General features: G+C 30.9%; 4 protein-coding genes across 6 annotated transcripts; 2 read left to right on the forward strand and 2 right to left on the reverse strand.

Annotated features, from left to right (window-relative positions):
• The first annotated feature begins 13127 nt into the window (after positions 1-13127).
• Positions 13128-22644, forward strand: LOC137823158 (cryptochrome-1-like). Of its 3 annotated transcripts, none has more exons than XM_068628307.1 (6): positions 13260-14001; positions 17227-17276; positions 18345-18563; positions 20188-20894; positions 21301-22101; positions 22306-22644. In XM_068628307.1, exons 2-5 carry the CDS (start codon positions 17231-17233, stop codon positions 22081-22083), a joined length of 1755 nt encoding a protein of 584 aa, XP_068484408.1. In that variant the 5' UTR covers positions 13260-14001; positions 17227-17230; the 3' UTR covers positions 22084-22101; positions 22306-22644. The 3 variants fall into 3 exon arrangements, with proteins under 3 accessions (XP_068484407.1, XP_068484408.1, XP_068484409.1); XM_068628308.1 differs by having other exon boundaries at positions 13413-14001; positions 17227-17271; XM_068628306.1 differs by lacking the exon at positions 17227-17276 and having other exon boundaries at positions 13128-14001.
• A 12603-nt stretch (positions 22645-35247) lies between these two features.
• On the forward strand, positions 35248-38197 carry LOC137821786 (probable protein phosphatase 2C 10). The gene is given in 7 exon segments (XM_068626538.1): positions 35248-35454; positions 35590-35747; positions 36382-36393; positions 36396-36656; positions 36764-37040; positions 37409-37563; positions 37658-38197. Coding segments are annotated over 6 exon segments (882 nt in total). The 5' UTR covers positions 35248-35454; positions 35590-35708; the 3' UTR covers positions 37796-38197.
• A 3737-nt stretch (positions 38198-41934) lies between these two features.
• LOC137820523 (5'-adenylylsulfate reductase-like 4) lies at positions 41935-49352 on the reverse strand. The gene is made up of 5 exons (XM_068624655.1): positions 49135-49352; positions 45413-46092; positions 45120-45307; positions 44910-45034; positions 41935-42833 (listed from the first exon to the last, which is right to left on the reverse strand). The coding sequence occupies exons 2-5, from the start codon at positions 45629-45631 to the stop codon at positions 42394-42396; spliced, it is 972 nt and encodes a 323-aa protein (XP_068480756.1). The 5' UTR covers positions 45632-46092; positions 49135-49352; the 3' UTR covers positions 41935-42393.
• A 621-nt stretch (positions 49353-49973) lies between these two features.
• Positions 49974-60400, reverse strand: LOC137820519 (uncharacterized). The gene is made up of 4 exons (XM_068624648.1): positions 59357-60400; positions 52933-53083; positions 51169-52846; positions 49974-50367 (listed from the first exon to the last, which is right to left on the reverse strand). Exons 1-3 carry the CDS (start codon positions 60217-60219, stop codon positions 51335-51337), a joined length of 2526 nt encoding a protein of 841 aa, XP_068480749.1. The 5' UTR covers positions 60220-60400; the 3' UTR covers positions 49974-50367; positions 51169-51334.
• Between the last annotated feature and the right edge of the window lie 548 nt (positions 60401-60948).

Raw genomic sequence — 60948 nt, forward strand, 5'->3', positions numbered from 1 at the left:
AGGATAAGAGTCTTTTGGGCATGCCTTATTGAGGTCCGTGTAATCAACACACATTCGCCATTTTCCATTTGCTTTCTTTACCATAACTACATTGGCTAGCCATGTAGTGTAATGGGCTTTCCGAATGAATCCAGCTTGTAACAATTTATCGGCTTCGTCACGTGCGGCTTGGCGTCGTTCTTCGCCTAGATGTCTTTTCTTTTGAGCTATTGGCCTAGCTTCTTTATACAGTGATAATCGGTGAGTGATGACCCGTGGGTCTACGCCAGGCATGTCAGCAGCCGTCCATGCGAACAGATCGGCATTTTTAACAAGTGTCGTGCCGATGGCCATTCGGTCGTCCGACTTCAGTGAGGTGCCAATATGTGTAGCGTGGCGATCATCGCGAAGTGGAAACGAATGCAAGTCTTCTCCTGCTTCCATACGGGGATCGTCCATACGAGGGTCGAGATCAACAAGGGCTATCATCTGTCGACGGGACATGCGCCGTCCGGAATGTCGGGTCGGGGATCGTCCCCTTTTTTGCGGGAGTTGGTTGTCTGGATTGGTCGTGTAGAGCTGTCGAGTTGGCTCACTTTTCAAACTTGCGACATAACATTCTCTAGCGGTTTTTTGATCGACATGGATTGTTGCAATGTCGTTATTTGCCAAAGGGAATTTCATGGCTAAGTGTGGGGTGGAGACAATGGCTTTTAATCTGTTGATGGACGGACGACCGAGCAGGATGTTGTAGGAAGTTTGGGCGTTAACAAGAAGATATCGTACGTTTATTGTTTTGTGGAGACCGTCTTCCTCACCAAAGGTTGTATACAAGTCTATATACCCCTTAGTGTTGACCCGTTCACCTGAGAACCCTACAATTTGTTCGTTATAGGGTTGAATATCTGCTTCTGGGATGCGCATTTTCTTGAAGATTTCCCAGTATAATATATCGACCGAGCTACCTTGGTCTACCAAAGTCTTGGCAATTGCAAACTTGTCAATTTCCACGGTGATTACCATAGGGTCGTCCTAGGCTGGATCTATGGTTGTGAAGTCGTCGTCAGTGAAAGTGATCGGAGGTATGTGTGGACGCCTCCTCGTAGTAGCATGAGCGGACTGGATGTCCCGGAGATGTTTCTTTCAAGTGAAATTTGAGCACCCGCCACCGGCAAAGCCTCCGGCTATATAATTTGCTTCGTGGTTCGGTTCGCCCAAGGTAACGGGTCCAGCGATCATGTTGATGACTTCGCGGACTCGTTGGCGAGGGCGGGCGTTTCGGTCGGGACTTGTGCTGCGGGCGCATGTACGCCGAACGGGGCTTTCACTGCGTTTCCGCGAAGCCTGGCTATGGTCAGTTCGGTGTTTGTAATCGTTACGGTATGACCGGTCGACACCACGGGATGGACGGTCGGTACTCCGTGGTGGGGATCTTGAATTCCTTGTCCTCTTGACGAACTGCCGCAAATGTCCAACCTGGATGAGCTCTTCGATTTTGTCCTTCAACGCTTGACATCCTTTGGTCGTGTGACCGAAATTTCGATGGTACTAACAACGCTTAGCAGTATCTGCATTCGGTGGTGTCTGATATTGTTTTAGTGTCGGAATTAAATCTGTTTGCAGTGCTTCATCTAGGGCTCGTCCCCTCGGAACAGTTAAAGGGGTGTAACTGTTAAACTTGGGGATTCGGCCTCCTCTGTTTCGGTCGGACCTTGGGGTGGTTCGAACGGTCCGTTCGGTCTCGAATTCCCTTTCTTTGCTCGGGGTTTGATCTTTGAGGACTCCGGATCCGACGGCTTTGAACCGTTGGTGATAGTCAATGTGTTCCTCAATTTGCATGAATTTGGTTGCCCGAGTTCGAAGATCTTCCATGTCTTGAGGCGGCTTTTTGATGAGACTTTCGGTAAAACGGCTCGGCCGGATGGCCGAAACCAAATGGTGTAACGCGACTTCCTGTTTGAGCCCTCGGATATTCATGCATGCCTTGTTGAATCTATCTAAAAAGGTTCTGAGAGATTCACCTTTCTCTTGTTGTACCGCTAGTAGAGACATGGAGGACATGTGATGCGGTCGGCTGGTGGCATATTGAGTAGAGAATTTTGCGGCTAAGACGTCGAAGTCGTCAATGGAATTCGGAGGTAGCTCTGTAAACCAAGTAAGAGGTTCTCCCTGGAGCAACGTGGGGAATACTTTACACCACACATTGTTATCTGTGGTATACAAAGTCATTTGCTTCTTGTAAACATTTAAATGCTTGTCTGGGTCGGTCGAGCCATCATAGAGTTTGATGGCGAGGCCTCTCCACTTGTCAGGAAGTGGTGTGGTGATGATTTCGTCTGTAAAAGGATGACCCCTTTTACTCAACTTTCTTTCGACTATTTCAGTTCTGGAAGCAGGATTGGTGTCGGCCGATGTAGGTATGCGAGAGGCGGTTCGGTCGGCCATATGGGATTGGCCTTCTCGTTCGGGATTATCAACCTGTCGTTGGAGTTGTGCATTCTGCTCTCTCAATAAGGCGATTTCTTCCTCTTGACGGCGCCTATCCTCTTCGTGTTGACGACGGTCTTCAATCCCCTTTTGCCGCAATTCCTCCATCTGAGTTTGGAGGGTTTGAATCATAGTCATCTGTTCTGCCATAGCGTCGTTGTTGTTCCTTGTTGCAACCATTATAGTTTTAAAAATTGAAATCTTGCCTCGGCCCCACGGTGGGCGCCAATTGTACCTGAATGGAGAAATGGGGCCCAGGCACAGTCGGTTGACATAGTATAATTGCTGACGTGTCGATCTTCTTCTCCTTCGGTCGGTCGTTCCTTCTCAATGTCTCCTTCGGTCGGGCGGGGGAGGGTACCTGCGAAGGCACTCCGACGCTCAAGTAAGTATGTGATTCTAAGTGTGATTCAGTAAGTGAATGAAAACGTACATTTCTCTAACTTGAGCACCATATTTATAGGATTGCCTAATGGGCTTTCTATCCCTTGGGCTCAGGGTGAAATTTTCCAACCAGTTTAGCGTGGGTGATACAAGAAGAGAAATGGAGTCTTTGGAACGGATCTGCTAACATCTATTTGTGTAAATTAGATTTAGAAAAATGTTAGTTTCAGAACAAAATAAACTGCATTATATATTATAATCTTTCAAAATTTCTTATATAGATATCCACAATTGTAATTTGTGATTCTTTCCTTTTTACGACTGGAGAGAGGCTTGGGTCCCTCTTTCATGGCTTCTTCTTATTGACAAGTTGCAGTGTAAGGTGCTTATTCATTGACGGTCACACGCAGTACTACCTTCTACATAATACACGAGAAGGATTTGGCTCACGTAACTTTCTGGGAATTAAAATGAATAAAAATATACTACCTCTCTATTCCTATTTAATGGATTCTGACAAAATCACTAACCAGAAACAAATTTCATACCTTTTAATTTTAAACAACATTTATTCAAATTTTAAACGAATTTGTTTTTACCTTTTTTCGTGTTTACTTTAATTGAGGAAAATCAATAAAAAGATATTATGTTTAATTTTATGATATTATATTTAGAAAAAATAGAGAAAACAAAACTAAAGAAAGGGCTCAATTCCCTATCTAGCACCATTTACATTTTTATTTTCCCATCTAACACTCTTTTGTTTTTAATTCTCTATCTAGCACATTTTTATTTTTATTTCCCTATCTAACATTTTTCTATTTTTATTTTTCTATCTAGCATCATTTCAAAAATAAATAAATAAATAACAAATTATTATTTTTTTTCATAATTTTAATTTTGAATGCATTAAAAAATAAATATTTTTAATGTTTAAAATAGTTAGAAATATAATTAATGAATAAAAAAATGAGTTTTTACAAAATAAAAATAAAAAAGTAATAAATTTAAAATGTTTAGCTTAAATTATTTTTTTTTAAGAATGAAAAAAATAAAAAAATTAAACCCTACAACAACATAAAAGTTGAATCTATAAAAATAAATTAGTATTTATTTTTATTATTATTACTGATGTAATCATGTTAATTTCAAGTAAAAAATACAGGACATAATTATAAAAAAAAACAAAGTTAATTAGTATTAATTAATAATGGACACACAAATAATATTGAAGTGTTTACCTTAAATGCAAAATCATAAAAAAAAAAAACTAATGCAAATGTTACCATTAATGCTTAAAAATAAGACGAAAAAATGCAAACATAAATAAGTCTAGAAAATAAAAACAACAACAATAAAATAAAAACAAAAAAACAGAAATAAATAAAGAATGACAGAAAAAAAAAACTAAAAACATAAAAGATATAAAATAAAGGCAAAACAAAATAAGATAAAAGATATAAAAAAAATCCAAATAAAATAAATATAAGAGATATAAGACGATACTAAATAAGTATATGTTGATCGTAACAAGAAAAATAAATGAAAGATGGTCATTCATTTAATATTTTCTTCAATGGTACATTAAATAGTTTGTGCGAAATGAAAATAAATTAATGATGAAATCCAGTAATGTTGGGACAAGTTCTGTATGTGTGTGCTGGTATTTGACAATATGAACATTTTTTTGTTTGATCATGTTGTTCTCTTATGTCCATATTAGTCATTATTCAACTTGGTTTTTTTATAATTATGTCATGTATTTTTTACTTTTAATTAACATGATCATCAATAATAATAAAAATAAATACTAATTTATGTTTATAGATTCAACTTTTATGTTGCTCTAGAGTTTAATTTTTTATTTTTTTCATTCTTAAAAAAATAATTTTTAAATAAACATTTTAAATTTATTATTTTTTTATTTTTATTTTGTAAAAACTCAATTTTTTATTCATTAATTATATTTCTAACTATTTTAAACATTAAAAATAATTATTTTTTAATGCATTCAAAATTAAAATTATCAAAAAATAATAATTTATTATTTATTTATTTATTTTTGAAATAGTGCTAGATAGGAAAATAAAAAAATAAAATGATGTTAGATAGGAAAATAAAAACAAAAGGTACTAAAAAGGGAAATAAAAACAAAAGGGTGATAGATGAGAAAATAAAAGTATAGATGGTGCTATAAGAAATTTATACACGAGATATATTTACATTTAAATATTTAAAATATTTTACGTTTGATGAAACGGGAACGATTTTTTTTTCAAAATATTTAAAAGTTAAATTAATTATATGAACGTGAAATAGCATTATTTAAAAAATATAAGATTACATTTGTAAGTTAAATTTATTTTCTTTAATTATATCACTTTTTAATATTTATTTATTTTTCACTCTCCTTTTTAGTTAATTAAATAAACAGTGATAACTTTTTTCATTTTCTTCTTTCTATGTGGAGAAACACCTAACAAAAGAAAGTAAACGTTAAAAGAATAAAAATGTTCAGTCACATCACATGTTTTTTTTATCGGCAATGTTCAGTCACATGTGGTGGCAGTCAAACAAACGTTATACATTTTAATATAATTAAATTTGTATATAATGCATTGATAATATATTATTAAATAATTGGAAATATAAATTATTACAAAATTCACAATTTTATACGGGATAAGTGTAACAAATAAATATCTTTAGATATATAAATTATACTTTAGATTTACAATGATCAATTTAAATTGTGATATAAAGTTATTTTTAATTACTGATAAATGATTTTTTTAAAGTGAAATTTAATTATAAATAAAGATAAAAGGGATAGATTGAAATAAATAAGTCATGGTGAATAAAAAAAAGTGTTTAATTTAATATGATTGGGGGTACATATTAACTATTTATGGTAGTAGAGCATGAAATGCACCTTCAAAGAATTCATTAGAGAATAAAAAGAGTGGAATATATTTAATTAACATGATAAAAATGAAATCGATTTTTCTGTTAAGCAATCTAAATCATTTTAATGAAGATTTTTTTTTTTAAAAGGTGGTTTTGAAGTTTAAATTGTGAAATATAAAAGACAGAAATAGAAAGTTGGAAGTGACATATGTTGTGAATGGAATCTAAGTGAAGAGGAGCATAGGTCCACCAGAAGGGGAAAAGGCCTAAACCGAATGATAAATAAATTTAAACATATAAGCTATATTTTAAATTTATGATAAGTAATATATATTCTAATAAAAATATTATTTAATAGTTTAAAATATTAACTTTTAATTTAAAATAAATATAAAAACATTAAAAAGAAATTAATGCTTCATAATTTATATGTAGAAAAATACACTAAACCGATTAAATTGTATTGAAATAGTGCTGAAATGGTAATTAAATTCCAGTTAGCTAAAATTATAACTCTTTGGTCCAATTGACCCATAATAATAAGGTTTCCTATGCTACTATGTTAGTCAAATTTATTAATACAATAAAGAAAATATCGTAGTAAGACACAAAATTTGATATGATATGACTATTTAAAACAAAAGTTAAATTGAAATTAAAATTAAGAAATAGCGTTTAGAAATTATATAAACGTAAATAAAATGTTAAGTATAAAATAAAATTTAAGAGTGTTATTTTCAAAAAGTAATGACTTGAAAATTAAATTATGATACAGAGAGATAGATTGGCTGTTCTAGAAAACAGACTTAATTGATAAATCCTTACTAAATTGTACTTTAATATAACTTCGACTTCAAATCGTAATTTCAGCCAAATCTGTATAGAAAAAACAAATTACACAGAAATATTACTAGTGGAAAATTACTATGTATTGATTTTTTTTACTGTACCGGTATGGGCGAGGCCGAACCCTGATCTCCCTGTCCGAGACTCAAGTGGTTGACCGAGACCTGGTCAACCTAACCAAGATCGAGGGAAAGCTGGCCGAAACGATGAGGTCGACGACCTACCTGACCGAGACCTTAGAAGACCTGAGACCATAGAAATCTGGCCGATGGCCGACACATACCAGGTAAACTTGGCCGACGACCGATCCCTATTGTCACTAACGCTTAAACCAAAGTCAGTGAAGTTAATCCATCATTAAGAATTAGGTAATACAACCCTAAGCGGTATCCACTCCGATAAGAGTAAGGTATGTCATTTATAAATAGCACGCATCCCAAAGAGTAAGGTATGTCATTTATTACTATTCACCTACCTAAGAGCTGATCACCCGCTTTACTGACTTGAGTGTCGGAGTGCTTTCGCAGGTACCCCACCATCTGGTATTCACCCGAGATCGAGTGCCGAAGGAGAAGCAGGAAGACAAGAAGACTCTCAGCTCATCACCCAATCACCTAACCGACCGAAGGAAAGAGAAGAAGACTTAAGTAGCTCCCTAATAGGAACATTTACAATAATTAAGTTAAAAATATTAATTTGATTTATGATTAAATAATAATAGTATAAACAGTTTCACACTAACATCACATTAAAAACATGACTACTAGGACATTTATGAAATCATGATTCACAAAGAACAAACTTAAACAGGCAAAGAATAAAACCCGTGAAAGGCGGGTTTGACATTTTTATTGTAGGACATCACCAAACAACATTTGACAACAAAATAATTTTCAGAGGAATGTCAATTTTTTTCCCTTTCATATTGTATGGTTATTTTGGTATTCAATCATAAGAACTTAATGTGTTATTATATTATAGTTTTTAGTTAATAAAGATGTACTTGTAGGCAGTAGTTGGGAACAAATAATTTTTGTTAGGACTTAAGTATAATCAAACACTGTACTTATTTGACAATAATAGTATGTTAAAATAAAAGTAATATGTACTGCTGGCGTAAATAAATTTATAAGTCACGAAAAGGTCTGAATGGAGTTATATTATCAATAAAATAGAAATCATTAATGGTATGTTCTTTAAATTTTTTTTATCGAGAAATTATATAATAATTTATAATTATTTGACAGTGTTGTGAAATCTTTATATTATGGATTAAATATATTTACTTTTCATTTTATGTATTTAATTTTAAAATAAGCTAATATTATTTTTATAAAATAAAAAAATTAAATTATTTAAATTTAAAATAATATATGTAAAAAAATTCTCTCTCCTTATCGCATACATTTTTCTCATTATATATTAATTTGATAAATATAAAAAATTATTTATGAATATTTAAGGTGTTACACAAATACCAAATAGAAAAAGAGGAACAAAACTTTGACAGTGTTACACAGATGAATTATGAATAAAAATAAAGTGCGTAAAGAAATATATTTATAATAAACTTTAAAATAACTCATTTTGGTATTTTATCTTTGAAACATTTTTATCCCTACAGTTATCACGTTTCACAAATAAAAACTTAAAACAAATTTAAAGACTTAATATTAGAAATTATTATTAATATATATTACGAAATTAAGAATTGAGAAGAGATTACTCTGGTTATATAGTAAGGGTCAAATCAGAACACTCAAAATGAAATGACATAAAGAGTCAACCATGATAAATATATCTAATAAGAACATTGAAAATATGAGTCATTTATCTTCATGCAAACCTATCGTGCATCAAAACTCTTAATGGATTATCACACATTAATAACTATATTATATAATAAAATTCATCAAATATAAAGTTTTGTTATTAATATATCATACAAGAAAATCATAAAATAAAAACCAAATTTAGAAATAAAAATAATTAATTGTTATAGTATTTAATTAACAACTATTTAATAATAATAGAAACTAATTTAGAAACCATTTTTTTTAGTTTATAAAATGGTCTTTAATTTAGTCACTATAGCAACTAATTATTTTTTGTCCTAAAATAAAATTAATTTCTATTTCATGTGATTTTCTTATAGGGTATATTACAAAAATAAGAACTGAAAAAGACTTTGATTTGGGTATGGTAATGCCCAAGTAAGAACACTTGAGTGAAATAACATAGAGCATTAAATCGTCATAAATGTATTTAATAAGAACATTGAAAATGATGAGTCATTTATCTTCACGCAAACCTAATGTGCATAACAATAAAATATCCTACCAAAAATAGCATTAAAACCTGTAATACAAGTACAAAGTGGTAACCAAAATGAGATGATCAAATCACAAAAACAAATGCAAACAAAATTAATCTCCAAACAATAAGATAAAAAATAGAGTTAAAAACTTGTAATACAAAGTAATCATAAATGATATGAACAAATCACAATAACATATCCAAACAAAATAAAAGATCAAACAATAAAATAAAGAAATGACGTTTAAAACTTGTAAAACAAAGTGAAAAAAATAAGATGAACAAATCACAAAAACAAAATCTGATGAAAAAATGACGATTAAAACTTAAGTGAACAACAATGAGATGAATAAATCACAATAACATATGCAACCAATATAAATCTTCAAACAATAAGATACAAAAATGGCGTTAAAGACTTGTAATACAAAGTGATCATAAATGAGATGAACAAATCATAATATACAACCAAAATAAATCTCCAACAATAAGATACAAAAACAACGTTAAAAACTTGTAATACAAAGTGATCATAAATGAGAGATGAATAAATCACAAGATGCAACCAAAATAAATTTCCAAACAATAAGATACAAAAATGGTGTTAAAAAACTGGAATACAAAGTGATAAAAAAAGGAGATGAACAAATCACAATAACATATGCAATTAAACTAAATCTCCAAACAATAAGATATAAAAATGGCGTTAAAAAATTGGAATACAAAGTGAACAAAAGTGAGATGAACAAATCAAAATAAATATCCAAAAAATAAGATATTATAGTTTTACATAGTCTGGTGCCAAGTAAAAATGAAAACATGGTTTAAAACACCATTGAGTGGAAATAAAAAATGAAAAAAATGAGAATAAACTACTGCAACATAATAATACCATACAAAAAAAGTTGTCACACACATGGTGTTCAAAGATTACCTGGTCATGCTTTTGTAACCAATCCCATGGAGAATGAAAAGAACAAAAATGAAATGAATGACCGACTTAATACAACATCTTGTATATAGTGTAAATACCATCACCATTTCCATTTCAAAATTCAAAACTACGCCCCAATCAAACTTGTTAAAAGAAAGATTTACATACATTAGGCTTATATGAAATTTAAAAACCCTAATTAATAAAAAAAATTGAATCTTCAAAAACGTCAAATAAGTAAAGTTAATGACTTTAAAATACTTTCAAAAAACAATTAAGGTCCTCCAACATAGACAAATGAACGAAATTGGAGAAAAAAAAAGATAAAGTAAGTATCACTATTTGGATAAAACTTGTGGCAGAAGATCACCTGGTCCTTTGGCATGCTTACAAAAATAAGGCAAGGATTGTAGCTTTAGAGAAAGCTTTAGAGAGAAATGACACACAAAGAGCACAAAGTGAGGATGTGAGAGGAGAGCATAATGATGATGAGAGAGGAGAGCACATAGTGAGGATGAGATTGAGATGTATCTTTTCCATTTGATTAATCCCAAAGCTTAATACTAGAAGTTTAATCAAATTGAATTAACATATTAAGAGAAACTTAAGATCTTTCCCTTGTATTTGCAGTTGTGGAAAATAAGAGCAAAAATGAGATGGTTCCTAGCCTTATTATTAGAGAATAATTGGTGATATCCAAACCAATAGTTTGGTGTTTATATTGGATCAATAAATGATACCTTTGTCATTATATCATTACTAATGATTATGTTATCTGATGAGTGTCATTAATTACAATTTTATTATTTGTAAGGTTGTAGGTCATTTTTTATGAACTTTTACAAGGTATGGAAGATAGGTTTTGTTTGAGACATTTGTATAATAATTTCAAAAAAAAATTGGACGGGGGAGTGCTCATATAAGACACGATAATGACAACTAACAAAATAACCTACTACCAAGCATGAGATGCAAAGGTAGAAGCTTTTGCAAATAGTGAGAATCACTTTGTGTGCAAGAGTATATTATGCATATAGTGAGATTTATGGGGGAAGGTATCTTTTTTTATGTCAAAGATTGGTAGTTTTGGTTTAATCAAAGATGCACCTTCCAATGGAAAACAAATAATCATAATATGACAATGCAAACCTCTTTGGGATTTTTTTTGTAGGTTGATTAGTCGAATCATATTTAAATTTTAATTCATACACACACAAGACTTTCTGTGATATATTATTGTAGTGATTTTATGATTGTTACCACCATCTTCCAAGTCCTATTTGTAAGGTTTTTTTTTTTATGTCTGGTGGTATACGAGTCTTTTTATAGTCCCTATCTATGTCTTGATTTTTTTTGTATAATGGTTAGAGCCACTCTGAAATGCTCCAATTTATTCATTTTATTCTTTGTTTACTTGGATATCAGTGGTTAATTTCAATTTTAGGCGCATGTCAAAATAATAATAAAAAACAAACTTTTCTTGAAAATTTTGTTTAGATTTTTTTTAAAGGAAACCATTTAACAGTCTATTGTAGTTAAATATAACTAGCGGAAACATAGGCGTTGTTGGGCCTCTATATCTGCATTTTTTATTTTATTATATATATATATATATATATATAACAAATACAAATATATGATTGCATCATCTTCCAATAACCATTTATTTCCTTTAGATAAAAGAGTCAATGAGAATAAATAAATAAATACTTTCCATTTCCATCTTTGTGCTTCCTCTTCTAGGTCTTCTTTACCCCTCTGGATTAATGAATTATACACCTTCGTATCCAAGAAGCCTGAGAACAAAACAGAAACATGTAAATAAGCTTAATAAAACATTTATCTCTTTTTAGTTTTAAAGGCTTAAAAAAAATATTTTTAAAGACATAAAAGAAGTAGTGAATGATTAATGTTTATAAAAATATCATCTTAGTGCTCTTGATAATAAAAAAAACATTTGAGTCTTTAATAAAAAGGAAAAAAAAGGATTTAGGGAAAAATAACAAACCGATCTGAAATGCGAAAAACAAAAAAACGTGTGAGAATGCGTGTGTCTCCAAGAGAGAAGGATGGGAGAGAAGGGGTGAAGTTTTTCAAATACATTAATATTGTAACTGATTAAGGGAAATTAAGAGAGAGAAGTGAAAAAAATTTATAGAAAAAAAAGTGAGAAGTTTTTTACAGAAAGAAAAGTGAGAAGTTTTTTACAAAAAGAAAAGTGAGAAGTTTTTTTTTATAGGGAGGGGAGTTGTTAAGAAAGTTACGTTTGGTTTTCATATTATAGAATTAAAAAAAAATGAGAGTGAATACCAAAAAAAATGAAATGACAGGAATGTTCAAGTAACAATAAAATGACAAAAAACCTCTTATTATATATTTCTAAAATAATAAAATAAAATATTGATATAAGGATAAAATGAGAAAGTAGGTGTATACACCAAAAGAACTGTTACCAGGAGAATCTTCTTTATATATAGGTATAAATACTATATATTTCAAGATAACTAAACACTAACAAATATATATAATTTATAATATTTTATTCGTAAAATATTTATATTTATTAAGATAAGATATTAAATTTGTATTTTAATTTCTAATTAAGTTTATGTAATTTGTTTATAAATATGGAAAAAAAAGTTGAAATTGCAAATATAATAATACTTTTTAAAATGAATTTATAACATATCTATTTTGTTAACTTTTTTTCCCTTTTTGTGAAAAAAATATAACAATTTCATGATGATAAAAAATGCAAAAACCCATTCAAATAGAACCACTAAATAATGGTTTGATTTAATTCAAAATCTATAATAAATCTAAACTAAGTCAAACCAATTTTACATTTCATATGAAAATAAAGTGGATACTTGGTATCATTCACAATCCTCCTCCTTAAATATTAGTAAAAAAAATGGATTCATGTACATAATGTGAAAAAAATAAAGCGTTTAGTAAAAAAATTGAAGGTCATAAGTAGGTCTTTGATTAGGCTTTAACTCTCTAAAGAGTATAAACACTAATAATAAATGAGTAGTACATATTTTTTAATGTCATGATATTTGCAATAAATTGCAATGTTCCCTAGCTTTCAAATCAAATACACCAGGTCATTAATAAGCAACGTGTAGCAAATGCTGATATAATCCCTACTGAAAATAGCATGAGTTTGACAGATTTTGAGTGGTGTGTTGTGAAATGGAGAATGCGTTGAAGGTGAGGGAGTTGCGTGATTTTTGGTGTGAAAAAATAGGAGAGGAGAGACGTGGAAGATGGATTTGTTTTATTTATCGCATAGTGCATAGGATAAGACTAAGAAGAGAAAAAAAGAAAAAAAATCTACAAAACAAAAACTTGTGGCTGCAATTTCTCTATCAATTCATTGTATGTTTCCCCACACACAGTTACCCAACTAATCCTTTTCACTTCCTCTTCCTTCCAACATATCCCTCTCACTCTGTCCATTCTGTCAAACCCTGTTTTTTCGTACAACTAGCCATTGAAAGCAACAAAATACGCATTTGTTGTAAAATATTGATAATTTCACCAAAACCAGATTATCACAGTAAAGGCGAGTGCCACAACTTTAAAAGTCATCAACCCAATAATCACACGTTTCTTTTACCTATTTATGGCTTAAAATCTCCCAATAAACAAGTTAGACAGAGAAGCCAGGACGAGGAAGAAAGAGAGAAGAAGAGAGAACTTAAAAAAAGAAAAAGGTAACATATTCTGTTTGGTTTTCTTCAAAACAGAAAGAAAGTAAAGAGAAGTTATGAGATGAGATGAGATGGTTAAAACTGGTGTGTGAAAGCAGTTTAAGGTTGTAGAGATGAGAGGTGGCGGTGGATGCAGCATAGTGTGGTTCAGAAGAGATCTGAGGGTAGAGGACAACCCTGCACTGACGGCAGGAGTAAGAGCTGGTGCTGTGGTTGCAGTTTTCATCTGGGCACCTGAAGAAGAAGGGCAGTACTACCCCGGCAGAGTCTCCAGGTGGTGGCTCAAACAAAGCTTGGCTCATCTTGATTCTTCTCTCAGGAATCTTGGCACTCGTCTCATCACTAAGCGATCCACTGATACTGTTTCTTCTCTCCTCGAGGTTCTTAAGTTCACTGGAGCTACTCAACTCTATTTTAATCATTTATATGGTCAGTTTCCCGTTCCCTCTCCTTCTCTCACTGCCTTTTTTTTCTGGATCATTTTACTGTTTCTTTTCTGCCCCAGTATTTTATAGCATTCTACTTTTTGTTTTATTTCAACACTTGTCATCCCTGCAAATAGAATGAATGTCCAGATTCTGGGAAGTTTGCTAGTCATTTTGTATTGTAGGAACCTATATTACATCAATTGGGATAAATTCTATCGGGTAGAATTGTACAGAACAGGACATCACCGTTTTTTCAACTGATTTGTTTGCCCCACTTACATGGCTGTCTCTAATTAGTCATCCGTACAGATTACGTTGTCATTTCTATATATTCATCTTTTGGATTTTGTTTGTCTTCCGGGAAGACAAAAGAGAATTGTATAATTAATTCTTATGAACAGTACAAGCTTCTTATACATATATGTAGAGTACACATTACATGAGATATAATCCATAACCTTCTAACCCATAACCAACTGTTGTATTAATACATTATTTTTAACCTCCCTAAAGTCATGGTTGGTTATTTTTGTTAAACATTACCATGGATGAAATGAAGATCAGGTTTGAAATGCTTTGATCTAGAGTGTAATATGATATTAGTAACAAGCAAAACAACACTCATATTATTAGAGTAGATTTTTAGAGTAGAGGATGAAATACATATTTCAGTAAAAAGTAAGGAGAGTCATTTGATTTTAACAAGAGTCGCATCAATACTCCTATATTTCGTCTCAGTGTTGTTGTAGGATATCACCTTCTACTTATGAGAAGACTAAGAGACAAGATTGGATCCAAAACAAATACAATAACCAATAGTGGTCTTGTGATCATCAACATCAAAACCGCCAATTAGCATCGCTAAAGACAAGAATATGAAAATGTTTGATGAATGAGAATACCATGATCTATGGGTCAAGATAATGTAAAATATGTTTTACAGGTTTTTTATGATGTCCCTAGAAGCAATGCATGTATTGACAAACCTTAGAGACAACATAGGCAAGTTCTGGTCACGTGATCAAGATATATTGTAAAGCTTTTACGACAGAATGATAGACGGTGGGGTATAAAACAACAGTAGAGACATCTTGAGCAAGATGAAGGAATGAAATCATCGAAGTTGGTTGAGGCTTGTAATCCAACATGTTTGTGTGAGCTAAAAGATCTTTGATATACCGAGATTGATACAAGTGAATGTATCCATCTTTTGTCCAATAAACTTCAACACCAAAGAAATAATGCAAAGTCCCTAAATCTTTCAAGGCAAAAGAATTACATATTATGGATATAAAATAACTGATAGCATGAGACAAAGTAGTTGTGATGATTATATCATCAACGTAAAGAGGATAAAAAGAATAAACAAATCACATAATTTGACAAAGAGAGAGGAGTCCGTCTTTGTAGACCTAAAGCTCATGTCTTGCAAGGTGTAACTCAATTTTTGGTACCAAGATCGTGGCACCTTCTTAAGCCCATAGATAACTTTTTGTAGTTTGCAAATAATATTAGAATTACCTTAAACAAACTCAGGTGGTTTTTGCATACAAATTGTGTCCTCTAAATCACCATATAGAAAACACATTATCAATATCAATTTGTTTAATTAGCCAACAAGATGAAATATGAAGAGTTAAAATTATATGAATGGTAGTAGACTTAACTATTGAAAGTTTCACTATAATCAAAACCTTATGTCTGATTGAATCCTTTGGCAACCAACCTGGCTTTGTGCCTTTGAAAACTTTCATCGACACTAAAATTGTTTTTAAACACGCATATTAACCTAACATAGTTGCACCTGAGGAAAGAGGAGCAAGCGTCCAAGTATGATTTTTAAGAAAAGTGTTGCATAACTTTATATCAGTCAGGTGAAGATAACGCTTGCTTAACAAAAATTGGTTCAAGAAGAGCAAAGGGAGTAAGTAATGTATAAAGTTTTGGTTTAAAACACTAGCCTTGGCTCTAGTAGTGAGAGTTTCATTAGGAGCATTAATGGTGTTATTAGTACCGAGGAAATTATATAATAGAATAGGGACTATGATCAATGTTAAATTATTATGGAAAGATATATTAATAAGGATTATGATTAGATATAGATTTAATGACAAACAGGAGATAAGAGTTAGTGGATGACAAAGCATTTGTAGAACTAGTATAGCAAAAAGAATAATGTGGATCTGAGTGAGAAAAAAACATCTTCATTAAATATAAAATGACATAAGACATAAATTTTACCCATAGGAGACAAACATATGTATCATTTGCTATGGAAACTATAACCAAGAAACAAACAACTAGTAAAATGAAAATCTAGCTTATAACGATTGTAAGGAAGCAAAAGGGGATAACAAGCGCACCAAAACACTTTAAATCTTGTATAGTCAAGTTTGGAATGAAAAACATTTCAAACGAATTAGAGTTATTCAATAAAGGTGTAATGTGCAGCAATAATAAAAGTTTCAACCCAAAATTTAATAGGTAAAGATGGACCAGCAAGAAGAGTTAAACTCATCTCAATTATATGCCTATGTTTCCACTCAATAGCACCATGTTTTTCATGTATGAGTACATGTTAAACAATGACATATACCATTGTCATTAGGATAAGATTTTGAGGCTAGAAATTCCCTTTCGTTGTCGGGTTGAATACTTAGAAGTTTATGTCCAATTTGCTTTTCAGAAAAGTTTTAAAACGCATAAAGCCAACAACAACTTGAGACTTAGTATGAAGCAAGAAAGCCCAAGTATATTTAGAGAAAATATCCAAAAAATAAATATAATATCTAGCATCATTTGAGGCAGACATAGGACAGGGTTTCCAAACATCAATATAGACAAGTTGTAAAGGTGAAGTATACACAATTGTAGAAGATAGAAAATGAAACATGAGATTTTTCTTTAGCACAAGAATTACAAAATAATTTTTGTTTGATACATTGTTTAAATTTTTTCTTCACAATTTGAAAAGAAAAGTGACCAGGTCCAGAATGCCAAAGATTAAAATTTGGGAAACATGACACTAAATAAGTATTATTAGCAGAAAAACCAATAGAACGTTGAAACGCAGGGAAACATACAACCCATCCTTAATATTTCCTTGAAGAAAAATCTGCTTAGTGGCCTAATTTTTAACATAACAACAGTTTGGATAAAATTCAAAAATACAGATTATTATCTTTAGCAAAGTTTGAAACATTGATAAGATCTTTTTTAATTTCAGGAACATGCAACAAATGATTCAAATAAAAGGCAATGTTCGTGTATGGTATGGTAAAGCATGCATTTTGATTGACATACCTGAGCCATTACCTATTTTAATTGTGACATTGCCATGATAAGATGTTTTTTGTGAAAAAGGCATTAAGATCATTTGTAATATGATGAAATGCTCCACTATCTGAATATCAAAGCAGATCATTCACAGTGGAAGGTGCACTCAGAATAAACTGGTCATGATCCTCGTTAAATGTAGATGAGAATTGGAAAAAGTTAGCATGGGTATTAAATGAAGTATTCTGCTCATACCCGTGCCAACAATTAATGGTTGTATGACTACACTTTTCACACATTTTACATTGCTATTTTTTATTTTGCCCAAGAATCACGAGTATTATTCTTGGAACCAGAAAAATGCATGACGCTTTGATGTATGGTAGTTGATATGTTTCACCTTCTTGCCTTTTGTCTTTGTTTGAGAGACATAAATTTATTAAAATTTGAGAAGTTTCAAGACCCACCATCTTGGTGAGGATAAGAGTTGACATCGATGCAAGAAGTCAAGCGACTATGAGTTGTTCTTCTTGTTCATGAAGAAAAAAATCAAGATTGATATTGTTGGCATGAGAACTTTCATCATTCTTGAACCTTTGAAAGATTAGGGGGTTATTCAAGAAAATAGAAAGCTGGAGACCACGATTTGGTCGCAAGAATCCGTTGTTACTAGATGAGAAAATTGTCATCATTTAGATTAAGGGTGATGTGCATGATGAAGATGTTAAAGATTAAGAAAAAACTTTATGATTGAGCATGGTGAAGGAAGAAAAAGCCATTAGTGACCTTAATACTATGCAAAATATGACAAAACCAAAAAAGAGAAAAGAGAGTTGTATCATTGACTGTTATAGATAGTACAAGCTTACAATATATATATATATATACACGTCTAATTCATAACCATAACCATTTAACCTATAACCAACAACCATATTCATATATACATTATTCTTAATAGCCTCATGAGAATATAAAATACACAGTTAAATGGTTTATTTATACTTCATGATGACATTTTTACTCCCTTTAATTCTTGTGAAATGTTTGTGTTTTGGTATGTTACAGATCCCCTGTCACTTGTAAAGGATCACCGAGTAAAAGAGGTTCTAAATGCTAAGGGCATAACAGTACGTTCCTTCAACGCAGATTTACTATATGAACCATGGGATGTGAATGATGTCCATGCTCGACCATTCACAACTTTTGCTGCTTTCTGGGACAGATGTCTTAACATGCCTTATGACCCCGACTCTCCTCTTCTTCCACCTAAAAGGATAATTCCAGGTCTACTTCTATTCATTCACTTCCTTTCGTCTTAGATTTTGTTGAATCTGTGCTCATATGAATCTGGGTTGATTGAGAATTATACTGCATTATCATTGTGAGTGACTTCAATGGTGTTCTACTATGTAACCATGATGGTGGAAATAAGATTTACCAATTTTCCACCAAAGATGCTATAATAACATGTTTGTGGTAGATGAGGTGGACAATATATAGAGGGCTTTGTGAGTCAGGTTCTATGTTCTATTGAATGTTCTAATAAGAATTAAACTCAAATTCATAATTTTTTTTTTCACTACAAGAAAATCATGAAAGACAAACTAAACTAATTTTAGAAACAAAAAATAATTAATTGTAACTAAATTAAAAATTATTGTAGAGACTAAAAAAAATTATTTTTAAATTATTTTTTTATCATTGTTAAATGGTTTCTAAATTGATATTTAATTAACAACCAAAGTTTTTCTACCAAATTTAGAATCTAAATAATTGGTAGTTAAAACTTTGGTTGCTAATTAGATACCAATTTAGAAACTATTTAACAATAATAGAAATTAATTTATAAACCAATTTTTTTTTAATTTCTAAAATGGTCTCTAATTTAGTCACTATAACAACTAATTATTTTTTTGTTTCTAAAATTAGTTTCTATTAAAATCATGTAATGTTTGTAAAAGGAAGGTATAACAAAAGAAAATTAATTTATTTAAAGAAACAAATTATGGACAATAAAATAGAATACATAAGTTTGTTTTTTTATAAATAAAGGACGGATGTGAAATACAAGTAGGTATTGGTAACTAACACTATATCCCTCTAGTGAATAATTGTTGCACCATATAATATAATGATGTATATTAAATATTTGGCTAATGTTATCTAATGTTATATTGGTGATGGTATTTACAAGAGTCAAAGGTGGGTTGAATTGAAAAAATCAAGGCCGAAAGTGTTTTTAGAACAACAATAATTTGAATTCATATAAAGACGAAATAATTTTTCTCTAAGTCGAGGTTCTATCTATTATCCACGAAAGTATATGTTAAGGATTAACCCAATATTACAAAGAAATACGTGTTAGTTCTCCTTACCCATCCATCCTTTCTAAATAAAAATCTACACCATGAGATCTTTCATATTTGTGTGAGTATTCATGAATAATACAGCACAAATATCGTGGTACCTGCTCCCATTACCTTACCAAACAGGTTATAAAACATACATTCCTTTAAATTTTGAGCATGTTTTATTTAATTATCTATTTTCCATTTGTTACAAATTTTACTAACAGTTACATGCAATGCAGATATAGATATTTCCCCCCTACCTACTCTCAACATTGACTTTGGTCAATCTTTATCATAAGAGTGAAAAGTTTTCCAGTGTAGCCCACAATCTGTAACAGGGGGTTGCATTTTAGATGCACAAATTTATCGTTAACTTTTCATTTTAGCCTAAGCAAATAATGAGCTTTCAAAGATCACTGACTAAAAACAGAAAAATGGATTTGAAGAGTTCAATTTTTGCTTCTGATGTCAAAATTCCCCTAGTCTGCAACATGTAGGAGGTATTGTGATGAAGCTTTAATGATTTTTGGTTATTGAGAACTCTTGGCCTCTTTCAGGTGATGTGTCGAGATGCCCTAGTGATAGATTGGTGTTTGAAGATGAATCAGAGAAGGCAAGCAATGCACTTCTTGCTAGAGCATGGTCACCAGGGTGGAGCAATGCTAACAAGGCATTGACAGCCTTCATAAATGGTCCACTGATAGAGTACTCAACAAATTGCAGGAAGGCTGACAGTGCCACTACCTCACTTCTCTCACCCCATTTGCATTTTGGTGAGTTGAGTGTCAAGAAGGTCTTCCATCTTGTCCGCATCAAACAACTTTTGTGGGCCAACGAAGGAAACAAGGCCAGTGAAGAGAGTGTGAACTTGTTCCTTAAATCTATTGGTCTTAGAGAATATTCGAGGTACATTAGTTTCCACCACCCCTACAGTCATGAAAGGCCTCTTCTAGGCCACCTTAAGTTCTTTCCTTGGGTTGTAAATGAGGCTTATTTTAAGGCATGGAGACAGGGCAGAACTGGGTACCCTTTAGTGGATGCAGGGATGAGGGAGTTGTGGGCTACTGGTTGGCTGCATGATCGCATACGTGTTGTAGTTTCCAGTTTTTTTGTGAAAGTTCTGCAGCTTCCTTGGAGATGGGGAATGAAATATTTCTGGGACACCCTTTTGGATGCAGATCTTGAGAGTGATGCTCTTGGTTGGCAGTACATAACTGGTACACTCCCTGATGGTCGTGAATTTGACCGAATCGATCATCCACAGGTGTTGTGTTACTTTTGTGTCAAAGCTACGTAATTGATCTTTCTTCCGTGACCTTTTGGATTTATGATAATATGTGCCTGTAACATTTTACCCCGTCTCCTTTTACTTCCTCTCAACTTCTCCCTGTTGAAATATTCATTCACTCTTTTTACTTGTGAATTTGTTCTGCTATATGACCCATCATAAGTTCACAACTCTTACAAAAAAAAAGTTCAGATTTTTTTTCTTACAGATTTAATTTTGTTTGGATTGATCCGTGTATAGAATCAATAGGATTGAATTCTGAGTTTGTGGTTGTTATTGGTAACATTGGTTTTTAGTATGTCCCGTTGTCAGCAATTTGGATGCTGAAAATTGATAGAGTTTCTGGTAATAGATGCACTCATTTAGTTGTTGGATTTTGTAGTTTGAGGGCTATAAATTCGACCCCAATGGAGAATATGTGCGACGCTGGCTTCCAGAACTTGCAAGATTACCTACTGAGTGGATACATCATCCTTGGAATGCACCAGAATCAGTGCTCCAAGCTGCTGGAATTGAGCTAGGATCCAACTATCCTCTTCCAATTGTGGGAATAGATGCAGCAAAAACTAGATTACAAGAGGCATTATCAGAAATGTGGCAACTAGAGGCTACTTCAAGAGCTGAAGTGGAAAATGGAACTGAGGAAGGACTTGGAGAATCCTCTGAATCAATTCCTGCTGCTTTTGCGCAAGACACGCAAATGGAGGAAACTCATGAACCTGTTAGGAACAATCCCCTTCCTGTTGCTCGAAGCTTCCTGGATCAGATGGTTCCAAGCATCACTTCCACCCTGCTGAGAGTAGAAGACGAAGAAACTACTTCTGATCTTCGAAACTCAGCAGAAGAGAGCAGCGCAGCTGAAGTGCCAATAAATGTAAATGCACAACAGAATGCAGGAGGAGTTACATGGAACGAACGGATCTTGCAGAGTGCTCATAGGAATACACAAGTACAATACAATACTACAATGGAGCTAAGAAACGTAGCTGAAGATTCTGCCGTAGAATCTTCAAGTGGTACCAGGAGAGAACGGGATGGAGGTTCAGTTCCAGTATGGTCTCCCCCTGCTTCCAGTGACTCAGAACAATTTGTAGGAGATGAAAATGGTATTACAAACCTCTTCCTTGCAAAGGCATCCTCGGTCTCACCAATTACTGAATTGTAAGCAGCTACCTCAGACCGGGTAAGATTTCAAAAAACCCATGAAAGCATTGATGACTTTTTATATATACTATTACTGCCTATTCCGAACATTTAAGAAACATCTAATGAATCCTCAATGTTATGCTTCAAGTTTATGTTCAATATGTTCAGTGTTTAATGATTATGTTATGATCCCTTTTCATTTTTGTTGACTCCTTGTTATCTTATTAAATTTTGATCACAGGTATTTCATATCTAAAGCAATTAGACTAGAAGAAGGATAATGCACTATCACCTTTACTTTGAGATAAAGTGGGATGTTGAAGCCGCATTAGACATACATGTGTTAATTTCCGACTCCTTTTACCACCGGCTGACCTCCAATGTGTAGGAGATTTCAATTCATGCACAGTTCATCTGCATTTTCTTTGCTTTCTTGTACAATATTTGCTACTTGCTGTATGGTATAGTTTGTGTTGTTAGGGAGAAAGAGCCACCATAGGATCTTTGGTCTAATAATAAACTCAGATTTGTGCTTTCAGTTAAGGCAGATATATTAGTTATGATACGAGCTTTATTTACATTTTCTCTGCCCTACATCTATGCTAACCACTATAAAGTGCACCTCATCTTCTTCTCACATTTCTGAATCTTCTGCAGCATATTAATCTACACTGCTATAACACTTTCTATTTTGTTTTAGTAATTCATGTAATCATGGACATTATATTTTGACGGGTCACAGAGACAAATCATTGTGCTGTCTCCAGCTTTATCTGTTTTGAGTACCTAAGAGTTTGCGAATTTGGTTCTTCTTTTTTATGATAAAGAATTTGGTTCTTCTTTTAATGATAAAGAATTTGGTTCCTGATTTGTATACAAAGTGTAAATCGCCATAAAGTATATGCACACTGTTGCAACTGCGAAGCCAGGAAAATTAATTATTTGTACCCTTAACAAAAGCTTGCAATTTTCATTTGCTGTGTGTTAAGAGTGCTAAGATGATAATCATCACAATATGACTGTGGAGACACTTTATTTAATCACCAATGATGACTTTAAACAGAACAAAAATGTTCATTCAGGCTACAGTCATGTCTTTGCTTTATATTTTTTTCAATTGGGGAAGATGCCATTATACTTCCCTTTTCACACAAAAAAGTGTAAGGTAAAATCTATACCATGAATTGCTTTATAAAGTACAATTTATAGCATGAAACTTTTACTTTTTATTTAAATTTTAGAATTTTTTATTTTTTATTTTTACATTTTTTTTACATATATTTTTTCTTTTGGAGATTTATTTTAAAATTTACCTCTATAACCAACCAAAATAAATTCCTGCCCAACATGTTAAACAACTCTTTTTTTTTCTTCGGTGTTTGTATTTTTAATAGTTTTTTTAAAAGTAGTTTAAAATGATAATATATTACAATTTAAATTGTTGATTATAAATTGAAAATATAAAATATATGTCACAAATTATTGTAAATTTAATTAAATATAAAAAAGGATTACTTATCCTATATAATAAATAAACTAAAAGACTAGTATATGTTAATTAAATTATTGCTCCAAAAGGCTTAAAGTTATTCAACCGAGTTAATTGAGCCAAGAGATCTTATCTTCTTCTGTTTGGATTAAAAAAAAAACATAATTATAAGATGTATGTTTGTCATTCACTTGTTTCCAGTTGAATATCAACCTATCATATCATTGAAGAACATATTTTGCTTAAAAAAAAAAGTGTGCAATGGTATTTTTTTCTTAACAATAGATTTCGATGTTGTTGGATTCCATATTATTTGAAACATATGATGGATGGAAACCTAATGCTACATTTTTTATTCATAATTTTATAACAACTGATTGTTTTAAAGAGTTTTTTTAAGGTCCATTAGATAAGTGAGAAAAGTTTTGTAATTCCATTCGGCAAGGCCTTCCAAAGCAACTAAAAAAAGGCAAACCAAGAAAGTCATTGAGACGTGTTGACATTTTCTCCAATAATAATCTCTTCAAATTTGCTTTTAGAAGCTTATTGACAATGAAAGGGCGTATAGTATCAGAGGTCAAAATTATAAATTCTGCATTATTAAAATTTGTAAAGATATTCTCTAAAATCTAAAGATAATGATAGTGATTCGTTATTTCATTAAAAGAAAATTATTAAATAAAAATAAATTTTAAAAATAAAAAATATTATTTATCTTTTAAATTATTTATTAATAATAGAAACTATATACTAATAATTTTATTAATTCCTAAAATAATATCTAATTTAATTAATATAACAACTAATTTTTTTGTCTCTAAAATTGATTTTAATTTAATGATTTTCTAGTAGTATTTATTTATTGAACGTGAATCTTATATCATTTTATTTAATATTTTTATATAACATTACAAGCAGATCATTAAATAGAAACTAAGTTTAGAGACCAACATAACTAGTTACTGTATTAACTAAAATAAAGATCATTTTATAAACTAAAAAAATGATTGGTATCTAAAGTAATTTTTATTATTAAAAAAAATTAGAGTAATTTATACATTGGTATTTAACCATTACACTACAATTCATAAAGAACAGTCGTTAAAAAAAAGGCGATGACAATTTTGTAGTTTTTCTTAAAATTTCAGTGTTTTTAATGACAGTTCTTGCCTGAACTGTCGTTATATATGTGTCTCAATGTAAACTGCGACAATTCTTTGTTGAATTGTCGTTATATATGACTCTTGTTCCTTCGCACACCCACACACCACCACTGCGAACTTAGCTGCACTCGCAATTCCACTATCGAATGTCAGTATTTTTAGGGTTTAGGATTTTAAAGTTTTTAATAAATATTTGAATGTATGTGTTAATTAGTTAATAGTTATGGTTTGTGGGAACTTCATTTAGTGTGACATTAAAGAGAATAGTGATAGATTTGGAGTTGTCAAAAATTAATTCGAAAAAACTCCAAATGGCCATAACTTTTCATAGAGAAGTCAGATAGAGACGCTTAAAAATATGAAGGTTGCTCGAAGGGGATTGGGATTCACCAAAATTCCAAAAATCTACCATTTACTATTATTTTTTTATTTTTTAGTATTATTTAGGTATCTTTCAAGTATTTTAAGGTTTTAGTTCTCATATTTTCACTTGTCAAAAAATTATGAAATTTTGCATGATGTTTCGTAGTTTAAATTAGATATTTATCAACCCATTATGATTATATTACATTCACAAATTTATTACTCAAAATGTTATGTGTTCTAACATAAAATCTTATTGTTTGAGTGTTTATTTTGGATATAACATGTTGAATGGGAGGGAAAGTGAACCTAAAGGTATTTAAAGTATATTTGTTCACTCATTTTAATGTGTCTAATTCATTCATTTTTTTTTCTTTTTTTTATAAAAATTAAGGATCAAATTGGGCTAAGAAAGAGTGCCCCAGTCGTAACAAGACTAGGTGATAAGTGTCTAATTTCAGTAATATTTCATATTAAAATATAGGCACTTATGAGGATTTATTGCTAATTTACATATAAAATAATAATCCCTAATTTATGAATTTATACTTTTTTATATTTTTTATGATCTTTATTTGAATAAGAGTATTTTATTCCCAAATTTGGTGTTAATTGCAGATTTCTAAGGAAGATTGGAGATTTGGATTTAAGATGAATGATTTGAGCTAAAAGGATAAAGCCGGAAGGTCCTAAAATGGAAAAAGATGCAAAGAAAGATTTGGCTTTTTTTATGTTTTATTATTTAGCCCATTAGCGCGACACATGAAACAACTTAACCCTAAAAAACTAGGATAAATAGAGGGCTAGAGATTCAACCCTAGTGAGCCAGATTGAGAGGAAAACACCATAGAGTGAATTGTAACCCAATTGGGAGAATGGAAGGTGCTAGAAGTATGCGTGGCTAATTCTATCCTTTGGGATTGGGAGTAATCTGCTCAAACTCTTATGTATTGAGGTGATATTTTATATATTAATATTTGATTCTTGATTGATTATTGGTATTGTTGTTTTACTTTTAACTTTCCGTGACAAATTGAGAATCTTAAATCTGACCGAGAGGTATTTTTAGGGTTCAGACCTAAACATCAATACTTAGCATATTTGAGTGCTAGAGATAGACTTGAAATGTTAATTGCCATTAACATTTGAGTGTGATTTCTAAGTTGTTTTTATAAGTATGCGAGAGATCGATATTTAGGAAACATTCTTAAAAAATTTATATGCGAGAGATCGATATAAATGAATTTTCTACGGGCATCAATTTCAATCAAAGAACTTAATATTAACATGTTAATCAAAATACATGAGAGTGAAAGAGATGAAACATAATCCCTATTTTTTCAATTGAAGCAACTAATTCTTTGTTTGTTTTCTTATTGATTAGTGTCAACATCATCACTTCAAACTCTTTTTATTGTTCTGTTGTTATATTTAACAAATATTGTACTCGATAATTCACTGTTCCTTGTGGGATCGATATCCGTCGTTAGGGACAATTATTACTTCTGACAAACACGACGCACTTGCCGTAAAAAGTCATCAAGCGGGCACCCTTTTTCATATTGCATGCAAGTCTTTACCACTCATCACATCCCGATAAACCTGAAGGATCGTCTCATTCATTCATTTAATAACATTTATTTTCACTTGCAGTGCAATAAATAATCTGAAAATTATGAGTACGGTTATTATTATTATGTTATTTAGTGGATGTCAATTATTGTCTGGAATTGATAAAGATTAGGATCAGGTAATTTATCAATCACGTCACCTACAATAACTACAGTTCCAGAAACGTCTTTGTATGTTCTTTTTAACCGTCGTTAAAGCATTGTTTTGTACTACCAAGGTTTTAACTACTAACTACTTTATATTCTAAATTAGTCTCTACTAGTCTTTTAGATACTAATTTAAAATATAAAATATAAGTACCTAAAATCTGTATAACTAATTTAGATATCATTTTAAAAACTATTTTATAATTTTTTATTAATAATAAAAATTACTTTAAATATTAATAATTTTTAATTTTTAAAATGATATTTAATTTATAGTTAATATAATAATTAAAAAAAATTATCTATAAATTTAGTTGTTATTTAATGATTTAGTTATAGCGAAAAGACAAGTGTTGAACTCCACCAATTTAGTTGGAAAATTAGTGATTGTTGGTGCCTTTTAAGAGAATGAGAATCATGGGACAAGGTAAGGCATAAAGCCTATCACTACTCATGAACGATGAATTTGTCATTGAATTGCCTTTTTTGGGAGTGTGCTTTGTCTTTTTTAAGAATCGTGGAGAGAATTATTTCTTCTTCTGTTTTTTTCTTTTTCCTTCTTAATTCCTTACCTATGAAAGCATTGGATTCTACTTTAACATTACAAGCCAACCTCAATCCCTTAAAGCCTAGAGGCTAGTGCCACTAAACCATTGGAGCAGTGGTTACATAAAGTCCCTCATCTCATCTTAATGTACACGAGACGAAGAAAAAGAACCTGCGGATTTATGCAGTTTCCAAATTAACTCAAGTTGAAATCTGAAAGCCAAATACATATATATATTAAAGTATGCATGCATATCTTCAGGTGCTTCACAACTAGCTGTTTTGAATATGGTAGAGAAGATTCGTACACAAAGATGCTTTGGATGCAGACTTCAGCACTAACTGTCATTAATTAATTCATTGAAAGGCAATTTACAGTGGTTGTGGCATTAAACTAGCAATTTGACCATGTGGGGAATCATATCAATCAAAGTTAGAAATGGAATACTAATTATATGAATAAAAGTGTGGCTTTTTGAAATCTGAATGTGAAAGAAAAACCTCCCCATAAAATTAAAGTAAATTTGGAGCCTGCAATGCAAAAATGGTGGTATGTGCTATGAAATTATAGAAATATGGTGGAAAAGAATCTAAAGACGGCTTGGTTTGACTTGTTCCAATGCTTTTTTGAAAGGTAAAAAAGGTAGGAGTTATCTTTTGAATAAGAGTATATTTGATTTTTGTCCATTTGTGATACGTATAGTGTAGTTCATGTGGTCCTATGAAAATAAAATGCATCACATAGCATAAAAATCTTATTTGAACCACCATGGAGGGGACAATCGCAGCCTTATACACCTCTATGCCACTACTTTTTCAATTATATATCATATATGGCTGATTAAAAAAGAAAAATGATGTGTGAACTCATATACTATATCGCATTACTTATGAAATATATAAGATGGTCAAATTTAAATAAAATTTTGACCATGAAAATCATATTGTAATTTGAGACATATATATTATATTTTTATATGTATAGACATAAATAACTTTTAAAGAAACCAAATATATTTTTTCACCTGGATTAGACTATTATAAGTTTAATTAAATATTGAAGGTTGTTGTAAAAGTAAAAGATACAAAAATTAGAAGAGTTTAATTTCTGAATTATAAGTATAAAAAGTAAAATACATATATAAAAAATTATTAAATAAAAATCATTTTTCGATACAAAACATAATTAGTTATTACATTAATTAAATTATATACTAAAAAATTATTAGTATTTAAAGTATTATTAATAAAATTTTAAACTAGTTTCTAAATTGATATTTAATTAGTTACTAAGATTTTAGTTATTCATTACTTTAAATTTTAAAGTTGATAGTTAAAATATTGATAGCTAACTAAATACTAATTTAAAAATTAGTTTATATATTTTATTAATAATAAAAATTATTTTAGATATTAATAATTTTTTAAATAATATTTAATTTAATCATGTACACTAATTTTTTTTTCTATTTAATGATTTTTTTAGTGATAATTAAAAAATATTAAATATATTTTTAGTGTAGATAAAAACACTACAAGAAAACAAGTTATTAGCTTCCAAATATTTGCGTGGGCAAGCAAGGGACGCTAATATCGTCGGCTAAAATGGCGTAAAACCCATGCAAAATAGCATTCAACGCAAAACCGACGCACTTGTGGATTTAATTTTTTTATAAAAAAAAATTCAATTTGCGTCGGCCGTGGCCCACGCATATGCATCGGCATAATAATAATAATAATAATAATAAGTATAATAATAAGTATAATACAAATCATATTATGATAAAAGAATTTGTTTAGTATAGTGGTTAAAGCTTCTTTCTCACCAGGAGGACCTGGGTTTGAGTCAAAAGCATATGCGTCATCCATTTTACATGGACAACTCACTGGCCCCCGCTATTGCTTCCAAGGTTTTTGCGTCCGTTTTTGGCCCACTTTAGATCCTTGTTTTCTTGTAGCGAAAGGAATAAGTTTTGACTTTTGATTCTTATAAAACAATTCTTTACTTTTCATTTTTGTAAAATTTGAAATAATTTTTTAATTTTTTTTGTAAAACATGAAGTTTAGATTTAGTTTCTGTAAAACATTTTCTTTATTTTTATTATTATAAAATTTAAAATCACTAAATTTAATCTCTAACCATAATTTCGAAATAGATAAATATACTATATATTTTATATATCTTAAAGATTTCACATGTTGTCATTATTCTAACACAATTTTTATTATCTGAAAATAATAAATAAAATAAAATGAGGCACTTTATGGGTGTTAAACTCTTATATAAATAATTCCAACACAAGTTTCTTATCACTCAAACAGTTGGAAATCCAACCAACATTACAACACATCAGCCACATTAACATACCATAATAAGATAAAGAGCACATTAATATACAATTACATCAACCTTCCAAAGAAACACATTCTCAAGACAAGACACAAAAGTCCAACAACTAAACTCAATCTTTGCCAGCAAACAAAAGTAAACCAAACATCCAAGCGTCAAACACATCAAACTGACCCTGCGATGAGGATATAGATGGCAAAAAACCTGCACAAAACACACAACTTCTTCCAAATCTGGACAAATCGTTAAACAAGAATTAACAAACATCAATCTCTCAAATATTTCATATAACATAAAGGTTCCAAACATCAATGCGAGCATGATAAATCAACTCATCTTTGTTTTACCTAACTCAAGACCAAAATCATCAAACCAACCTTGTCAAGAAGGAAAAAAAAACCAAAAAAATCTACACAAAACACACCACTGTCAACTTTGGACAAAACTTTAAACATAAATCACCAAATAACACAATACTAGTGGATATTTTTTTTATAATAGACACTTGACCTTTTATAATATACAAACACTTAATGAATAATCACATAATATTAGACATTAAAAATAGTGATATCTGAATTTAAAACAACTAAAAAGAAAATAAATACCAAAATCAAAACACATTGATTTTACTTAATTTAAAAACAAAGTAAACTTTAAAAAGAATATGATAGATGTGATTCTTAAGATAATTAATTAAAAATTATAAAGTTCCCATGTATAATAATTGGAATTTAATAACATTAAAAAAATTATTTACAGTATCAATATGTAGAAAAGTTTCATTAATTATACAACTATGATAAAAAAAATATCATCAAAAGAATTGTAATTAGATAGCAATGTAAAAAAAAACTAAAAAGTAATGTTTACTGTTTTAAGCAAGTGTAATCAATTAATATAATCATTAAATATTTTGGAGATAATTTATAACAATACATGAAGAAAAATACTTGTTTTCGGATAAGATTTTAGTTTAGTTTATTTTAAATCTTATATATATCCTAAATCAAAAAAGTTTTTGTTTTTCTTGAGTAGAAAGATATAATGGAATAGTCAAATTTAAGACCAATTCAATTCGTTGGTCAATGATTCTATAGTTTTGATTATTGCAAGCAAAGAAAAGTTTCAACTACTTGATGAAGGCACCAAGAAAATTGGTTCATTTTGAATTAAATTAACATTAATGTGTATTATAATCAATGCTAACAAAAGGTTCTTGGCTTTCATCCCAAAATAAAAAATTAGGTCTTCGGCCTTTACTATGCAGGCTAGATTAAATTAAGGCACAAATACACTAACCAATCGCAACAACTTCTAAATCAGTTACTACACAACTAAATATTTACTTTATTAATAACTATTTCAGATTTCATTCTTTTTTTTAAAAAAATATTTTTATATACATTTTAATTTATGTAGATTTTTTTTTCTATCTTATGTCCTTTCAAATTAAAGTTAAAACTGGTTTTTTTCTTTTCATTTCTCATGTTCCTTTTTTTCTACATTTTTTTATTTTTCTATTTTTTTTTTACACATCTCATTTGTTTTCTCTCTAATTGATGACTTCACGTCCTTTTACCTTAAATTTAAATTTAATAAATAATATCTTAAATCTAACCAAAACAACATGAAATTAACTAAATTATATAAATAAATATTAACATGTATATTGAATTTAAAATCAATATAAACATTAATATGTAATAATAAAAATATAATAATAATTACATTTTGACTCAATAAAATAAAATAACATAAAAATATTAATAGGAAGACAAATTAGTACATATATTACTAAAAAAATTATTAAATAAAAATTAATTTTACTGATAAAAAATAATTAATTATAATATTAATTAAATTAGATATTATTTTAGAAACTATTTATTGATATTTAAAGTAATTTCTATTATTAATAAATAATTTTAAAATTAATATCTAATTAACTATCAAAATTTTAGCTACCAACTATTAATAAAACTATTTTAGATATTAATAATTTTTTAATCTATAATATTTATTTTATTCAATAGTAATTAATTATTATTTTTTAATAAAAATAATTTTTATTTAATAATTGTTTAGTAGTGTATTTCACTTGATTATATAATAAAAATATCATTTTATTGTATTAATTGCGTTATAAAGTATTTTTGCGATTATAAATTTGGAGACCAAGATATGCTCCTATTATCTCTTAAAGGGGAAAGATAAAATTATAAGGAAAATAAATAAATTATACTAAATTAATACTATACCTTTTAAAGTATTCTAATTAAACTCATGTTTTTTAAACTACATAATTAAATTGAAAGTTGACCTCTCATAAATTATATTTATAAAATTTATATTAATTTAAAATTATCTATATATTATTTATATAAGTTAAAATTGACATAATTTATACTAATATATTCATTATTTAATTTAATATGAATAATTATAATAGTATAAAATTATAATTTAACTATTAGATTAACAAAATTATTATTTTATATAAAATGAGTGACAATATAACATCAACTAAGTGAAAAAATAATATTTTAAAAACAAAACTTAGAAAATCTCCTGTTATGAAACCCATTTTTATAAATTTGGAAGAACTTATGCTCACTTTTAGTTTAAACATGAGCTCTTAATTTATTTTAGTAGGTTGTAAAATGAATTTTATATTTTCATTTTTTTATTTTTTATTTTTTATTACAAATTAAAACTGCAGAATAGAAATCAGTCTGAGGTCATATTTTATTATTAATTTATGCATTTCCTCTTTTTTTTTTTACGGAAATGTTATTAAGAGAGAGTGAGAATTTGAATTTCTCAAGTTGAAAAAAAAGTAGTGGTACTAAAAGTACCACATTATTCTTTTGAACCTATTTAATACATTATTATATTACTTTTAATAAAAAAACGGATATTTTTAGCTGGTAAGAAAGTTGATGCTTCAAGCTTAACTTTCTTTTTAATAAAAGTTTTCAGGTTAGACATCATTGTACAACTTATCACTATACAACTTGACATTTCAACTAGGCTTCAAGCTTAACTCTTTAATTTTTATAGATTTAATTAAAACTTTGAACTTTATTTGTTTACAACTTAATTATTTTTTTTTATAAAAAAATCTTCAATTATGTCATTTTTATTAATATAACATTTTAAAATATTTTAATATCAATATGTTAATAAAATTATGCATAATTGTTTAGGAATCAAGTCCAATGACAATTTAAATACATATTTTTTTAATATTAAGAAATGTCTTCTAAGAATAAAATCGTAATGGAATTTCAAGTTCTAAAATGAACCACATCTCGTATGCAGTTATTGACCTTAATACTGTTATTTAAGCATAATAGATTGAAATATTGACATAATTTATGATAATGAAAAAGTGATTCAAAAAACGAATCCTAGTTCTCTTATTCATCAATTGAGGTTTCTTCCGGTACATTCAATAGTCTCACGTTACTTAGGAGTTAGAACTAAGAGTAATTTAAATACACATTTTTCCTGTAACGGACTTGATTGAAATATTGACATCATTTATGATAATGAAAAGTGGTTTAAAAAACGAATCATCGTTCACTTAGTCCTCAACTAGGATTTGTTATGATACATTTAATAATCTCACGTTACATACGAATCGGAACCAAAAGTATCTCTCCCTTATTTGATCATAACAATATTATCTTAGAAACCATGATTGACCTTAATCATATTATCTTAACTGATTTAAGGTTGAAACAATATATATTTAAAAAATATAGGATTTTCACAAATACATAACTCAAATTAATTAATAAAATGCAAACTTTGAAATATATATATATATATATATATATATATATATATATATAAAAGTAATTGTTAATTTATTTATTTTTTAAGATAATAATTTGACATATTTATAACAAATATAAAAGTTTTTAAAACTATTTATAACTAAATAAAGATATTTTAACAATTTTGTATTGATTGTTGACTTTCAAAAGAATCGTAATATCCAACATTGAAATATTCTTCATTTACCAAAGACTTTTTTTAAAATTTCCTTAAATAACGAATTTAGTTGTAACCCAAATTGACTATTGACCTTATTTTAAAAATAAAAATCAATGTTGATTACAAAACATAAACAAACAAGAGTATCTACCAAAATCTCAAAACTTAGAAACAAAATCAAAATCAAGGTATCTTTGTGAAATCATTATATAAAGGTAAAATGTGAGAATACTTCCCTAGATATAGACATGAAGAAACAACTCCGTCAATCCAAAATTGTAAGACATCACATTAGTCCAATATCTATAATACTTAATAATATATGATAACTTATTTTTTATTGTTTTTGTTTTTTTATATAGTTTTATGGTATCCCTTTTAATTTTATTAAATGACTTTTTAATTTCCAAAATATAGACGAAACTACCAATAATGATTATTTTATTTTATCTTTCATCTATAATTTATAACAATTTAATAATAAGAATTGGTTTTGATAACTGTTTGGCATATTATTTTTACCGTTTTTATTCTTTTTGTAGTTTTACTATACTATATCACTCACATTTTCATTAACATACGTGTTTTTAATTTTCATAATATACAAGAAACTACAATAATTATTATTTTTATTTTGCTTTTTATTTAGATAATAAAAATTTGTTTTAATAACTGTTTTTCAATGTGCATATTCTTTTCAAGCATTTTCACTCTTTATATACTCTTTCCGTATCACTTTTATTTTCACTAACCAAATTTTCGATTTGTTTTTCATTTTATTTTAACGATTATTACATAATTAAAGTTTTAATTTTATTTTTTTATTTTTTATTATCATAAAAAAAACGTAAACACGCATGCACTATCATGACTATTTCAACTATTATATAAAATTAATGTAAAACAGAAGTTTTAAAAAAAGGAAGTTAATACTTTAAGTTAATTTGAGTCATTGTATATACTATAAATATTTTCTTTAATTATAATAATTCTAACTGTTTATACTAAAGTCTGAAATTAAAAAATATAAAAAAAAAACAATATCAGTTAAAGAAGTGTGTAACGCTACGGAAGTGTATTTAATAGGAGCATGATATATACAGACAATGTGTAAAACCGCGTAAGTCGTCTTACTAAAATGGTCATTTTCTTTTCTTCTTAAATCTGCTTTAATGTTCATAAAATTACTATATATATGTGAAGATTAAAATAATAATATAATATTATATTAATTCTAAGATCCGTCTGGTTTTTAATTTAATAATTATGGTTTATGAAGAGGGAAATAAAGATTAAGCTTTTTTAAAAGAAAAAATAAAGATAGTTATTTTATAATACAGTAGAAAACTAGAAAAGTCAACAGGAAAGAAGTCATTGGTATGTGTTTGTGGAACCCTTTTTCTTTGGCAACAGAAAAATATAATATTTTTTCCGTCTTTGTGAAGCTTAAGGTTCCCGAAACGGTTACATAATAATATCATAACAGAGAAAAACATAGGCATCATACGATTCCTTTCTGTCTCATACACAACATAACCTTCCTTCAAAATTTATCTCTTTGCTTTATTTATGTTCTCCCTCTCTCATTCATCTCACTCGCTTCTGTAATTTAGATTTTGCAAACTGCCAAAACAAACAGCATGAACCATCCTAGTCCAAGTGCAAGTTCAATCCTTTCTCAAATTTGATTGGACCGGTGAGCTTAGATTCGTTGTTAGCTCACTTTTTCCTTTCCTTGTGTCACTGCTTGGTCTAGTGGCTTTTCTGGGGTTTTGGGTTGTTCGTGAAATACTGTTTTTGAGAATTGTCTTTGGGTTTTTTTATCACACAGGTTGTGATTCTGGAACCGGGAAGTGTTTTTTTTTTTCAAATTTGGATTCAAGGTGTCAGCCAAGAGGTCTGTGCTGAGAATTAGTTGAAGCAGCTGCTAAAAAAAAATTCTTTCCATTCATGGATAAGTTGTGCTGTTTTAAGGCTTCCTACTCTCAGGTAAGAATGTAACTTTTAGTAGTCTTGAGCTTATGCATGAAACGTTATATGCTGTATATTGAGTTTGATAGAAATTATATGGCTATGTTCCTAGTTTTTGTTGGTCACTGGCTTTGAGGGAAAACTCGAATTATTTGACCAAATTGCAGTGTTGTGAATTCTTCATTATTGCGTTATAGTACTTATGTTGGAAACCTGTACTTGTTATATTTCGAAGGGGCATGGTTCACTCTTTTCTGTCACTCTACCCTGTCTTAATCTAGAAGTTTAGTGTATCTAATTTGCTTGGCTGGTAATTTAAATTTGTTATTGAATTCTAGTGTTGTCTGCATCCTCGTTTTTATTGGGATTAGAAATCTGGGTTTTGGAATGACAGGGGAATAAAGTGATTCAATAATTAATAGTAGAAGACAACTAACCTAGAAGTCTGTATTTGAGCAACCTCACTCAAGGTTTAGATACATCCAACAAAACATGTTTTGTCTTGGTCATTCCTCAGCATCTATTAGATGGCTCCAAGAACTCTGAAAGGTTCTATTTTTGTTTGATAGGAGGTTGTTAATGTAGTGAAGGCGGCTTTGTGATGCAATCGAATACTTATCCTCCTTTCTACCTATGTCACCTGCATTGGCAGGACTATTCAATTTCTCTGTGTTGGTTGCTTTACAGCTTGTAGCAGCACGTTCTTCATCCAGCACTGGTAAGGGGAAAAATCATGAAGGCTCAATTAAGTATGGTTTCAGCCTTGTAAAAGGGAAAGCTAATCACCCAATGGAGGATTATCATGTTGCCAAGTTTGCACAGATAAAAGATAATGAATTGGGTTTATTTGCTATCTATGATGGCCACTTGGGTGACAGTGTGCCAGCCTACTTACAAAAACATTTGTTTACCAACATACTGCGGGAGGTTGGTTGAAACTCTTCAGTGTTGTGAAAAATCAATATATTTCCTGTGTTTGAGATCAAAATTCAGATTGGAATTGTTACATTCTTCTAATTCATTTAATACCCCAGGAGGAATTTTGGGAAAACCCCAATCTTTCCATCTCAAAAGCATACCAGAGCACAGATAAGGAAATTATATCACACAGTTCTGATCTTGGGCGTGGTGGATCAACAGCCGTAACTGCTATATTGATCAATGGGCGAAGGTTGTGGATAGCTAATGTTGGAGACTCACGAGCTGTTCTTTCAAGAAAAGGTCAAGCTGAACAAATGACTATAGACCACGAGCCAAACATGGAACGAGGCAGCATTGAAAATAGAGGTGGCTTTGTCTCTAATTTGCCAGGTACTTCAAAGCTTCCATTCCACTCTTTCAATTTATGGAGTGTATGTGCCTTTTAATTCTTGTTTCTTGTATGGATCTCCACTTTTTGTTTATTAGAAATATTCTTTTTCTTCATTTTACTCTAACCATATACCCAAAAGTCAAGGGATTTTTACTAATGGAGATAAACTGTATTCAAGTGCTAATATCAAAGAACTATAACAACGACAATGAACTTAAGTTTTTTTTTTCTTGGCTGTGAAATCAGCACTACAATAGTAGTTATCAAATGCTTGTGGTATTAGTGAGATTGCATTTTTGGGAGCACTGAGTCTCCGTAACATAGATACTCAATGTAACATTAATGATTTAAATAATGGTGATGCAAGGTGATGTGCCTAGAGTAAATGGACAACTAGCTGTTTCTCGTGCATTTGGAGACAAGAGTCTCAAGTCACATTTGCGATCAGACCCTGATGTACAGGATACTGACATAGATGTTGATACTGAGATTCTAATCATTGCAAGTGATGGACTTTGGAAGGTGAAACAATAGTGTATTGTTGTTTTCATGGTTCTGGCTTTTAGAAGTTCAATGTAAAATCGAAAAAAGAATTCATTTGCATGTGATAAACCAGGTAATGACGAATCAAGACGCAGTGGATATTGCTAGAAGATCGAAAGACCCACAGAAGGCAGCTAAGCAACTTACTGCTGAAGCATTAAAAAGAGACAGTAAGGATGATATATCTTGTGTTGTGGTTAAATTCAGGTGATGGTATCTTTGAAACCACGTGTCATATTGGGGTGAAGTTTATAACAACAATAAAGGTACATCTCTATGAAGCATGTCAACTTATGGTCTGGACCAAACAACATTACATGTTTGGGTTAGTCCTGACTGAACTTTTCTGAATAGGTAATTATACAAAGAAAATAGAAGGGCTCGTCAAGCTCTGAAATTGCTTTTTTTTAATTAGATTTTGTGGTTTGAGAATGTTTGATTTATTTTCTGCAAAAGTGTGACTACTCAGAATCTGCTGTATATTGTGTTTTTATTCTTCATAAAACACCTAGCGGCTGTGTAAAAGACGAATATGCTTCTAGTTATCGATTGGGGTATAGTGAGTGCAAGGATGATTGGTCCTATTCACGGTTGTATTCCACATTCTTTGATAGACATGACATTGAACCCTTTTTCCTTTGTTCCATTTTCCAAATGAGAGGTTCCCAGCTTGCTTGGCCTTTTCACAGATTTTTCATGATCCACTCACACGCTTTTGGTACAATATTTCTTGTTTCTGTTTAAGGACTAAATAAGAGGACGTCACAAAAATAATGAACACCAAAACTGAGATTATTTATCATCACTTTTGCTATGCTTAATATTTTATCTTTCCTGAAAACTATTTTTCTCAAGTGTCATGTTCTTTTTAAACCTTGATTTCTGTATTGTATGATTGCTTAAAAGATTTTTGAAAATGTTAGTCAATTTTTGTATACTATCAACTAAATCGTTTTTATTATATTTTTTTAATAAATTATTTTAAAATCAATAGACTTACATTGATAATAAATTGAATGGAAATGTAATAAACCTTTATATTATTCTAATTAAATTCTAAAAGATTTCATAAGAATGATTTATAAAATATTCATATCATACTCTTGAATTTAACTTTTTTATATTTATATAAGTTAAACAAAAGCCTCTGACAAACACTCCCTTTAGTTTACAATATAAGAGTTGAATATACTTGAGGCTTTGAAAATCATCATTAGACGTTAAAACATATTGTTCGTGGTTATATTTGAAATGTCATCGGGTTTTGAAAAGATAATTTATACTATCATTTCTTAACTCTAATTTTTAATCAATTATTAAAGATAAATTTGACTTTTATTTCTATAAATTTGTTATTTAAGTGAATATGTATATTTATACCTATATATAAAGGGGATTACTCTTCTAACTGTCATATAATATTATTTCAATTTTATTCTTAGATTTATATTTTATTTCATTATTTTAAAAATTTAAAAATATATTATTTCATTTTTTTAACAGTTTTAAATGTATAACAGAAATATATAACAGAATAGATAACATTATTTTTAAAAATCAAAATTAAATATATCTTTTTCTCCCATCATTTTCTCCCATTATTTTCTCTCATCAAACGATCTTTTCATTTTCATATTCAAATTCATATTCAAAATATGAGAAGTCATCATTACGTTCCACGACCACGAACCCAGGAACCCAACCAGTAAGTGTTGTCTTTCAATTATAAAATAGAAGATGAAATTGCAAATAGAAGATGAAATTGCAATGTATGAATTTACTTTTATTTTTTATTTATTGATAATAACATTATTCTTATTGTGCTAATACATAAAACATTGAAAGGGAAAGAACGTACCGCTGCAATTGTCAGGTTGAGTGTCATGGCGGTAATGGATTCTGACTCAACGTCGAGTGTGGAACGGATGACCGTAGTAACGAAGTCGGCGATTTTGATTGACTCACCGCAGACATAAGCAAAGAGAGATTGTTCGATGGGCCACCGATGTAGAATTGTGGGAGAGTGGATTCATAATGGTAGTTGATTTTCAATTACAAGGATTCCATTTAGAAACTGTTGCCACGGTAAAATCCTTCAGGTTTCAAATTTTTTCAAACTTTTTAAATTTGAAACTTTTCAAAATTTTAAATTTTAAAAATTTTTAAATTTTAAATTTGCGAAATTTTTAAATTTCAAAAAATTTCAATTTTTCAAAATTTCAAACCCTAAAGTAAAACACTTCAAAAAATTTAAAATTTAAATTTTAAAAATTCTTAAATTTTCAAAAATTTTAAATTTTTTAAACCCAAAAAATCTTTAAATTTTAAAATTTCGAAATTTTCATATTTCAGAATTTTCAAATTTTCAAATTTTGAATTTTAAATTTTTTTAAATTTTCAAATTTAAATATAAACTGAAGGCTTTATAAACCCATCAAATATCTTTTTCGTTTTCTATTTTCTTATTCAAAATATTAGTCGTAATTTTGTTTCAAGAACCACGAAATCAAATCAACCAGTAAGTAGTGTTTTTCACTGGCTTCTACACAGTTGACTCTTGCAAATTCGTAAGTATGTATATAATTATTGTTTTGTGTTTCTTATAATAATTACCAAAACCATTCTATTAACAAGATTCTCCATTTTTTTTGTTTCGTGAACATTTATAACTCTCTCAAATTAATCTTTTGGTCTCATTACCTTTTCTCTCTCTTATTTTCTCTCTATTCTTTGTATCTCTTTTCTTCCTTAATCTCTTTTAATTTTATTGTCTGCGATTTGCAGTTTGAAGAACTTTCACGCGTTATGGCCTAGGATTTGCAAGCTATTATGGGATGCACCATTGCCCTAGCCACCACTATGGACAACCCGAATCTCATTCTTTCTCAAGGTTTTTGTGCTGAACAAGATGACCTACTTTGTGAATTTCGGAAATTCTCATAAACCAAAACGGTGCTTAATGAATTGGAAGAGATTTACAAACCTTTCTACCCTCATGTTCATAACAACCCTCACCCCATCATTTCATGTTTCCAACCTATCCCTCATAAAAATGTCAAAGAACTCAAACTATCAAATTGCACGACACGGAAGCATCTAAATGCAGAAGAAGGTAAGTCATTCATCCAACTTAAATTGAAAATTGATGGTACATGTATAATTTTGTTTTGTTACATTAAAAGTCAACCTGTTATGTAATATCATCAAGAATGAGGGTGGTGAAGCATATGACCGCGGCAGACACAAAAAGGATAGTTTTGAATTTAAATTTTGGGCGATTTTGGTATTCACTCTCTTATCTCCCCAGAGTCAACTTTTCCTATCAATGTTACAAAGACTCATGGGAAAGTGGAAAAATCATAAACCAATGAATGGTGACACTTTACTCCAGATGATGACGTTTGTGTTTTGGGATTATTATTTTACAATCACATGGTGATGAGTGTGCATTTGTCCATTGGAAATAATGAAGAAGATGAGAAGACCAAACTTTTGGTTAAATGGAACAGTAATGTTGAAAGAGAGTGAAAAAGGTGAATGATGTTTGCTCTGAATTGTTTTGTATTTTATTTTCACTTTTACTAATAATGTGTAAATAATAATATTATTTATTCAATTTTACTATTAAACATAGTTATATAAAAATAAAAAATGCGGATAATATTAGTTGGAATAATATTCACTTTCTTTTTATTACTTTCTTTTTTTAATGTATTTTTAGGGAAGTGCTGCAGTATATTCGATGTTAACATAATTGAGATTCTCTATAGTGTGATAAATTTATTAATTTTTATAGCAATCATCTTAAAAGTTAAGCAAAAATAATAATTTGTATGGTTGATGTGTTAAAAAAAATATATTCTGAAGCAAACCACAATTGGTAATGCTAAACTTATAGCATCACATGAAGATTTTTAAAACAAACTGTTATTAATCCAAACACTGGAAGCAACCTGAAAAATGACGGTTCATTAATTTTGATTTTTTTAACTTGGTTTTTTCCTTGTTAATATAAACTTCCCTTAAAGGCTAACGACAATTCCAATGAAGGCCAAACTTGTACAAAATCAAATTAAGGAAACTTATCTTAAAATGGTAAAATTTTATTTCATCAAGAATTGTCTTTATTCAAATATGGAGAGCAATCAACATACAATGATACAATGATATAAATTTGCAGGAAACGATGACACTAAATGCAAATGTTTTTTCAGTGTGCTGATTGGTTTACGAAGTATTCCTAGTCTCTCTAAATCACGTTCAGTTTCTATTCGTAATGATCTATATTTTCTCCTGGGGAAAGGATTCAAATATAATACTGAAGATTCTGATATAAATCACTTCCATATATGACATTTTAATCAGGTTATCACCAATCTTATTATTTTTGAACTACAAATAACACGCACCGGGTACATCAACAATGCATCAAAATAAGTATTATGCGGGATTTACAATCATTTCATTCCCAACAAAAATAAATTTATGAACTGACGATCAAAAGATTTGACCTTCAAGAAGAAAACCTACAAGTCAAAGAATTGCAGATTTCAGCTCAAGTTGCTACATTTAAACTATACACATTGAAGTCTCAATCTTCAAGAACGCTGAATGAAGTATTTCTTGATCATATGGCATATAAGGGTCGATTACATTATTCAGTAACATAATTGACCTCACTAAGCACAAGATCCAAGGGTGAGAAGAAGATCCTGAAACAAAAGTACATGGCATAACTTGCAGCCAAGTCTTTCATAGGGTATATTCAAATCTCCAATATTTCAAAGAAATCCGCTCAGTACAATCAACTCATTGGTGCATCCCGCGGCTGCTTTCCTCTCCTATTGAAACGGTGGCAAGGGACTTGGATGCCCATGCTCTAGCATTCAATGCTCCTTCCTGCAGATTACTTCTCTTGCACGGCTCTTTCAAGCAGTTAAATGACTGTATTAGCCTCTTCAAATAAATCAAAGGATGCTCCAGCAAGCTCCCTAATCTAATATTTTGGATGACCCTTCTCCAAGCAAATTGAATACATATAAGTAGCGTAGGAAAAAAATAGTATAGTAATCTCAAAACCACAAACGTAGTGGCCAGAGCCAAATACGTTTCCTGCCGCAGTAAATTTTCTGGAGATCTAGCCCATGAAAATGGACAACTTTCTGGCTCGGGGTTACCATGACTTTTATCAGTGGAAGAACGACCAATTTTCTCAAGTGATAATTGATCAAATGAATCAATCCTAATCCCTACAATGAAAGCCAAATATGAACTAAATACAAGAAAATAAGAAAAACAAATTGTGATGCTGCAAAACAAAACAAAAAAATAAGGAAAAAATATGTGCTGCAGCATAACAGGATTACAAAATTTTGTTTTTTTATCAAACAATTTATAAGATGTAAATTGTAATGTATTTATTGGGACAACTAAAATTATTTACTACAAAATGCTTCACCTGGATGTTAAAAAAGAACTTCGAAAATGCCAGGAATTTTCATTGGGGTTTTTAACCAAAAATAAAGAATCTAAATTTCCTACCCCTAAGACCAAAGTTTTATAATCCACAGCCTCTTCAACCCTCTCTTAGGTCACGTTAAGGATGGTTTTTAATTGAAAGTTTCAAAAAATTTAAAAACTACAATCAATCTCTAGTTTTTAGAATGTAGGCTTCAGATTAGGATGACTTTTAGTTTTAAAAGTTAGTTTGTTTTTCCTAAATTTTAGTTTAAATTTATGCTGGTGGTAGTGATGACAACAAGGGTGTTAGTGACTGTAAATGAGGTGACGACATGTCAGACATTGTTAATGTTAGTAGCAACAATAACAAATAATGATGATGACAGTGGTAGAGGAGGTGGTGGTGGTGCAGTTGTTGTGGTGACAACAATGGGAAGGATCGTATCAAAAGATAGCATGACTATGTTATCAAAAACTAAATTAACAAATCTTTTTTGTTTTATAAATGAATGTAGAAGTATTTCAAAATTGAACTGAAAACATTTCAAATCAATTTTGTTTCAAAAATTGCATTTAAAAACCAAAATTTACTAGCTAGACCATACAACATCTCTATTGCAGGGCTCATTTTATGAGGTCTTAATTTAACTTTTATGGGTTCCACTGTGCCGCTGACTTTTACTCCAATGCAAGGGGTCTTAGACCCACACTCTCATTAATGTTTTATTTGGTTCGTTAACAAAAAAAGAATTCCAAGACAGAAAAATAATTTTTATTCCTAAGACCCAGGGTTTTATTTAAGAACTTGAATCTTATTTTTATGTCATATCAGCATACTCCAATGGGGAGATCTTATAAGACCCAGATCTTAATCTTATGACCCAATGTATAACTCCTGCAAAGGAGATGCTCTAAAGAACTCAACAAAACATTTCGACACATTATCACAAAAAATACCATCTTCCTTGCTAAATACAAGTATATCAAACCTCAAGCACCACAACCACCACTTAATCATGCTTCTTCAATCTAAGAATCACTATGGTTGATTGAGAGCAGCATCATGATGCATTTTTTAGTGTTTATAATTTCTAACTTATTGTACTTTGAGCAAGAAAATCCAAGTTTGAACCAGGGTACACCATGGCCTACGGGCTTGAGCACATTTAAAACTCCTAATTTTGGAATACTCCATTCAGTATATAAGCAAGTGGGCTTTCATGCCCCTACACTCCCAAGCTGCAATGCAACAGTTTCCCTTCAAGTGAAATACACAGTAATCACTGGATTGTATTAAAGGACTAAATAAGGCATGGCCAAAGTCTGTCAACAATCAAATTTTACTGTGGTTTCTGGGAATGGCCACATAGGATTTAAAATTCCCTTGTATTTTAAGGTGCTTACGGATTCTTTTATGGCCTGTTGACCTTTTATGCCCCCACACCCTCAAGCCACAAAGGCTTCCCCCATTCATGTGAAACTTTTTTACAAATTCTTTTAATGCAGTACTGGAAAATAAGCCACAGCCAAAGAATGCCAATGATTAAATATTAAAATTTAATCTTAAAACCAAAGCCAAACAATCTAGATGATTCAACTAATTGAATACAACCTATCTTATTTTGTGTCAAATAAATGTGCAATTTTCCATGGGATCATGTTCGGAAATCAGATTTTATTGTAATCATGTTTATGCTTGGGTGTAGGTTTTGGAAGCTTTATATACTGATTAATCAGTATGATCAAATTTAATTAAAAGTCCATTGTGAATTGAATGATTTAACTAAAAGTTGCATGTACATTAGAAGACAGCACACAAATTCCAATGCATGGATAAGGAGTGATCAAAGAACAGTGTGCCTCACCCGTAACATCATTGTAGAAACCAATGAGAGAAGCAAGTGTCCGAGACCCATGATACCGAACCCGCATGGTAGAATTCAAAATGAACAGTGTAGGGAAACCGTGGACACCATATTTGGACAGTATGCTGCAAGAATCGCATAGTCACTCAATTGAAAGAATATCAAACAAAAGAAAAAAAAAAATTGAAACCAAAAACGCATTACACAAACCTCGGCCTAACCGAGGATTCTTCAATAGCAAAATGAGGAATGGAAGGGTGCAGTGCAGAGAGGACGGAGAACACCGGTCTAAACACACGCGAGAAAGGGCACCACGACGCATAGAAGAGTACAGCCACATACTCATGATTATTCTTGTGAACCATATTCAGCGCCTTCTGCAAAGAAACCTCATCTCCCTGTACATAAGCAATGCAAAGCTTCAATAATTAGAGAGAAAAACTGTAATTGGAAAAATAGAATAATACATTAGAAGAGAAGGAAAGGGAAAGAGGAAGAATTACCTCGGTTACGGCAACGGATCCAAGAGAATCGGGAAGAGGGCAGATGGAATCTGGAAACCCTAAGACGAAATCGAGAAGGGAGTGAACGGGACAGAGTGTGGTGGAGGTGGTGGGAGAAACCCTATGACGATGATGGTTATGGGGATGTGGTTGAGCTGTGGAAGTGAGGGTCCCACAGAGCAACATGGCGAAGACGATCTCCGATCCCCAAACCCTCATCCTTATCCCTTTCCCTTTCCCCGTTTCCCTTGCAGGGAGTGAGCAGAACAGAGAAGAGCAGAGCAGAACAGAACAGAACAGAGCAGAAGAACCAAATCCAAATGGAAACCCTAATTCTGAAGCATGGATTTGAGATGAGCGAGGGGAAGGGAGAGATGGGTGACGTGCCTCAACCTTAGTGGACACTTTTTTCTTTATTTTAATTTTGTTATTTTGTTTTAATTAGGGAGAGAGATGAGAGTGATCGGTGATGGTGGTGGCAATGGAAATGGCATTACCATTAACCTTTTCACACACTCAAAGCTGAATCAGAATCAGAATCAGAATCAGTTGATACAACCCTAACTCTTCTTCTTCCCTTCATCGCCTTTCCCTTCCACGCTACAACCACTTCCCTTTCTTTCATTCATATTTCTACTTTAACTCTTCTTCAATTTTTCCACTTCATCCCTTCACTATAACTACAATGCATTTTACAATATCAAATCCATTCTTAACTATTTTAAATCATATATATTTAACAAATTTCAAAAATTAACTATCATTGTTAATTTTATGATCAACCCTTATAATAAAATGCATCATAATTTTAAACAAGTCAATTTTACCTTTTTTCTTAATAATCTCAATTATGCAGGATTTAGTTTTATCTTCTTAGATTAATAGTTATCTTTCCACACAGAAAATTTTATTCGATATATAAATATGAAGCACGTGGTGGGTTCAAAACACGATAACATTTTTTTGGTTACGATTCACAGACATCTATTAAAATTGAACAAACTACCAATTAATATTTAAAAATAATAATATATAAAATTTAAATATAATTTTTATTTATTAATTTTCTTAACATGCTAACATTTATTTATTATTACATGTATATTTATTTAGATAACAATGATAATGGTTTACTTATAAAGCGTTCTCTTTCTTGATTTTTGTGGTTTTCATTTTATCTATTGATAATAATATTTAATAGTTGATATTTTTTATTCTCGTATAAAAACAATATAAATAATTAATTAAATAACTAGACAACTAATATCTCACCATTCATTCTTTAAAATTTAATGGTTAAAATGAGTTACTCATTAGAAACATTAGATTTTAAGAAAAATAATGGTTAAAATCACTTATTCAGTAATTTAGTATATTCATATATTTAGTACATTCAATTACTAATCAATAGGACATTAAGTACATAACTTATCAGATACATTCAATTTAGTAATAAGATAATACTGAAGTTATGTTTTATCAACAATAAGAAAGATAATATCAAATCCTTAAAGTACCTTTAAACCTTTAAGGTAATTTAAGTATATTAACGATGTATTAACAAATATCACTCCCTAGGAATAAATACGATTTAATATATTATAAATGTTATACTTGCCCATGCTCACATAGAACATTTAACTAGAGTGAATAGAGAAATTAAATTAGACTTCGGTTATAAAATATATCATTCGAACATACTAAGTCAACGAGTGACTCAAAAAATGATTTTATAAAACTAATTAAAATTAAAAAAAATATTTAAAATACATATAATATATATAGAAAAAGGTATTTCAAAATAAAAGTATATTAAAATAAATTAATTTACAAAATAACAAAATTTAAAACGAGTTATTTTATTTATTTATGATTTTAATATTTTTTTACTATAAAAATCATAATTATCAATAAAGTATTAACAATAATTAATTATACTAAAAACATAATCAATATAATATAATTTGATTATATTTATGAATTATAATTTTACTCATAATTTTATTTAACTTCTTGATTTTTATGGATGAATTTCTATGGAATGAGAAAATCTCAAGCAAAACTAGTAGTATAATTTTTACTTAAAAAATTAGAAAAAAAATAGTATAATAGTAAGGAAAAATGTTTTTTTACAAACAAATCTTACATTGATTAGATATCACGACATTTAATAAGTGGATACAAACCTATCATTTTGTAAGGTTAAAGTTAACTTCTTAATATGATATCAAAATCATTTAGAATCTATCAGAACGACTTTGTTGAACTTATCAAGTTACCCACTATCGAATCTCTATCGAATCATCCATAATATAGTCTATATAAGTGAGTGTAAACATCACATTATAAGTCGATTTTATAAGATTGAATTAGATTTAAAGTTTATTTCTTAATAACATTTGAATAAGTGAATTTTTTTAAAAAGTGAATTTATGAGATATTTTAGACAATTGGATAGGGAGCCAAAATCTATGATCAAAAGTCAACTATATAAAATGAGATAAGCATAACAAATTAAACTCATCCAACACTTCACCGTCTATTGAACTATGACTTTAGAAGAAGAAAAATAGTATGAAACCATTTTTACAACCTTACGGGACAATGTAACAAAATTTGAGCTTAAGGCTTTCTCCAATTTCTCGAAGCCCATAAATGAATGAAATCTTGGACAAATATTTATGTTATCCCTGCTTTGCCTATTAGCCACTAAGCTACAAGTAAAGGGATTCCTATAAGCTACAATACCTAAACTTTCCTTCTTTTACACTCTCTTTACATCCCTTCTATCATTATCCACCGATTTACATTGGAGTTTGTAAGGTCTTAAAAAATTGATGATATCTTGGGGAGTCTAGGAGAGTGGTTGTTGTTGCGCCAGGAAAACAACATGGATGAATGGACCCTACTTGACGTGGATAGAAAATGGAGTTTCGATTATTATTACGTCATGGATTCAGAAGTTTTGGAGAATGGAGGCATATTGTTAGTGTCTTACATTTTGGAGATTAAAGGTGTAGAAGAATCTCGTGCAACATAGGTGCTGAACGATCTTCACAGGGGGGGAATCCATGGGATTGCATAGGGAAAGTTGGTTCTGCTTGCCACCACGACTATGGCGACTCATAAAGTGGTATGGGACCGGAAAAGGTGGTAGGGGACCGGAAAGGGTGGTATGGGAATTACTTGTGACACCGACTGTTGTGGTGGCCACTCTATTGATGCTGATGGCGGCAGCGGTGACTGTCGGGGTGGCGGTGATAGTTGTGGTTGTTGTCGAGGACAATATAAATGTTTGTTGGGATGACACTGGGGAGCGTTTAGTGTGGCTTGTGAACATAAGTAATGGTTGTAGTAGACATCCATCGGGAGTGAAGTAGGCCATACGAAATGGTGATTCTACGAGTATTATCATCTAGGTTTAGAAAATTAAAATAGAAAACTACAGGTATTCTCTTCCTTTAGAATGTATTTACTAAACCTCCTTATTCTAGGCCTTAAGCTAGTAAGAGATTATTATTCCACTTAGAGTTGTTCTAAGAGGTTCAGAAGAAATCTGAGAAAGTTCATTGAGTGAAGGAAGCCACTAAAAATCTAAACTATCTGTTAAGAGATTTCTCTCTAACAAACTAAACTAAAAGTGGAAATAATCCATTTTAAAAGGGAGCGAATGGCTTGAGAAAAAGCAATCTCAATTTCATTTTAAGAGAAGTATGTCTAACCTCTGGAAAATGTTGCGTCTGTGCCACGTATATGCAGCAGCAACACCTAGAAAATCACCATCCATAAAAAAAACTGCTTGAAAATCTTCCATCCCTCTCACTGAAGGATACTCGCTAATCTCACATGGTCATAGAGAAATGAATTGAAATCTTCCACTATACTCCAAGCCCCCAATCTAATGAACACGTCAATTCTTGCCCAAGGTTTTGGCGTGAGTGCATTCTATGATTGACATAACTACTGTAAACCCTACACAATGATGTATTCCAAACGCACCTTGTTACAAATTGACCAGATCTCTCCATTGAATGAAAAGCGTGAAAAAAACTGAATCCCAAAACGGACATTCACGACGTTTATTCTGTGCTTGGCACGTGTATGATGTTGAAGAACTTGATCATGGATACGTAATCAAATCTATAAACTGTCAAGGACCGCACATTGACATTGACAAGATTGTGCCCAAAAGCTGTGGCAAGCAGCTTTAGAGTTTCTCGGTCTAATTCCAATTATGCAAGAAAACCAATCCAAATTTTCCCATTTATTTCGGGTCTCGTTTACAATGATTAGTAATTAATGATGCTACCAATTATTCAGGTCGAGCGTTATTAAGCATCCATCAATAATGTTATGTATATCTAACGGATATAAACTCACCTGCCCATGGACCATGCAACCAAAATATAGTTTAGCAAGCCTCATTTTATAATTGATGCTCGAAACAAGGACACCCGGCCGATCATGTAAAAAATCAAGGGAAAAGTCCTCCTTATAATAGCAGGGATGTACTAACCAGGGTGCAATAGCACGGAAAATCTAGAAAAAAACACGTGAGACAGCACGAGAAAGAAAAAATAAACTAGGAAGTATCTGTTGGACATAACAGGAGCAATAATGGTTATGCAAAGAGCGATCCACGTATGAAAGACGAAAATCACCACATAATTTTGGTATTTCTCTTTCAAAAAATTAAGGAGAAAACTAGTTCCCTCATTTGAAGGACCTACCTAAAATTCGATTTCAGTATACCAGTCTACCAGATGTTAAAAAAATGTTGAGCTAAAATCGACCTAAAGTAAATTTGTTCCTTGCAAAATAAAAATGGTTTCTGAGCTCTGGCAAGAAGCAAGCAAAGCATCACACCAGAGCTGCAAAATAACCTCTGGATTGGAGAACCCACGGCACGACCAGCTGAATCTATCCACAAAATAATGCTGTCTTCAAGCAATTATCTGTTTTGTTCCAAAAAAAAAGCAAAATCAGAATCTTAGAAAGTCATCAGCTGAAAAGGTAAAAGCATGCCAGAGAACAAGAAAAATATACAGTACAGACAACAGATAAGTCACTTTACGTTTCTTAAACAAATCTCTTAAAATTGAGCTAATATATACCAATATAAAGTACGAATTTTGCAGAGCCGTTTTCAATGCTAGATCTTTTAACATGTTACTCCCATTGACATTGAAACAAGGTGGTGGTAAAATCCAGTCTTTGCTTAACTTTTTTCACTATTCTATTCTCACAATGAAAAAGATGCAAGAAACTGATCAAAGTTACAAAATTACACATAAACCTAAAAGCAACAAAAAGTACCATCATTAATACAAGTATAATTATAGTTATTTATGATTGATATTCATTCTTGTAATTGGCTAGAGCATGGCATTTCAATGTTCTTAATGCAGAGGGCCCTAAACCTCAAAACCATTGATTAGTGGTTTAACCTGCTTCATCATTACGCATTTTCTCTATACCCAATGACATCATCGGTGACATAAGGAAAAAGATGTTTTGGCAGTACCTCAGAGCACAAGGGTACTCAGAAAACAAACTTAAACAATAGTTTCTCTTTAAATATAGAAAATCCATCCACGTCTTAAGTATTTATTCCTAATAATTCTGAATTAGGATTAAAATTAAACATCTTCCATTGTCTAATTTCATCATGAATTCCAAAATCACTTTGACTAGAGAGGCACAAATGGAGAAATAACTTCAGCAGAGAATAATTATGATGTAAATATAATCATTACCTGTTCTAGCTTATCATCTTCAATGGGAAATCGAAAATATATACACTAGCAGAGTCTTGTGGTTACCAGCACACTCAGCAAATCTATCATACAAGTTTTATTAAAGAAAATGTTTCCTGCACTGCATGCATGTGTCACCACATCTGCATCTGAATCTATCTAACTGCTAAAGAAATTTGGGAAGACCCATAGTGTCAGTTTGGAATATTTCAACTTCATTCTGAGCCTTTTCTGATAAGCAAGACTTATTTGATTTATTAACACCATCATCACTTCTCTTCTCAAAGTTTAATATACTTCCACCAAGAGGAACAGATACACATCCTTGTGAGTTTCCCTGCTTAATGCTTGCAGTAGTATATGCATCTACAGCAATATTGCTGCAAGAAACAATGCCCAACTGAGGCTCCATGTATCCAGCATCAACAGCTTTTAGTGCATCAAAGGTTCCATCACAGATATCATTCACATTATCATGAAAAGCAGAAGGGTGCTGATTAGCAGTTAGAGCAAATAAGTTACTTTGAGAACTTCTGTGCAACAGATTGTCCATCATGCTATTTTGGTCATTCAAGGAACTCCTTTCCTGTAAACATCTCGTCACAGCATCCTCATTAGAAAGAATATGATTAGTCGCACTAACATCCTTAGTTAACTTAAGATCAGAAGCAAAATCAAATCCACCAAACTCAGATGCATCTTGTGGGCAAGAGCTAAAAGAAACATTACTAATGTAACCAGTGTGAACACATGTTCTTTCATCAATAGATGAGCTAAATAGATCACTGTCAAAAATATTTTCCTCAGCAGAGTCCTTCAACTCAGAAGTCTGTGTCCTGTCAATATTACTTAGAGATGTATGTTTAAGTTCACAATGAGATGAGACAAGTGAGCAACCCTCAGAACTACTCTGCAGTTCAACATCAGTAAAAACGTCTTTAAATTCAGCCTGGTCTGTGCTACACAAATTTAGTTGTTTGTCATCATTAATGGCCTTTTCATCTCTAATCTCCATATCCTCCTGTGAACTGGCAAGATGTCTATCCCCTAAATTTTTACCAGCAAATATTTTCCCCTCAGCATTTGGAGCCAGTATGCTGCTATCAAAACTTATTTTATGAGTGTTCTCTTCTACTAATTTCACAGAAAGCCCAAGCCCATTGTTGTCAACTCCACAGGGAACAGTTTCAGGGCATCCAGTATTTCTATCCTGACTAGGAAAATTACTAATGGCCCCTTTTATGCATGTGGCAGCATTTATATCCTCTGAAATTTGACCATTGTCACTATTATTATTGGAGAAAGGAGTTGAGAAAACTAAAGGAATATAAAGATTGCATGCAGCATCAGTAGACTCAATAGCACCAACCAACTTCTCACTACCTACATTACAAACTCTATCATTCACGCGAGAACATCCCTGAACTGAATTTCCATCATTCTTATCAGCCTCCAACAGTTTTTTATCTTCCGACTGATGGTCAAAGCCTCTAAAGTCTTCACTAGCATCTCCTAATTTACAACCCAAAGCCAGATCACTATTGATATTTTCACTCCCAAATGATGATGATATTGGGGGCTGCTTCTCATGACCAGAGTGAATAGATGCACCAGCTAAAGTCAAATAATGTGCATTGGCATCAGTCTTCGCATCTCCAGTAGGGACATGACCAACACTCTGTGCATGTTAAAAAAAATTAGGCAGTTCTTTTCATTATTGGAATTGAAAAAGTAAACAAATGAAACGTTAATATATTAGCTTACATTTTCAGATGCCATGTTCATACTACTGGACAATTGCTGAGCACCATCATCAGTATAACTAGATTTTAAATGGCCCTTATCTTGAACACCAGAAACAGAAAGCAAGTATGCAGAAGCTTCTTTGCAAGACTCAAACTGATGCCCACCAGGACTGAATGGAATCAAATTAGAGAACGTGAGAATCAAGTGTAAATAACAGTAATGTCTACAAGAAAGTAACAGTTCAATATATGTAAAAATTTGAACCAATAGAATTTAGGTTACATCTGCTACACAGTAAATATCCTCATCCTTAAAAAGTCAAACAATATGTAGCAAAGTCAAACACTAGACACGACACAAATTTATATATTACATCATTATGAATTATGTGACAGAAGATCATCATTAAAAGATACTTAAGTTAAAATTCATTTAAAGAAAAAACAATTTTGACAAATTTCACATTATATGAAAATAAGATAAGAGATTAAATAAAAACATTACCAATAATACATATATAATTAAATATTCCGAATTATATATAGAGTTTGTTCTTTATTTCTATGATCATAATAGAAACTTATACAATAAGTTATGAGTTTTTAAAAAATCATTGTATTTGTTCTTTTTTTACAATGATTAGAAACCCAAAAAAATGTTTTTTGAATTGGACACTTCACCAATATGTATTGTACGAGTGTCGTATGCGTATCAATGTCCAATACCTGTCGGACAAATGACATACCATTTAAGAGGCATGTCCAAGCTTCATAAGCAACATCCTCCTTAAGGGTTAATTTTACCATTTTAATCTCAAACTTCAAATTCCCAAATGTTTTCATCTCTACGTCCTTTATTCAATATAATTTTTTAACAAAAAAAAGTGCAGCTTTTTTAGGTGAAATGGTGTCATATCTATCATAAGAGCTTTTTATGTTAAAAGAATTTCAGTAGATGGAATTGATAGGGATTTAATGTTTGAGTGCTCGTGCGTGGGATTATATATTATCGATGATCCGAAAACGGTTCAATAGCAAATGACATGATAAGTCCAACAAAACTCTTGCTAAGATTGGCTCTAAATAGCTCTGATACCATATTAAGAAGTAGACTTTAAGTCTAACTCAACCTTATAAAACCGGCTTATAAAATGAGATTTGCACCCACTTATATATTATGAAATGTCATTATCTCTAGTCAATGTGGGATCTCCAGCAGATGTATTAAAAACAAAATAAAAATAATAGTATTCTAAATATTACTAAGAAAGTAGGAGAAAACAAGTAGTTTAAGAGAAATTGCAGTAATTGCAGGAATAGAAAACTGAAATGCCACAACACTGTCCATAAAATTCAGAGATCATAAAAAGGCTAAGATAAAAAGTAGAAAATATTCACATAACTTGAATACATAAAAATTCAGTACTAAAGATTTTATGATTCATTACTCTGATGACAAATAGTGCAAAAAACACAACACATACAAACTTCACATTAACCATGGATGATTTAAGAAGGTATTCTGAAAAATTCATGGATGCCAAAATAAAAGCCCACTGACTCAAAAATGGCTAATAAGTATTTTTTTATTAAAAGCAAAAGAAAATACCATCGAAGCCCAAAGGCACACACAAAGGTCCCAGACATCTCTCCCTCGGACGGAGCAAAGACAGGATCCTTTTTCGAATAACTCAACCCACTCATCTCCCCTCAGCCAAAAATATATGGCAGACACAAGTTTTTTCCAAACCCATATCTATATTTTACTGCAATTAGTGCTATAACATTCATTTTTCAAAAAAATATCAATTAAGAATATAGATTGCAAAATAAATTAGAAGCCTTCGGGATTCAAATATGTGTCTCCTATTTTAAACATTTTCTAATTTTTATTTATTATTTGAACTTAAAAACCATGGAGAACTCCAAAAATAAAAGAAAAAAATACAAGGGATAAATTAGGATGCAACCAAATCAATAATAACATTTTTCAGCAAACAAAGAATATCTTCAGTTTTTCTTTCACAATAGAAGACTAGATAATACTCGCTCAAATACATTAAACAGATATTGAAGACAAAACATACTTCCAAAGGAGGCCAGATATTAACGGAGAATAAAAGGAAAACAAGTATATTGATACACAAAAAGGTCTTGACCCTAGAACACATTTAAAAAGTACAAGCCACCCCTTTCCAAACCCCAAGAAAATATGCCAGTGCATGGTTATATATTAAACCCAATCTACGGTTAAATTAACATCTTAATCAAACTCAATACATCATTAATCTCTCCCCTTCCCTTTCACATACAGTAACCAACTTCACCAATTCCATTCCATGTTTGGTATTTAAGATGAATTCTATTAAAAACTTGACAAATACTGAGGTTATTTTTCAATTGATTTGAAAAAGGTTAATCTAGTCCATTTTTTCTACATAATTTTTAGAATTTAATTTAACATCTTCAAACCATAATAATCAATACCATGCATTAGTGCCACTATCACACACTACAAGAAAATTATTAAATAATAACTAAATTTAGAGACAAAAAATAATTAGTTACTATATTGATTAAATTAGATACTAAAAAATTATTGATATCTAATGTAATTTCTATTATTAATAAAATATTATAAAATGGTTTCTAAATTGATATCTAAATTAGCTATCAAAGTTTTAGTTATTAATATTTTAGATTTTAAATTAGTCTCTGGAAGACTAATAAAGCTAAAACCTTGGTAGCTAATAGTTAAATACCAATTTAGAAACTACTTTATAAATTTTTATTAATAATAGAAACTATTTTTTACTTTATAAATTGGTCTATAATTTAGTCAATATAGTGATTAATTATTTTGGTTTCTAAAATTAATTTCTATTTAATGATTTTCTTGTATTGACACCGGTCCAGAGCGAAGTGGCACTCCCTCTACAGGGAAGGCTGCATCGCACATTGGTGTTGCTACCGTCACATCCAAAATCGCAAAGGATACTGCTGTTTTGCAATGTGTGGCACGACTAATGTTTAACCTAAAGGGAACAATTACAGCAACAAAAGTAGTGTTGTTTTTACTCAGGATTTCATTAACAGTGTAGGTTTATCTATTAAACTATAACCCACAATTGTTTACCCTATCATTTTTTCACTTTCCTTTCCCGAACCACTTCCTCCCATGTTCAGCCTCTCAGCTTCAAGTGACATTTTAGACTACTGTGCTTGAAACTCTTTCTAATAGTATAATGGACTGGTGGCAATGAGATGATTAAATTGCATGCATTCATAAACTCAATATTCCATTTTTTTTTTTGGTTTTTGGTTAGAATTTAATTTAACATCTTGAAACTCTTTCTAATAGTTGAGTGGACTGGGGACAAGGAAATGAGTACCTTGCATTCTGTCATAAACGCGAACAATGACCAAAGAGATAGGCCAATGGGATTTAAATTAATGTATCCTTTTGGAAACCACCTATTCCTCTCATAAATTAGACTCGTGTCTTCATGCTTCTATATTTCTAACCCAGAAAATGTAAAAAAAAATATCTTATTTCCATTTTTCCAGCTTTCAACATAACAAGCGCAAAGAAATGTCATGCTTTAAAAAATCGAAGTATCAGAATTGTATGATTTGTGATAAGATTCTTGCAATTCCATTGAGATAGAGCAATTCAGATAAAATCCACAGTAGTTTTTGGAGCTGAAAAACATTGAATTGTCTGAATCACAAAATTGCACTTTATAACATCCATATCGATTGTCTAGTGACTTTCTTTTTTGCACGGCCAGTGCTGATGTTTTAAATCCCAGATAGCAAAGTGTAGTAGCCAGCTCCAAAAATCTTATACAAAAATAGTCAAAAGCTACAATTTTGAATTTTTTTTATAGTATACTAGAAAAAACAAATGTGAGGCAGCACATGTGTATTCACATTTTTATTAGATTAAAATATAAACAATTTTACAATTTTATTATTTTTATGAATAATTAATTAAATAAATAATACAATTTAAAAAATATATGTATATATATAATTTTGTGGAAATAGTATTATAAAATTATATAGCTGTTATTCTTAAAAACAGAAGTTATCTAGTTATTTTGAAATAAAGAAAAGTTAATCGATTATTTATGTTATAAAATAAATAAATTATATTTTATTAAAAAGTAAAATTGTCCAATTAAAAGAAGACACCAAAGGAAATTACCAAATGGTATATCCTTTTTATATAATGGTGTAGATACAATGTATGTAAATTCTAAAATATGATAAGAATTACTCAAAATTAATAAACAAAACATGAAAGTAAATACCAGTCAAATACAAGTTTACTAGATAGAAATTATTATCATCTTCTTTACCATTTAAACTCCAAAAATAGCCCTTCATAAAGCCCTAACTTCTCTGTTCAGAGGGATTTTTTTGGAATCAACACACAACATCCCTGTAGCACCCACCATTCAGCCTATTATTTGGTCTGCTAGCTCTACTAAAACAGCCCCTTATAGTGGTAAAGGGTCTCCCTGCACTGCTATAGTGCGTTATTTAAAACATTGGGTTATACAAATGGCTTTGTGCATTCCCGTTTTGATTTTTGTCACTACTGATATGACTTGAATCATGGTCTATATATTTTTTGGTGATAAATAAGGATTTATGTTGAAGTTTAGGTTTCACTCTATTAACTATAGTGTTAATTCTCTTTCTTTTTGGTCCAACGGTAGGATCAAATGGGGAGAGGTAGAGAAAGGATAAAGTAGTCGAAAAGGGTGGAGCAAATTGCGAGGAATCGAACCTGTGCAATTACAATTAATGTGTGTAGCTTAGCCAACTGAGTTGCACAAGTGGAACGATCTATTTGACTTTAAAATGTCAAAATCGATGCTTTCTAATGCTTTTATGCTAAAATACTTTTTGACAGTATTTTCATTATTGCTAGTGAATCTTCCTGTTATTCCTGATTTGGAAACAATTTAGGAAATAGGTCTTCAGATTCACTAGTCAAATCCTAGTCTGAGAACATGTATAATTGGATTATAGATTTAAAAGATTAATTTGGATAAAAAAATCTTATAAACTTGATAAGACTATATGACATAAGATTTTTTTTATAAGACTTTTACAATCAAAACTTTTTAGTTAGAATTTCAATGTTTTTATATAGAAAGAATTTATAAGATTTATGGATTTACAAGACTTGAAAGGACTCCATGATATTTTCATCAAACCTTAAGTCGATGAAAAAGATACCAGAGCAATAAAAGTTTTGGATAAGAAAATATGTTTCCAATCTTTCGGTAGCTGATTCTAGTTCTTTTTTCTTTATCTATCATGCTAATCAAGTGTCTGCAAATATTAGTAAATTACTTTTAAACAGAACTTTTGTATTCAAATTTTTAATTTCTTCATAACAATGAATTGAAAAGGCGTGGACAAGGTGCACAAAATGAGGCATGATGAGAAAGGGGTAAAAAGCATTAAAAATGGTGATCCACATCAATGTAATTGCGTTTGAAAACGGTGTAATAAGACTTTTCAACAGTAGAATAGGTCCACAATACATATAGAATTGAAGATTGTTTTAATGTGTTTTACCCAACACAAAATAAAACCCAAGTAGCCAAAGTCTTAAACGTTTTTAAAATTTTCTTTTTAGTGATGATCACAATGAATTCGTATTCACTAGAGGCAAAAAAAAGTTAGAGATCTATTTACCTGGTTGCAGAAAAGGCATGTAGGATGGGGGGGGAATGACCAAATAATGTATAAATTTCAACCAAAATGAAAGGAACTATTGGTAATGGGAGAATAAAAAAAAGTTGAGTGTGGTATTTATACATTCTACTGAAAAGTATAATTCAATCTAAAAATTAATCCATCCAAATTGGAATTTTTTTCAATACTAGACCTTTTATGTGTAATAAAAAATCTCAATTGAATACCACTAAATTTTGACAATCTCTTCTAATGGTACTAAATAAATGCCACAAGACTTTTTTAAAAATAATCTTTCAAAATCGCAATCCATTATTCTCTCTTACACATTTAATTGCAAACCTAGCTGAATGCTAAAGGTCTATCAGAAGTTGGGGGACAGGATGTAAATATTCAGGTAGGAAACACCTGAGATCTGATGCAGGTCAATAGTCACAGTTGATAAAATTAAAGATATGTACATAACCCCAATCCTTCAACCCACTTCCTTGAAACACAGAGTACATAGTGGCCCATCATCCTCATTTATCCGCAACTTTCAACAATGTCTCAATATACCACCGCAGTTACTATTTAAAACCTAGTTCAGAAGCATTATAGAACCCTCCCCAGTTTTCAAGCAAGCACAATCACAAGTAGGCATAGTTCTAAGTTTCAAGACATTGAATTGAAGAACCAATCAAATCACATGTAATTAGGAGTGTATGAAAAGGAATAGAAAAAACCTTACGTAACGGCGACAAACAACAGAGGCACGACCTGCCCTCCTCAAAAGGGTAATAACTATCTTCCATCCGGCAGGCAACACGGTGCCAAGATCACTGGCCTGGACAATCCGCCTCTTCTTCCTCTGACTCGCCCACTCTCCATTCAGAGTTTCCAAAAATTCCAATAACTGTGGCTCCGTCTCCAACCCTGCGGTCCTTCTCTTCAACTCCTCCCCAAACGGATCATTATCCAAACCGTCCGCATCCACGCCAAATCCCCTCTCGATGACCGTGGCTACTGCGCTGCGCCCTTCGTTAACCTTCTTAGTCTCCTCTTCGAAAACCGATACCAAATTCTCGTTCTTCCTCGGTCGCCCGCGCTTCCTCTTCCTATTAGAAGCATCAATAACGTCAATCGGGACGGTTTGAAACGTCACCGTCACGGGAGGAGGTTGTTTGAACTCGACATGGACCGGAAACAGTTGGTGGTTCGCCGCATCACCGCAGTCGGGGCGCAGCGCGTTACGGAGAGGCTCCACGCCAAAGAGTTGCTGCAGCAGAGAGATAATTTGAGAGTTTTCTTGGTCCACAGGCTCCGGAATGTGGAAAGAAGAGGAGGCGGGAACCGCAAAATTTTGTTTCCGCTTGTTGAGGCGGAGTTTGGAGTAGGTCTGTTTGCGGCTGCCCGCTGATTCGTTGAAATTGGAACGGTCGATTTTGGGAACGACGGAATCATTGTCGTTGGCACGGCGGTGGCGGTGAGTGGCGCCGGAGAGGGAGAGAGTGTAGAGTTCTGGCTGAGACAGGAGACGGAGGTCAACTAGCGGAAGAGAGTCAATGTGATCGGAGGAGGGTTCCACTTCCGCTTCCGGCGTCGGCATGGGGACGTGTTAGGTAGGGGCACCGTGATTGCAAATGAAATCTGATTTCAAAGAAATTGGTGTAAATCTTGCAGGTCTCTCCCTATTTTTCCAATTTTCAACTGTCTCAATAGATTTTCACTATTCCTTATGTAAGGGTTTATTTTGGGATAATTACAATTACAATGGTTCAAGATTAAGTATTAAAACCCTGATTTCTCCCCAAACAACTTATATCCACTGAATGTTCTAGAGGAGGAAATTGAAAGTGTTGGGCCCAAGATAGCTCCAAACAATAAAGAGTTTTTTGCTTCTTTTTTTATAAAAGTCTGGAATTCATTTTTCAGTCACCCTATACCTAATTAAAAGTTAATTATAATTAAATTTATATTAAAGATGAATTAGGATTATCTTTAAATTACCTCAATTAGATCAAGTATCTTTTGTTCAAAAAAAAATATTTTTTGTTTATTTATATATTAATAATAAAATATTTCTTTTAATAGATAAAATCATAACTACCAAAATAAAATAATAATTCACTTCTTATTGTTATTTTTTTGTATTCTTTATCCGTGAATGTGATTCTATATTCAATTTTTGTTACAATAATATATAGTAAAAAATTATTATTATAATAATTATTAAAAAGAAAATTGATAATTAAAATAATAAAAAAGTTTATATAAGAAAAGTATATTTTTATTAATTTTTATAAAATTATATAGTTACAATAAAAGTAACTGTACT

Source organism: Phaseolus vulgaris, chromosome 9 (assembly GCF_000499845.2).
Source record: "Phaseolus vulgaris cultivar G19833 chromosome 9, P. vulgaris v2.0, whole genome shotgun sequence".
NCBI lineage: Eukaryota > Viridiplantae > Streptophyta > Magnoliopsida > Fabales > Fabaceae > Phaseolus > Phaseolus vulgaris.

Coding starts and splice junctions, on each gene's coding strand:
- LOC137823158 (XM_068628306.1), top strand. CDS start 13,686: ATGAGAGGTGGCGGTGGATGCAGCATAGTGTGGTTCAGAAGAGATCTG. Junction 14,002..18,344: donor CTATTTTAATCATTTATATG/GTCAGTTTCCCG, acceptor GGTATGTTACAG/ATCCCCTGTCACTTGTAAAG. Junction 18,564..20,187: donor ACCTAAAAGGATAATTCCAG/GTCTACTTCTAT, acceptor GGCCTCTTTCAG/GTGATGTGTCGAGATGCCCT.
- LOC137820523 (XM_068624655.1), bottom strand. CDS start 45,631: ATGAGGGTTTGGGGATCGGAGATCGTCTTCGCCATGTTGCTCTGTGGG. Junction 45,035..45,119: donor GAATCCTCGGTTAGGCCGAG/GTTTGTGTAATG, acceptor CGATTCTTGCAG/CATACTGTCCAAATATGGTG. Junction 42,834..44,909: donor TTTCTACAATGATGTTACGG/GTGAGGCACACT, acceptor CTTTCATTGTAG/GGATTAGGATTGATTCATTT.
- LOC137820519 (XM_068624648.1), bottom strand. CDS start 60,219: ATGCCGACGCCGGAAGCGGAAGTGGAACCCTCCTCCGATCACATTGAC. Junction 53,084..59,356: donor GTTTGTCGCCGTTACGTAAG/GTTTTTTCTATT, acceptor GATTCCATTCAG/TCCTGGTGGGCATCAGTTTG. Junction 52,847..52,932: donor TGAACATGGCATCTGAAAAT/GTAAGCTAATAT, acceptor TAACATGCACAG/AGTGTTGGTCATGTCCCTAC.